Source organism: Nuphar pumila, chromosome 3 (assembly GCF_984573655.1).
Source record: "Nuphar pumila chromosome 3, dmNupPumi1.hap1.1, whole genome shotgun sequence".
NCBI lineage: Eukaryota > Viridiplantae > Streptophyta > Magnoliopsida > Nymphaeales > Nymphaeaceae > Nuphar > Nuphar pumila.
In genome coordinates this window covers 29,758,858-29,816,825 of record NC_143251.1, presented here as the reverse complement: position 1 = coordinate 29,816,825, position 57,968 = coordinate 29,758,858, and the positions used below count along the sequence as shown (strand labels likewise).

The 57,968-nt window shown below is 36.2% G+C and overlaps 1 protein-coding gene across 1 annotated transcript; it reads right to left on the bottom strand.

The window, feature by feature from the left end:
• Positions 1-8,582: 8,582 nt before the first annotated feature.
• On the bottom strand, positions 8,583-42,472 carry LOC149842455 (putative ubiquitin-conjugating enzyme E2 23). Its single transcript, XM_089999186.1, has 9 exons — positions 42,259-42,472; positions 39,101-41,296; positions 24,728-24,871; positions 24,423-24,633; positions 24,101-24,321; positions 23,626-23,695; positions 23,280-23,419; positions 22,797-23,108; positions 8,583-9,161 (listed from the first exon to the last, which is right to left on the bottom strand). The coding sequence occupies exons 2-9, from the start codon at positions 41,294-41,296 to the stop codon at positions 8,913-8,915; spliced, it is 3,543 nt and encodes a 1,180-aa protein (XP_089855312.1). The 5' UTR covers positions 42,259-42,472; the 3' UTR covers positions 8,583-8,912.
• Positions 42,473-57,968: the final 15,496 nt, after the last annotated feature.

Below are 57,968 nucleotides of genomic sequence, written 5' to 3'. Positions count from 1 at the left end.
CCTACATCTAGAAGAAGATGGTAGCATCTGGTACAATAAGAGGCTATGGGTGCCAAAGAATCAACAACTATGGAGGGAGCTACTTGATGAGGCACACAAAACTACGTATACTATACATCTAGGTAGCACCAAGATGTATAAGGATACTGGTGGAATGATATGAAAAGAGATATCATTCATTATATGTCAAAATGCTTGGTATGTCAGCAGGTCAAGATAAAATATCAATGACCTGGCCGAACACTACAGATGATTGAGATACCTCAATGGAAGTGAAAAGATATTACCATGGACTTCGTTGTAGGTCTACCAAGGACACGACACCAGTATAATACGATATGGGTTATAGTGGATTGCCTTACGAAGTTGGCACACTTCTTACCCACCAGGGCGAATAAGACATTAGAAAGCTTAGTGGATTTATATGTTGATGAGATCGTTAGGTTATATGAAGTACATGTTTCGATTATTTCTGATAGAGATCCGAGATTTACAACCAAGTTTTGGGGATAACTTCAGAAAGCTTTAGGGACATAGCTTAAGTTTAGTACGACTTTCCACCTGCAGATGGACAGACAGTTAGAGAGGACAATCTAGACACTAGAGGACATGTTGCATGCTTGTGCATTGGAATGAAAGGATGATTGGAGTAAACACTTGAAGCTAGTCAAGTTCGCCTACAATAACAATTATCATTTGAGCATCGGTATGGATCCATATGAGGCATTGTATGGGCGACTCTGTTGGTCTCCAGTATGTTGGAATGAGGTTGGTTATTAGGCTATCAAGTCACCAATTGTTCTACAACACTACACCGATCAAGTACAATTGATACAAAAGAGATTTTCGACCACTCAGAGCCATCAGAAAAGTTATGTAGATCCAAATCGTCGTGAAGTTATATTTGAAGTTGAAGATCATGTATTCACGAAGGTATCACCAACCAAGAGTGTGTTTCGGTTTGGCAAAAAGGGTAAGCTAAGTCCGAAGTATGTAAGATCTTTCCACATCCTCTACAAGATTGGAGGCGCAACTTACAGAGTAACACTCCCGCTATAGTTTTTGAACATTCACGATGTTTTCCACGTGTCAATGTTGAGAAAATATGTGCTGAACTTGACACATATTATTCAGTACAATGTGGTAGAAGTACATAAGGATCTTACGATCGAGGAGCGTCTGATAGTGATTTTGGATTGATGAGAGAAAGTATTGCGAAATAAGATGATTTCTTTGGTAAAGAAATGATAGCAACACCATGGACTCAAACAATGTACATGGGAGCCAAAAGCAAAGATGAAAGTGAAATATCCAAGCCTATTCGATATGTAACCTTAACCGAATTTCGAGGATGTTTTTTTTTAAAGGGGGGTTGTATGTAATACCCATGATTTTTTGAGGAATTTTTATAAATTTTCACAAATGTCTTTATATGTGATAAATTGATAATGATAATATGTACTAAATAATACACTATAGACTAGGTCTTGGAATAAGACTTAGAAAAAAATGAAAAAAAACACATTCAAAATGCCAATGGGTCCTCTCGACCCTAATGAAAATTAATTTTTGAAATACATTTTTGAGAAAATGATTTTTTTTAGAAAAACTATAATTAAGCTAGATGAATTTTGGTTTAGAGAAACTCACACAGATTTGAAAATAATTTGAGTTACATTTAGAGTCATTTCATTTAAAACTTAAATCATAGTTTTGAAAGAATTGAAATCTAAAATACTAAATTAAATTAATTAAGAACATAATTAAACAGAATGGAAAATATAATTCAATTAAATTGAATAAGATGGTCATCCCATCCTATGTCGCACCTCCCTATTGATTTAAATAAAATTAAAGTTTTAAAATATAAAGGTTTTTAAAAGTTTCCAAAAACCAAGGTATAAACCCAAAAGTCAATACTTGCCTAATTCAATAGGTAAGCCTCCCAAGAGAGGGGGGCGTCCCATCCTAGAATTTTCTAGGATAGGAAGGCTGGATAAAAGAGAAAGAAAGGAAGTGGGACTGAGAAAAGTAAAGAAAGAATTAAAAAAAATAAAAGAAAAAAAATTAACAAGTTTGACAACAATTTCAATATGGAAAGGTTGAAACCCTATGGGGGTGTCGACCAGCCCATACACTCTAATTATATATATAGTATATCATATATAGTATAGGTTATATATGTGATATATATATTAATCAAAGTTTAGGGAATACAAAAAAAAATGAAACAAAGGAGAAAAAGAAACCAAGTTTTAGAAGATAGGAAAGAAGGAGATTAGATCAAGGGTTGAGATTAGCCCAACCCTTGACCTAATACCTTAACCTTATAAAAAGGGAGGAGGGGCTCACACCCCCCCCCCTAGTTGCCATTTTCTCCTTGCATTGTGTTTCCTCTCTCTCCTCCCCTTCTTCTCCCTGTTGCTTCCTCTTGTTCTTCTCCCTTTTCTTCTATTCTCTTGTGGTTTACCTCTTATTCAACCTAGAGGTGAACCTAAGTACGTGGGTGGAGCAAGTAAATCATCTCGACATAGCCATCATATAAAGCGGACAACCGTTTTGCTTGTGAAGTTTATTTTTTTTTTTGACCAAAGGAGTTGTTTTCACGCAAAAGGTAGGGGTTCTATTCTCTACACATAAATTGGAACCCGTAGACACAAGTTTATGCCGATTTCAAATAGAACAAACCCTGTACCAAACCCCCTATGTGTGGGATTGGTGTTTGGTTTTTCAAAAATTGAATAGAGAGGGTTTTTGAAAGAAAACCCCTCTCAAAAATCGTTCTTGTCAAAATGGTGTTTTTGAGTTCAAATTAATATATTGTCAAAAGGAAAAGCTTTCATAAAATCTAAATTGAATTAATAAAGAGGAGTTGATTATGATTCTCTCAAGAAGAAATTGGTTACACCCCTTAAAGTGATTGAATTACTGAAAATAAAAATGAACAAAATTATGTAATGTATGTTATGGAATTGTCAGAAACAAAATTCGTATTTGCTTGAAAATAGTGTAAAGTTTATTGATTTCTTGCAAAACTTTTAGTTAGAAATCATAGTTTAATGTTTATGTACATGTGGTATAATGTCTATCATCTTTTATTATTTTTGCCATGAAAAAATATGCATCTTTATGCTTGTTATTTCAAAAATACTGAAACTATTTATAAGGAAATAGGGTTTGGGGAGACAGATCAATTTTCTGGCCTAAGAGTTGCAAAAATGGGATTTGTCTATGGTAGAATAGATGGAAACAATGTGTTGTTTTTTCTAGAAATTTTATTTGATGTGTTTATGTAAAAAAAAAAAATGAAAATGTGAATTCAGGTGGCCTATTTCTGCTCACTTGAATGCATATTGCCCGCTATTATGTATTTTCGGCCTGACACCTGACTGGTAAATTATTTGTATCTCCCTCATCCAGAGGAGTTTTTATGAACGACTTCTTGCGTTGGAAAGATAACAAAATTTTATATTTTTATGAAATTTTGAGCTCTGTTCACTGACTGAGCACTGAACTGTGATAGTCAAAACAAAAAAGTACAGGCATACACTAAACCAGTCGTATCTCTTTCATTCGAAGGAATTTTTATGAATGATTTGTGGCATCGAAAAGCTGACAAAATTATCTCCAATCTTTCAAAGTTTTAGCTATGTTTGATGATTGTGCACTTTTCTTTGACAGTTGTAACCGTCAAACATAATTGAAGTTCGATGAGTTCTGAACCAACCGAAGGCCCGGTTAGCGAATAAATGTGATACCTATATGGAAATTGAATATGTTTTTCATAATTATAGTTTTATGCATATCTACTATCAAAAAATTTTTATGTAGGGATTAGGTGCTCATCATGGTCACAAATGAAATGAATTAAATGTGTATTAATTGAATGGAATGATTATATAATGAATGCATGAATTGGTTGTGCTCGAATTGGCTATGTTGCCATTTGTTAGTGAATTGCACAAAAAGAATGTGTACTGAAACTGAGTATGGATGATTCATTTGAATGATCACTGCATGTTCATAAATGCATGTAAAATTTAAGGAAAGTATTGGCGCCTAAGTGGTCACATTTAAGACATGTGCATCCATGGGCCTTGAAGGGGTTGAATCTTCTTTTCCCAAAATTGAATATTATATTTTGCTAAAACAAAATATCTATTCTAATTCTAGATAGTCTGTGGTTTTGGTACTTTCTAAAATAATAATTATATTTAATTATAATATTCTATTTAAATAATTTATAACCAAAATACCCTTTGATAGAATTTCGTTTGTAAGTCACCTAAATGCATCTAGTTAGGCTCAAAACACTTTGAAAACACCTTGAAGAATTTGTGACTCACTGAAACAAATAGTTTTCATGATATTTTAAATATTTTAATAGTATTTTGTCTAGAATAATTTTTAAAATGACCATTTTTTCCTTATTGGTCAGAAAAGAATAATTGAGTATGTAAAATACTCATAATTGACATGTAAAAGATAAAAACACATTTCTAACTCGATAATAAAGCAATTATCTTTATTTATTTAAAGTTTTACATGTATACCTCTTTTAAATTATCATACATTCTTTTTAAAAGAACAAAATGGATTTACACATCCACAACATGCAACTCACCATGCATCACCCGATTGGGCTACCACCCCACTTGATCATAACAGTATATCATTGTGTGCCAACAAGTATAATTAATCATATGCATCATAACATAAAACAATGCTTTCATATGATTATTATAGTAATACATACAAAACTGTAAAAACAAAATATTTTTTGTCAGTGTAAATCTTGTCATGCATCACAACAAATGAGATAATTTTTGGATTTTTTACTCTAGGTACATATACATGTTAGCTGACTATAAGAAGAAACCCTAACCTAAACTCTTTCTAGATCAGAAAATAAAAATTTTGGAACTACCAACTATTTTCTGTTCATAGAATAATCCAGTTCGATTCAGTCATTCTAAAGAAATATCAGTCATGCTTTATGTAGAATGTAATAAATTCTAATATTTTTATTGTAGTTAGTTTACCATGTCTAACATAAAAAGAATTAGAACCAAACTCCTATCTAGTAGAGAATTAAAAATCAAACAATACAACTTATTTATATTCTTTGACAGACTGCTTTTCAGAAATCACAAGTTCTAGAATGATATTGCATGATTTTTATTTTTTAAATCAAAATGAATCAGTGTACAAGATTTTTATCATGTGTTCTACTATATATAAACTAACCCTATAAAAATATAATCCATAAATATTAAATATTTTGAGAGAAATACATTTTATAAAAATATGCATATTACACATAATTTATACCAGGACAAAAATATTGTGTCAACTTACAAAGGTTGTATCTCTCAACCAGGTACTCAAATGAGCCCTATTTGTTTTTGGGATTGCTTCTACATGTCTTGAACATCTCTCTAAAGTTTTAAGGTTTATGAGTTCACTGTTTTGGAGAGCCATAATTTTCTTTAAGACTGATCAAAATAAAATTGTAGGACAGAATATAGTTTTTATGAAACACTTCAAAAACTTTATGTATTTCATTGAAAACACCAAAAACATGCATCCAACGATTTTTATTCATCAATCATAGATTATAAACATGCATACACACATCCATGCATACTGTAAACATAGATATCTAATTCATGACATGAATCAAACATAAGATCCAACATTTCTTCATAAGATAATACATTTTTTCCAAAACCAATTTTCGAAAAAGATATCAGATTTATAAAATCCTCTACATAAATTTCTAATCTATTTAAATTATATTAAATCTAGGCATGGACATATCTAGCATGCTGCAAACATCAAATCTAATTGATAACATGTATTTAAACGCAAATTTACATCAAATTTTTTATCAAAAAATGGGTTAAATTTCTCCTACAAATTAAAACTAATATTATAAAAGTAAAATAGGGTTTCTAAAATAAATTCTACCTAAATCAATATTGCAATATAAATGAATATTGCAATTTGAGCCTGACGAACTCAAGATGACCGAACATGTGGTTTCTGGGTCTTAGGATCTGTGGGTCACATGTTGAGGGTGCTAAACCATGATTAACAAGGTAGGACAGAGGTCTGAGCTTTCTCGTGCTTGCAGTTAGGGCAAAACGATGAGAAACATGGTCAAACGGCTAATTGAATAGGTATGGTTTGGGCTTGGTAAGTGGTTCGGCTAGAGAGAGAAAAATAGAGGGACAACTAGAGACTTAAGAAATCAATCAATTTAATAATCAATGCTTAAGGGGGCTCCCCAGAATTCTTTATATAGAAGAGAGGTCTGGAGTAGAGTCCTTATTTAGTGCATAAAATTAAATTATCTCATAAACCCAAAACATCCTCTAGTTGCCCAAAAATATATCCTACTAGGCAACTAGAACTAAACTAAAATAGGATACTAGAGTTTTATCCTGAATTTGACTCTCCACACGCCTAAAGTCCTAAAACTTTAAAAATCAAATAAAGGAGACATAGATGAACTCTACACAACCACTCCTTCCTAGAATGAGAGAGAAGGCTCCGGAGAGGTGGGGGACATCCCACCCTCTTCCTCTGATTTGGCACCCCCTTGTCGGCCCTGCCTGCTGACTCACCATGGCTCTAGATGGGACACATGTTAGGTTCCTCTTCCTCCTTTAATGGACATGTGTCCATTAAAATTTCTACTTATGAAGAGGACACTACAGCTGCCACATCCTCCTCCTAAGCCCCACTTTGACTTGGGAGGCCCTCTTCCCCAGTTAAGGTAGCATTTAGATCCTGGAGCATCGAATTTGGCGAGTTCTTTAGATCTAGGACCATAACAGATGGAATTGTGTTCCACTACATGGTCAAATTAGGAATGAGGTTGGACAAACTTGACGTCATTCATAGTTTTGTATCACTCACCCTCGATTGAACTCACAAACTTTTTAGAGTGACAAGCTCTGATGCAATGTAAAAATGCAATTTGTTGAACACACACACAAAAAAAAAACACGATTTATAGTGGTTCGGTCTAACTTGACCAATGTCCGTTGTAGAACCTCTCTCTAGGCTTGACGCCCCCTAAAAAGAGACTCATGCCTTGTTTATATAAATTTTTTGGAGTTACAATGTGTGGAGAATTCTCCAAATACAAGGAGTCCCATTAGCATACAAAGTCTTTTTTATTACAAACAAGCTTAAATTTGAGTCTTCTTTACAGTGTCGTTGAAGAGGAGTCCTTCCTTTAAACAACTAGTAAGATATAAGTCTAGAATTCTACCTTCTTGGACTCTACATCCATTCCAACGTGTGGATCCAATTGGGAAGAACTCAATTCAACGTCATCTAGGTTAGGACCTGAATCCAGATCTGTCTTCACAGATAGTAGATGCATCCGATGTGTCTCCTTAGGATGCATGGTTTCATCCAATTATTCCAGAAAAAATGAATAATCTAGAAGATGGCCTTTTGGACACAATCAATCAATTTGCAAGTGGAACTTGGTAAGTCTTTGGCTTGAATTGGGGAAAAACAAGTCAAAATAAAGTTGGACTGCGCTTGTTTGCTGATACAAATCAAAATTTGCCCTTTCTTCTTAAGCTATGGTGGTGCAAAGCAGGAAGGCATCAAATATATAAAACGGTTGTAAAAAATCATTTTTTTTGATATTAAGAAAAGAAAACAGAAAAATTATATAAGCAGCAAGCTACAATCTATATCACAGGGATACACCAACCTTCTCGTGTCGAGTCCTCATTTTTGCTTTACATTTTACGATATACTAGTTTAAGTATAAAATTACACAACAGCGTGTCCCATGTCCTGATCTCAACATGTAATGTCTAGGGGAGAGCAACGGGTCAGACTGCTGGCACAACCCAGACTCCAGCCCACAGAGCCCAACCCGACTCTTGTCTGGTTCAGGCTGCGCATGAGACTATATCAGGCTGAGGCCAATGTGGGCTAGCACGGGCCCTTGAAGCCTCACTAATAAACGACTCGAGCCGAGTGGCGCTTGATTGAGATCTTATTTAGGCTCTCCCTAAGCCCAGCCCAGCCCAGCCCGTTTACTCTTATCAGGCTCAGGCTGCACAAAGCAGCCCAAACCTGGCCCATCTTGGGTTGGTCACTAACTCCACCAAGATCAGCACCTACCTGTTGAAAGATACATAGCACAAGCAGAAGGCATTAAAATGTAACACTTCATTTAATTGATTTGGAACAATGTTGTCTATCATCTCGGACCCTTCAACTTGATTCAGGAAATAGGGCGATTCCAATTCAGGCCTGAGTCGTTTTGAACCAGCCAACTTTTGACCACTAAAAGAAGTGTCAAAAAATATTAAAATAATATTTACAATATTAAAAATATACTTCTTTTAACCATTCTTCAGATTTATTTGAAAATTAGCCGGTTCAGTTCTGTTTCATATCGATTTTCTGCCGATACTATACAAATCAGTCAATTCAGGCCAACTCGCAACAATACCTACCATTGATGTGGAAATCTGAAACAATAACTGCAAAGAGTTTGAGAGACGGAACTATTAATCGGAGAGATGCACTTGCAAAAAAAGAAATTTTATAGATTAGACTAACAAATAAAATAAATTTTCTATCATGGAGAAAATACATCTTGGGACCATTATTGTTCACTGTGAATATTCCATTAGACCCTGAATTGGGACAGTTTGAACATGATAGGGGCACTCGAGCCATAGTAAAAAAGCTTCACACTTTTGGAAGACGAAACACCAATTAAAAGAATGGATAATACAAGCTCAGCTCCCCAAAATCAAGCATTTGAACAGGTAGAGTTCTTAGGGATGATCAATCATTCCCCGAGTTGGCTCCATATGTTCCACTGGAATGGAAATGTTCTGAGAAACTTATCCTTTCCACATTGGATTTTATGACGCAAGGTGCTCAAATTGGTGACAGTCTGCTCCAACTTCCTTTAAGGCAGTTACCAGCTTGGGCGCCAGCTTAGCCAGCATCAGCTTGAACCCAACGGAGCTCCCATGTTCACTGCTCTTCTCACTGATGTTTGCATCTTTGGTTAGAGAGCCAATAACAGCACCCTTGAGATATGCATCACATGCCTTCAGTATGTAAGAACCACGCTTCCGAAAATGCTCCTTCACTAATTCCTCAAAGTTCTTCACCCATGAGAAGAATCATGGAATCAGCCAAAACAATAAAGGAAAATAGAAAGTCGAGACTGAGTAAAGCAGTCCTATAAGACTGACTAATTCTTTGACTAACAGGATACTCCCAAAAAGTTGCTTTGGAGAAAAACAAATCAAACATTATGGTTAGGATAGGAATCAATTGGTGTGGTGTCACAAAATTGCAAACTTTATGGTTGTAGAATAGAAAAGAATGCGCTAGACTTCAGAAATGTTCTCACTACCAACTCTTTTGGAGAATTTTCCAGTTTGGGACAATCCCGATACAACAATGCTTACAGGGCAGCCACAATCTTTGGATTAAGTTTTCATTTACAATAAGGAGGGATTCAATGGAGGTTCAAAGTGGTTTTCTTCATTCATGGTTAATATAAATCCCTCCATTACATGGGTTAACCCTTGTTACAATGCTAATTTACATGATGGACAAAAATGCCCTTAAGCAAGACACTAACAAAATACATAAAATGTGATGAGAGACAGAAATATGCTCAAGAGAGATAAAATAACAAAAATATCCTTATTTTAAACATACACACACATTAGATATATGATACATTCTCAACCCCCCCCCCCCCCCCAAACTACAGATGATGGAAGAGGAATCATCGTGAGTTTGGAGATGAGAAAGCAAAATCGGAGTGTAGACTAGTTTTTTTGTGAATAAATCTGCAATAAGTACGATATGTACATGTTGATTCCGCTAAGAACTTAAAAGTTCCCAATGGTTCAAAGAGTGGAATCTAGGACTTATAGGAGGGGGTTGAAGGCAAAAAGGATCATTTTGAACCACAGACCTAAAGCTCAAAAGACTCTTCTCTACCTTTTTTAAATTAAACCATCCTCAAAATTTAAGGATTTGCCTAAAATTAGGGGTGGGCAAGGGCCGGCCTGGCTTGTATTTCAAACGGGACAGGCCTAGGCCCAGTTCAGGCCAACTTGTTGCTAAAAGCCTAGCCCATGACACGCCTTTTAGGCCCAGGGGCCTAATTGGGCCAAGCCAGCCCATGTCAAGCCTGCTGAATTATGGGCTAGGCCAGGATCAAAATTCTCAACCTAAGCCCCGCGTATAGCAAGTCGTCCCATGGTGTTAAATATATATGTGCATGGTCACATATTTTATACACACACACACACACACACACACACATATATATATATATATGTGTGTGTGTGTGTGTGTGTGTGTTTTATTCTTTTGTAATAAGTAATGCCTTCTAGGGGCATATTTGTCATTTTACACATGTAACAGGCCCTGCCATTAGGGTTAGATTGGTTATTTTCATTTTCTTTTATTTTTCTCTCTTCTTGTCCTTTACCCTTGTCATAAGGGCATTTATGTCATTAGCCCACATAGCTGTTAGGGCCTCCCCAACAACTTTATTTCTAGCCGTTGGGAGCTCCCCAACAGCTACTATGGTCTCTCCTTTGCCCTCTCCCTCTTGTCTATTTAAGGGACTTCTAGTCCCCTTTAGTCACGCGTCTCTTGAGCATTTTGACGTCTAATAAAATTATATTTGTAGTGTAGCCCTTTAGTGGCTTGTGTGTGCTCTCTAGCCCTTAGTGGCTTTTGTATATGCCCCTTGGTGGACTTGTGTAAGTGTGCACATCTATTCCTTATTTCATTACATGGTATCAGAACCAATAGGCTCTTGATTCTATTGGAGACTTATGAGGTGTTTGAGCTTTGTCTTGGGAAATGTGCCAAAGCTTCCAACCTTCGCCAACACTCTCTTGCTCTTTTCTCATCTAATTGCTCATTATGGAGGAGTCTGTGTTCGTCATGCCTATCAAGTTGAATGGTTCCAACTATATTATACTTGGGCATCCACCATGGAAAATCACGATCTATCCAAAGGCCTCATCAAGTTGTAATGAAAAGAGGCGGAAGCACCAATAGAGCAAAAGTCACTCCTTAAGAGTGACTACAAAAGCCAAGAACACAAACACCAAATGTGCACACACAAAAACTCACAAATATAGGAAATGACTTAAAGTCATAAGTTGGATTTATTGAAGAAGGGAAGAGAAGGGTGTAAAAACCCATACATTTAAGAGGGGAAGACCTCCTCTATTTATAGAGGAGGGAAGCACTAAAAGGAACCACAAGGGGGGCTCCCTTGTAGTCGTTGGGAGCCCCAACGACTACAAGTGTGGGGCCCCCTTGTGGTCTTTACAAAAAGGAAAAAATAAAGAAAAAAGAAAAGGGAAAAAGAGAAAAAATAAAAAAAGAAAAAGATACATTGTGGTATTACAAGAATACCCCTATCGGGTATTTATCTAAATGAGAAATAGTATATATATACATATATGTATATATATATACTTATATATATACGGATGTATATATATATAAGTATATATATATATATATATATATATTTTAACACGCCCCTCTGAGATATTCGTCCCTCAAACTTTACGGGGAGAAGACCGAAAGTTTGCTAAGGAGGAACATAAATCGTGGAGTTGGAAGCGCTTTGGTGAAGAAGTCAGCCAGCTGATATTCTGAAGTCACATATGGTAATGAGATAGTCCCTCTGAGATATTCGTCTCGAACATAATGGCAATCCATCTCGATATGCTTTGTCCGTTCATGAAAGGTGTGATTGCTGGCAATGTATATCGCACTTTTGTTATCACAGCAGAGCTTGGTAGGAGTGGAAATGAGGACGCCCATGTCAGCAAGGAGACTTCTGAGCCATACGATTTCCATAGTTGTCATCGCCATAGCCCGATACTCAGCTTCAGTAGATGATAAGGAGACTTTCTGCTACTTCTTGCATCTCCACGAGATGAGAGATTCACCTAAAAAGATACAAAGACCCGTAATTGAGATACGATCATTGGGATTGCCTCCCCAGTCAGCATCAGTAAAAGCAGTCAATTCAAGAGATGAGGAAGAGGATAAGAAGAGTCCCTTTGAGATGGTGTTTTTGATATATCGCACAATTCTCATTACGGCTGCCATATGAACCGTGGTAGGTGCGTGCTGGAACTGGCTTGCTGCATGAACCGCATGAGCTATGTCAGGACGGGTGATGGATAGATAAGTGAGGGATCCAATTAATTGACGGTAGGGAGTTGGATCTTCAAGAAGAACACCATCTTCAAGTCTAAGTTTTGCATTGATAACTTCGGGAGTCTCAACTTTCTTTTCATCAGATATTCCTGATTTGGTACAAATTTCAGCAGCTAACTTCATCTGAGATAAGATGTATCCACGTTCGGAATAAGCCACTTCAATACCTAAAAAATATCGCAAATAACCAAGGTCAGACATATCAAAGGTATCTTTTAGCATAGACTTAACATCATTTACTCCCTTTTTGTCATTCCCAGTGATGATCATATCATCAACATACAACAGAAGCATAATAATGGAGTCACCTGTTCTTTTCACAAAAAGAGCAGTGTCAGTATAACAAGAAGAAAATCCTAAATTTATTAATACGTTACTAAACCTATCATACCAAGCTTTAGGTGCTTGCTTAAGACCATATAAAGCCTTTTTTAATTTCAATTTTTTTTCATTTAAATCCATACCTGGAGGTGGTTCCATATACACTTCTTCATTTAAATTACCATTCAAAAAGGCATTTTTAACATCAAGTTGAAAAATTGGCCATTTTTTAACTGCGGCTATAGCAATAAGAGCTCGAACACTAGTCATTCAAGCAACGGGGGCAAAGGTTTCATCATAATCTACCCCATACTCTTGGGCATATCCTTTGGCTATCAACCTAGCCTTATACCTTTCCAATGAACCATCACTCTTAGTTTTTACTTTAAAAACCCATCTACATCCGATGGGTTTCTTGCCATTGGGAGGATCAATGATTTCCCAAGTTTGTGCCTTTTTAAGAGCATTAAGTTCAAGTTGCATAGCTTCATTCCAATGAGCATATTGCTTAGCATCATTGTAATGAGATGATTCATGAAAAGAGTGAAGAGCAAGAAGGCATGCTCGAAAGTTAGGCGAAAAAGAATCATAGGAAACAAATCTATTTGGTATTTTGGAAATCCGATTTGATCTTCTTTGAGAAGTCTCTTCGGTGAACTCATTTTGGGAAAATTTTTCAAGGGCACAAGGAGGATTCCTTTCATTCCTTCTAGAGTAGGCTTGAATTTGTCTTGAAACATTTTCTTCAAAGTTTTGATCATCGTTTGGATGTTCAACAAGATCTTCACTAAGAGATTCATTAGAATCAATATGATCATCTATGATGTTTTCTTTAGGCAATAAGTCAAATAAGAATGAATAATCAATATTTTCATTCGGTTGGTGCGAAAAACCACTTTCCTCTTCAAGGAATGTGACATCTTTAGAGATATAAAGCTTATTTTTAAGTATGTCAAAACATCTATACCCTTTTTGTTTTTCGCCATATCCCAAAAAAATACATTCAATAGCCCTAGGGGAAAGTTTATCATTCTTGTGAGTTAAAACAAAACATTTGCATCAAAAAATTCTTAGTCTTTTGTAATCGGGAGACATATTGTAAAGTTTTTCAAATGGAGAAAGATTTTTTAAAGAGGACGAAGGGGTTCTATTTATAAGATATATAGAGGTTAGAACCGCTTCGGCCCAAAAGGATTTTGGAATGTTTCTTGAGATTAATAACGTTCTTGTAGTCTCTATTATGTGCCTATGCTTTCTTTCCGCAAGTCCATTTTGTTGTGGAGTGTTGAGACAAGAACGTTGGTGGAAAATTCCATTTTCTTTTAAATAGTTTTGAAAATCATTGGACATATATTCGCCTCCCGAATCGGATCTAAGAATAGATAAATTTCCCAAAAATTGGTTTTTGACCATTGCATGAAATTCTTTAAAGAAGGAGAAAACTTCGGATTTGCGACTTAGGAAGTAAATCCACGTGAATCGAGTGAAATCATCAATAAATACCACATAATACGAAAAACCTCCTTTAGACAAAATAGGGGAAGGTCCCCACACATCGGAGTGAATAAGCTCAAATGGCCGAGTGGTAAAGTAACTTCTTTGTGGAAATGGAATAGCTTTAGATTTCCCAAAAATGCAATCTTTACAAGTCATGTGATTGTCTTTACAAGTATTGTTCAAAAACGGAAAAAGAGACATTTTTACAAAATTTGGATGGCCAAGTCTCTCATGCCATATTCCAATACTTTTGTCTTTTACAAGATTGCATGATGCCTTAGATGGGAGAGTAAAAAAATCCATAAAGTAGAGGTCACCCCTTCTATGGCCTTGCCCAATCAGCTTCCCTGACTGGAGATCCTGCACGGTGCAATCCTTAGGTGAGAAAGAGACTTGGCATCCATGATCGGTGATTTGAGATACGGAAAAAAGATTTAAATTTATTTTAGGAACGATTCTAACTTTAGGAACAAAGAAGTTTTTGAAATCGAGAGATCCAATACTTTCAATTTTTAGTGATGTACCATCGGCCGTTGAAACACAAGAAGATATCGGTTCGGAAAAAATATTTGAAAGAGAATTTTTATGAGATGTCATATGAAAAGAAGCACCGGAGTCTAGTATACTCCTTCATCTTCTTTGAAAAATCTTTCTCCATTTGAAAAACTTTACAATATGTCTCCCGATTATAAAAGACTAAGAATTTTTTAGTGTAAATGCTTTGTTCTAACTCACAAAAATGATAAACTTTCTTCAAGGGAAATTGAATGTATTTTCTTAGGATATGGCGAAAAACAAAAAGGTTATCGATGTTTTGACTTATTCAAAAACAAACTTTATATCTCAAAAGATGTCACGTTCTTAGAAGAAGAAAATGGTTTTTCGCATAAACTAAATGAAAATATTGATTACTCCTTTTTATTTGACTTGTTACCCCAAAAAAAGGTTATAGATGATCATGTTGAATCTAGTGAAACTCTTGTAGAGGATCATTTTGAACCTCCAAATGATGGGCAACATGACCAACATGAAAATTTAGAAGAAAATATACCAAGTCAAACACAAGTTTACTCTAGAAGGAATAAAAGTAATCATCCTTGTGCCCTTGAAAAATTCTCTCAAAACGAGTCGGTTGAAGAATCCTCTCAAAGAAGATCAAATCGTATTTCTAAAATACCAAATAGATTTGTATCTTATGATTCTTTTTCTCCAAATTTTCGAGCATGTTTGCTAGCCCTTCACTCATTCCATGAACCATCTTATTATATTGATGCTAAACAATATGCTCATTGGAATGAAGCAATGAAACTTGAACTTAATGCACTTAAAAAGACACAAACTTGGGAAATTATTGATCCTCCTAATGACAAGAAACCCATTGGATATAGATGGGTTTTCAAAGTAAAAACTAAGAGTGATGTCTCTTTAGAAAGATATAAGGCTAGGTTAGTAGCCAAAGAATATGCCCAAGAATATGGGGTAGATTATGATGAAACTTTTGCCTTAGTTCCTCGAATGACTAGTGTTCGAGCTCTTATTGCAAAAGCCTCTATTAAAAAATGACAAATTTTTCAACTTGACGTTAAAAATGCCTTTTTAAATGGAAATCTAAGTGAAGAAGTTTATATGGAACCACCTCCGGCATGAATTTAAATGGTAAAATTTTGAAATTGAAGAAGGCCTTATATGGTCTTAAGCAAGCTCCTAAAGCTTGGTATTACAAGTTTAGTAATATTCTAATCAATTTGGGATTTATTTCTTGTTATACTGACACTGCTCTTTTTATTAAGAAAACAGGTGACTCCATTGTTATTCTACTTTTGTATGTTGATGATATGATCATCACTGGAAGTGACAAAAAGGGAGTAAATGAAGTTAAGGTCATGTTAAAGAAAACTTTTGATATGTCTGACCTTGGATTTTTGAGATATTTTTTAGGTATTAAAGTGACATACTCTTTGCGAGGATATATTCTATCTCAAATGAAATTAGCAGCAGACATCTGTACCAAGTCAGGAGTATCTGATGAAAAGAAAGTGAAAACTCCTGAAGTTATTAATGCAAAGTTGAGACTTGAGGATGGCGTTCTACTTGAGGATCCCACTCCCTATCGGCAATTGATTGGATCCCTTACTTACTTATCCATCACCCGTCCAAATATTGCTCATGCGGTTCATACTACAAGTCAATTTCAGCATGCTCCTACTACAGTTCACATGGCAACCGTGATGCGAGTTGTGCGATACATCAAGAACACCATTTCCAAAGGGCTTTTCTTATCCTCTTCTTCATCTCTTGAATTAACTGCTTTTACTGATGCAGATTGGGGAGGAAATCCCAATGATCGTATCTCAACTACTGGTTTTTGCATTTTCCTAGGTGAATCCCTTATTTCGTGGAGATGTAAGAAGCAGCAAAAAGTCTCTCTATCATCCACTGAAGCTGAATATCGGCCATGGCAATGACAACTATGAAAATTGTGTGGCTTAGAAGTCTCCTTTGTGACATGGACGTCCTCATTTCTTCCTCCACCAAGATGTGTTGTGATAACAAGAGCGCAATTTACATTACAAGCAACCATACTTTCCACGAGCGCACCAAGCATATTGAAATGGATTGTCACTATGTTCGAGACGAATTTCTCAAAGGAACAATCACACTACCATATGTCACTTCAGAATATCAATTAGCGGATTTCTTCACCAAAGCGCTTCCAACTCTGCGTTTTTTGTTTCTCCTTGGCAAACTTTCAGTCTTCTCCCCGTAAAGTTTGAGGAGGCGTGTTAAAATATGTATATATAAATATATATACATATACTTATATATATACATGCGTATATATATAAGTATATATATACATATATTTATAATTCAAATACCCGAAAGGGGTATTTGTGTAATTCCCATGTATTTTTTACTTTTTCTTTTTCTTCTCTTTTCTTTTCTTTTACTTTTCCTTTTTTCCCCTTTTTCTTTTTATTGTAAGAGGACCACTAGGGGCCCCACCTTGTAGTCGTTGGGGCTCCCAACGACTACAAGGGAGCCCCTATGTGGTCCCTTACTCTACCTTTTCTCTTCTATAAAAAGAGGGCCCTTCCTCTTGCATTGTAATAGGTTTTTCACCCTCTTCTTTCTTTCTTCAATAATATTCAACTTATGACTTTTAGTCATTTTTCCCTTTAGTAGGTTTTGTATACACTTTTAGTGTTTGTGTTCTTGGCTCTTGGCATCACTCTTCTAAAAGAGTGGTTTGCTTTATTGGTGCTTTCGCCCTTTTCATTACAAAAACTACCCCCATTCAATATACATGAAAATACAAAAGGAGAGGAGCAATAAAGAAAAGATAAAACTAATTCAGCACATGACTATTACAATCACTAAAAGATGTTACTATGGGTCTGGATCAGATTTTGATCCAGATCCAAAATCTCACATTCGAATAGCTTCTCTCAAGTTGTGCATGGTAAGAAGCATGGACAACTTGCTCTTCAAGTACCAAAATCTATGTTTGCTCAATCCTTTTGTGAATAGATCGGCCACTTGCTCCTGAGTCCCAATGAATTGTGTTGTGATTTCATAATTTTTAATCTTGCTTCGGATAAAGTGTTGATCAATCTCAATATGTTTAGTTCTCCCGTGTGTGTTGAATAGGATTGAGTGAGATCTTAATGGCACTTTGATTGTCACAAAACAATATTGAGCTTGACACTTGTTGATTCAGATTAGATAGTAAATATCTAATCCATGTGATTTCAGATGAAGTTGCCATGGATCTATATTCCGCCTCAATACTAGAATGAGCTACGACTTTCTGCGTTTTATTGCTCCATGAAACTAAATTTTGTCCAATAAAAAACACAATATCCAAAAACAAATCTTCTCCCATCTGGGTCTCCAACCCAATCTGCATCTGAAAAGGCCATTACTGTCAAATTGTGGTCATTGTTATTGTTTCTATGATAACTAAGCCCATCTCCAAGTGTGGCCTCTAAATATCGAAGGATCTACTTAATTGCTTCAACATGACTAGTACGTGGGCAATGCATGAAATGTGAAACCTGATTCACTGCATAAACAATATTTGGATGAGTAAAAGTAAGATATTGAAGCATACCTATGATGCCTCTGTACCCTGTGAGATAATAAAAAAATTTGCCTTCATCTCGTCCAAAGTTTCTGTTGCAATACACTTGGAGTCAATAATGGTTTGGAGTCTTCCATTCCAGCCTTGGTAAGCAAGTCAACAGTATACTTGTGTTGAGTTAATCTCAAGCAATCTCCTTTTCTATCTACTTAAACACCCAAGAAATACTTGAGATCTCCCAAGTCTTTCATTTTGAATTTCTGACACTTTTTTGACCCCATAAATATGTTTTTCAGAATCCCCTACAACTATGACGTTATCAACATAAATGAATAAAATAGTTATCCAATTTTGGCCTTTGTAAATAAAAAGAGAGTGATCTAGATGGGATCTACAGAACCCATGTTTTTGAATTTCCAGGGAAAAGCTTTTAAACCATGATCTAGATGTTTGTTTTAACCCATATATAGCCCTGTTCAGCTTGCATACATAATTAACTGAATCATTTTCACCGTACCTTTGAGGCTGCTCCATGTATACTTCTTTGAGATCACCATACAAAAACACATTTTTGACATTTAGTTGACTTAAGAACCAACCATGATCCATTGCCAAAGAGAGAACAATTCTAATAGTCTCCATTTTCACCACTGGACCAAATGTTTCTTCGTAATCCAGGCCTTGTTCTTAAGTAAATCCATTTTACAACCAGCCTTGCCTTATACCTCTCAATGCTACCATCTGGTTTATATTTTATCTTGAAAACCCACTTAGAACCAACCATATTCTTCCCAGCAGGCCTTCTCACAATATCCCATGTTTTGCATTCATACAATGCTTGCATTTTCTCGTTCATTGCATCAATCCATCTATTAGATTTTGGTTCCTCATTTTTCATGATAGCATTTATGAAAACATGATTCAAAATTAAAATTTTCATAACTTACCCAACGATCAATGGGATGTTGCACTCTTTCATATCTTCGAGCTATTTGAGCACTTTGAATGTTTGGTGCAACAATGTTCCCCTATTCCGGATTGGTTTTTGTTGTTGTCTGATCCCTGCACCCATACATAATACCTTTAAATCTCCTGTCCGTCATGTCTGAGCTGCCGGTTGGCTGATCTGATACATTTTGCTCCTCTTGCTCCTCTGTTTGGCCTTCTGAGTCATTAAACTTACCTTCATCTTTATCATTTTCTGATGTCTCCATAGGGAATAAACTGCCATCTAACCAAGGTTAATATGAATGATTGGATTGTGATCTAACAACACTTTCAATGTTGTCCCCCTATTTGAAATTCTGCTTATAAAAAATGGTGTTTCTTAAAATGCAAATGCACCCAACTAGCTTGCAAATATATGTTTTCCTGTCAAACTTAATTCTCAAAGATGCATCAATATGAACATAACAAATAGAACCATACGCTTTTAGAAAACCATAGTCAGGATGTCCAAATAGTTCGTAGTATGGTCATTTATGCTGAAGAACTTTGATTGGCAACATATTAATTACATAGGCTGATGTATGGAATGCTTCAGTCCAAAAATATAAAGGTACACATCCCTCATGCATCATAGCGAGGGCACTTTCGACGATATGTTGCTTTCTTTCAGCAAGGTCATTTTGCTGAGGAGTCCAGGGACAAAATACTTTTTGATTAATTTCATTTTCCTTAAAGTATTCATTAAAATCATTTAAAGAGTACTCGCCTCCACCATCTCACTGAAAATTACGAATGAACAATGAAAATTGATTGCGAACAAAAGCATGAAAATTCTTAAATATTTTGAAAACTACATGCTTATGTTTCATAAAATATATCCAGGTATATCGAAAATAATTATCAATGAATATAACATAATAATGACTTCCAAAAGAAGAAACATTCGAAGTTGGTCCCCATACATCAGAATGAATGATATCAAATAATTTAGAAGCTCTTGTATTAGAAAAAGTAAACAGAAGTACATGACTCTTTGAAACCTGACAACTAGGACATATTTTATTTAACTTTGAACTCAAACTGGACAAAGGAACCAAACCTTTCTCATTATCCCAAAAGAGGAGAATCAATGTGAGATGAAAAAGGATTAACGGCGGAAGAGCCAAGAACTTGCTGGACTTACCATGGTGAAAGATCGAGTCCCGATCAATGCTCAAATACCATGTAAGAACAGAGCATAACACCAAGAGCAAAGGAGAGAGGGAGAGGCAAGATGAGACAAGAGAAGATAGCGTTGCAGAAAATCTGTTTTCACGCTCTCCATTGTGGATTGTGGGCAGCTATATATATTAACAAATCTGGTACAATCAGTTACAAAACTACCCCCATTCAATATACATGAAAATACAAAAGGATAGGGGCAATAAAGAAAAGCTAAAACTGCTTCAGCACATGGCTATTACAATCATTAAAAGACGTTACCATGGGTCTAAATCAGAGTTACCGAAACGCATGGGGAAGCGTCCCCCTTTTTTGGGAAGTGCACTTCCCTTTTATGGGAAGCGCGCTTCCCCCATGCTTCCCCATTTTTTCATTTTTCGCTTCCCTCTCGCTTCCGGTTCGCTTCCTAGGTCGCTTCCGAGACGGTTCATAATTTTCTTCTAAGTGATCCCACGCTTCCCCGCTTCCTAAATTTTTGAAAGTGCCTCGCTTCCCGCTTCCTCGATTGGTAACTCTGGGGTTGACTACCCAAGATGCACTAAATGATAAAAATCTTTGACTACCCTCCCTTTCTATGTTATAATGTTACACAAATGCCTCTAAAAATAAACATATTTATAAGAAAGGGAGTATCACAATGATGTCGTACATCCATATTACATATCATGACACCCAACAATAACATTTGGTTGAGAGACTTGAGCAAATAATTCCTTCAATTCAGACCATAGTTCATTTGTCAATGATATCTCTACTATTTGTGTAAGAATTTTTCTGGATAGGGTGCTATTTATGCACCCAATAAGACATTGATCTTTGGCAATCCAATCTTCATGAGCAGGGTTGAAATTTTGAACCGCACGAAGCTGCACATCCTTTTCTCCCTTCTCTTTAGTGATGAATCACATAGTTGGCAAACCCGGCGATCCGACTAAGGAATCGTCTGAGTCAGATCGGATCGCCCAGTGTCTGGGCCACCGATCCAGCCCAAACATGTTTTAGCCAGGTTTGGGCGTGGATCGGCTAGAAATTGCCTAACTCGGTATGGACTTGCCACCTCGCCGAGTCAGTCCTAAATCGGATGATTCAGGACCGATACACATCGAATCGGTTCCGACCCAAATCACCAAGTCAAACCAGCATTTGTACCAGTTCATTTAGAGATGAACCGGTTTTAATGTTAAAAATGTACAAAAGGGAGGTCGACCGACTCTTCCCCTCCCCTATTTTCCAGAAAAGCTTCTTCCCCTCCCCTCCATTTTCCGATGAACCTCTCCACGCCGGTGACCACAGATGACCGCTGGCGACCTCCCACGCCACCGACAACTAGTCTCTCTCTCTCTCCGAGGCGAGCCTCTGAGAGGCAAGCCGATGCTCTCTCTCTCTCTGATAATATTTAAAGTATTATTTAAAAAAATACTAAAAAAAAAATAGGTCCTAACCCGTCTGAGTTACCTAGTCGACCCGCTGACCCGTGAGCCAAGGGTCGTGCGATCCAAGCCCGAGTCACGGGTTTTCCAACTATGATGAATCGTGATGGTGGCCCGGATACTTCAACATGGTCCCATAGCTTCATGCGGCAAATGTAGGGAACAACAACTCCATTCCAAATAAAATAGTTGGATGGAGTTGGCTTCACTCCAACCTTTGAGAATGAGATGTTGGTGGCATTGAATGTGTCCATCGTTGCCTTCAAACAATGAAATTGAGACCAAAATAGAGTAACACAAATGAGACTATGGATAGAATAGGCAAATCAACAAACACTTAAAAGGCAACACACTTAGAGTACAACAAAGAGACATACATCAATGGTCCCAAACAAGAAAGACCATGGAAGGAGATAGGTGAGAGAAGGAACAAAGAAGATGGAGGGAGAAGGAAGAAAGAAGAAAGAAGAAAGAAGATGGAAGGAGAGAAAGAGGAAATAGGAGAGTGAAAAAGAGAAGAATCCAAGAGGGACCTAACCTTTTCTTTAGATTGGCAAAGGGACCTAACCTTGATGGATGCTTGTGGGATACCATGAAAATTCTGCTTTTAAGCAAAAGAGAAAGAGATTTGGGAAAATGAAAGCCACCACCCTCACTTTCTTTCTTGGGCAAGGTAGACCTCAATGAGAAACTTTATTAATATAGGCAACCCCTTTTGGGTAAGTTACAAATGTCAAACAAAGAATAATAAGTTGGAAAACTATGTCTCTGTCTAATAAAGAAGCACAAAATGACTAAAACACCCATATTACAATACAATTTTACAAAGCAATTACCCTTGAGATGATAATGACAATACGCCTTAACATACACGAGATACTTTCAGACAAACAAATAGCATAACTAAAACATTATGTGATGCAAAAGAAACATAAATTACTTGTGAAAAGCTTGGTTTTGTTATCACCAGTTTGAGAAAGGTGGCATTTCAATGGATCAAAGATATAACAACAATGTTCTACCTTTAGTGGCCTCCGTAAAATATACAGCAATGACTTGCAGCTCAGCAGAAAAGAATTCTCGTTGTACGACAGTGAGTTCTTCTCCCCTTCAGCTGTCCCAACCTGCCTATCATACCCAGCCTCATTGAAGTATGGTTTGGAGTTGAGAACCAGGCCTTGAAGTGAGACAAGAACTTGAAGAATGCTAGAGGATGACGGGTCCCAAACTTCATTTCCTTTACCAGTCCATGTGTTCAGAAGGCTGAGACACACCCTCCCATTCTCGTACAAATTTGGATTTATCCGCAAACCACCAGAATGATAATATGCCAACTGCAAGTTTTTAGAAGCTGTCAGATGAAAATATCTAACATATTACCATAAACAGTCCAAGAGAAATGATAATATTTATTGACAAAACAAGAACAATGGTCCAATGACATTGAACTCTGAACACCAGATTCAAGAGAGCTCAATCAGAAAACTTTGTTGGAGTTTGCTTACTGGCGGAACAAGTGGGTACTCTGGTGGAAGGTAAAAATCAAAGAAAAAAAGACCGTCCTGGTAAGGTGTCCCATATGCACCAACTATTACTGCTCTCAAGAGGTCCATACGATCCTCATAAACTCTCACATAAATTGTTTCTGCACACCAGATAATTTCTTCAGTAATACAAATTTCATAATTTCTCACATAAATTGTTTCTGCACACCAGATCATTAATTCCTTCAGTAATACAAATTGAACATTTCTTTATATAGGTAATAGAATAATTACACTTGCAGAACTGAATAACCATTTTCATGAGTTAAATATGATACATATCTTTTAAGTAACAAACAATGTTTACCTGGTAAGTTCTTCTCAAGAATGCACCACTCTTGCTGAACCTTCTTCACCCACTTCCTCTCACCGGCATTCTGAAATCATTATCGTTAAGATTGATTGAAACAAAGCATGTTTCAAGATATGTACATAAATCATGCCTTAGTTATGGATTCAATCAAGCAAAAAACTGTTTTGTTTTCTATGCATGTAAAGAAAAAGATTATGAAATCTTTTTCAATAATATATAGAAAAAATCAATCACAATTAACAGGCAAGACAGTGCTGTCTTGCAACATGTCAAGTAAATATCTTCATAAATATTTTCAAGAATCAGGGGTATAACATCCAAAAATAAGAAAAGGCCCCTAACTTCTGCTCTTGTAGATGCCAAGTCAACACTCCCATGAGTATTTCACGGGAAAATAAATCTAGGCATTGGTAGGAAGCAAGTCAACTGTTATTCAAGTGGCAACACTATTAAACCAGAAGTGAGATACCTGCCCATTTTCATTTAGGAAGTAATGGTCCTCTGGACTCGTAGTGCAATCAAAGTGTTTGAAGCTGCTAGGGTCATCAGCACAAAGTGCTGTCAAACTGTTAGCATTCTGCTTGAATCTTGGTGTACCTGAAGAATCATTATTGCTCAAATCAAGCCCAGTGGAATCATCAGCAAACTCTACATTAGAGTCCTCTGAAGAGCCCCCTGCAGATTGAGTACCTGAGAATGAAATTTGCATATATACAGTTAGAACCTAAAGAACAAGGTTCATGATCTGACTGAATTTTGAAGGGATTTACAATTCAGATTCAAACACACACCATCAGAATTGTTTGGCTCCAATGGATCTGTCTGTTTTCTTCCCCTGAAGAGTAATCCGGAGGCAAGTCTTGTAACAAATCCAAGTGCTGCAAGAGGAATAGAAAGACTTCCATTTTGCCCATGCCTGTCCTCGCCAGGAGAAGTGGTATCTCTTTCTGTAGTCTCAGCATCATGGTCACTAGCATGCTGCAGCTCGTCCTCCTTATTTTCCTAAACAAGAAAGACAGCTTAGAATATTCAATTGGAGCAATGGGTACAGAAATCAATTTCAAATCTGTTTCTTTAACATAATGGCATACAATACCTCATCAGCATTATCAAGGGAATTCATATCATCTGGATCAACTGTCTCCCAACTAGCAGCATCATCATCACCATCTCCAATGTTAGCTTGACTGGAATCATCATCTTCATCACGGCCCACCACAAACACTACTTGAGGGCCCACCTTCAATAAAAGTATAATGATTAGCTATTAATGCAATCAAAAGGCATATGAAATCACAGTTATATATGATGCACTCCCAGCAGCTAAGTTGTTAACCTTCCAAACGCCAATAAAATTATAGGCAAGGAAACATCTCCAATTTTATTAGTTGAAGAAAACTTTAATAGAATTTAAAGTTTTAATGCTTATGCTCAAGAATAGAAATAAAAAACTTGTAATTGCAGTGGCATAACTTTTGTAATTTTGAAAATGTATGTCCCTTTTTACCAAATGCATACATTCAAAAGTATGGAGAGTAATACACAATAAAGTTCAAAGATGGAAAACTGCATGGTATCCTTTGCAACAAAAGCAATAATTCTTTCACCCCAATTTTCCCCAAAAGCACTTTCTAGAGAAATCAACCAGCTTTACATTCCTTTTTAGCCCTAAATTCCAATTGTAGTGATTCTTTTCTCTGGTAGAGAATGTTAAAATGGATTGTTATGTACACACATTATATATATATATATATATATATATATATATATATATATATATATATATATATATATATATATATATATATATATATATATATATATATATATATATATATATATATATATATATTACACTATTTGTATGTGTTGTAATAGAAAATACCCATTAGGGGTATTTTGGTCTTTTATTCTCTTGTAATTAGTTGTGTTCATTAGGGACACTTTAGGGTTTTCACCTTTTTTTAATTTTCTTCTTTTTTTCAAGGGCATTATGGTCTTTGTAATGCCCTTATCCAAAAGAGTCGTTGGGAGTGTCCCCAACAACTATATTTCTAGCCGTTGGGAGCACTCCCAATGGCCCTTATTAGGTCCTCCTTAAATAGGAAATGATTCCCCTTGCATTTTCTATGCTTGTGCTTAAGCATTTTAGCAATAAAGACATTAATTTTTTGTTCTTGCTCTCTTGTTGTCGCCATTGTTGGCCTTTGTATTGTTCCTTAGTGGACTTGTGCATGTGCACTTTGTGTTTATGATCTTGTAAGCCCTTGTTTTGTATTTCCCCATACTTCTTTACATGGTATTAGAGTCGAAGGACCCTAAAGCAAGTTGTTCGTGGTGATCAAGGGACTGTGGGCGCATAAAGCTTGTGGTGGACCTGTGTTTGCCATCTTCTTCTTCTCTATCTATCTATTTCACTCCCTATCATTTTTTTTCATCCTCATTGTGGAGAAAAAGGTCAAGATCGATCTCTCCTTCAAGCTAAGTGGTTCCAACTATATAATGTGGGTCGTTGCCATGAAAAACAACCTCAAGAGAAAAAAGCTTTGGGGTTATATAATGGGGACAATTCTCAAACCACAATTAAAGCTTATTAAGCTTAAAGGAGATCTACAAAAATCTCTTGAGGGAGATGATCGTGCCAAAGTCATTCTTGATTATCAAAACAAGGCAGAAGATTGGAAAAGTAACCATGCAAAAATTCTTGCATGGTTGATGAATAATGTAAACATGAAAATATATGTCAACATTGAGAAAGTTCGTAAAGTTGATGAGGCTTGGTTCTTTATAAAAGGTATGTATACCCAAAAAAGATCTTGCAATACAATATTTCTTGCAAGAAAATATTAGAACTACCAAGCACGGGGACATAAGTGTCCGAGATTTTTTTTTAGTGCCTTATCCCCTCTATACGATGAGTTGGCACTTTTGGAGCTTAAGTGGGTTACCATCGAAGATGTGGAACTTAGGCATAATTAAATGAAAAGAGAACAATTTTTTCAATTTTTGTATGGTCTTCGCCTCGAATTTGAACAAGTTAGATCTTTCCTTCTCCATAAAATTAAACTTCTTTCCTTAGAAAATGCGGTTACCGAAATATGCCAAGAAGAAACTTGTCATAGTATGAGATTAAAGGAAGAGATAAAGTGTTGGTGGTATCTAGACCTGGCAACAATGTAAGAACTTAGAAGCCTCCACGCTTTGGAAGGCAAAATGGTTCATGGAACAACTATGGAGGATCAAAGAAGGTCGTTTATCACTTTTGCAATGAGTCGGGTCATATTAGACCGACATGTCCAAAGCTTAAAAACAAAGTGGGTTCCGTTGAAGAATCTACTTTCAAGAAGAAAGAAGAAGGCAAAAGAGGAGGTGACCATAAAGATACTATTGATCAACTTGGTCAAATAACCATGGCACTTCAACAAATTCTCAATACATCATCTTCCACATCAAGTGTCGTCATTTCCTCTTCTTTCTCTCCCGGTATGTATTCTTGGATACTTGATTTAAGAGCCTCTTATCATATGGCCCACATATGCCTTATCTGACATATGCACCAACTCAAACTTGTCTTGTGTTTCTACTGTTGATAGTACCACTTTAAAAATAAAAAATATTTAAACATTGGACTCTAAAGATTTTCAAAAAAAGCTTGTTCCAAAAGTAAGAGTTGTTCCTAAGTTAAATTTAAATCGGTTTTCGATTTCTCAAATTTTTAACCATAGTTGTGAAATCTCTTTTTCATCTAAAGGTTGCTCTATGTAGGATCTCTGGTAAGCAAACTGGGCAAAGACATGGGAGGGAAGATCTTTATTTCATGGATTCTTTGTCTCTTCCCTTGAAATATTTTTTGTAATTATGTCCAAGATAAAGATGTTGAAACTTGGCATAAAAGACTTGGACATCCAAGCTATTAAAAGATGTATCTTTTCCCTTTTGGAGAAAATTTTTGTAATGAAAAAGATATCATTTGCAAAGATTGTATTCTTAAAAAAATGAAAACTATTCTGTCTTCCAATAGAACTTTTATTTCCAAGAGACCTTTTGAGTTAGTGCATTCAGATGTATGAGGCCCTTTTTCGGTCATATATAAAGGTGGTTACCTATGTCACATGGGTGCGGGTGCGGGTGCGACACGGGTGCGGCGCAATTTCAAAAATTTTGGACACGGGGACTCGGCTATATATATATATATAGAAGCAATAACATAGCAACAGAAAAAATTTATTAGCAATTTCATTGTATTTATATTCCTTTAAATTGATAAATTGAAAGATATTTCAAAGTATTGGTCCTGAACACTGAGAAGCAACTTTCTAGTAGGCAGCTCACCCTTCGTTGGAGGAATCACGCTTCCCCTTAAAGATCACACATCCCCAATCAAATGGACTGCAGTTGCATAGACTGTGCAATTGCAGTTGCATAGACTGTGCACAGTCAGATTGTGCAGTTGCACAGTCTGTGACTGTGCAACTGCATTGCAGTCTGGTTATATATATATTTTTAAAAAAAAGTTATATAAAAATTGATTTTTTTTTTGTTTTTAGTCTTAAAAATGGATATTTTTGGACTCGGTCAAAGTTGACCGAGTCCAAAATGTGGACGGACTCGGCCTCGACTCTTTGACCGAGTCTGACTCGGCGTTGACCGAGTCTGGGCCGAGTCCGAAGCCGCACCCGTGTCGGGGCGTGTCGACTCGGGTGCGGCGCCTCCCTAGCCGAGTCTGTGTGACATAGGTGGTTACTCGTATTATAGACCTCTTCAACTAGTTCACCATTAAGAAATGCGTTCTTAACATCCAATTGATAGATAGGCCATTTTTTAACGGATGCAACCGCAATAAGAGTCCTAACACTAGTCATTCTAGCTACGGGAGTGAAGGTTTCTTCATAGTCTATTCCGTACTCTTGGGCATATTCTTTGGCTACCAACCTAGCTTTATAACGTTCTAATGACCCATCACTTTTAGTTTTAATTTTGAAGACTCATCTACATCCAATAGACTTCTTTCCAGTGGGTAACGAAGTTATTTCCCAAGTTTTAGCCTTCTCAAGGGCACTAAGTTCTAGTTTCATGGCTTCAATCCATTGAGGAATGTTTTTGGCTTCATTATAGTGTGATGGTTCATGATAAGAGTGTAATGCAATTAGGCATGCCCTATATTTAGGTGTTAGGGATTCATAGGAAACAAACCTATTAGGAGGATTGGAGATTCGGCTACATCTCCTTAAAGAGGTTTCTTCTATGTTGGAATTTTGAGAATATTTTTTTAAAGCACTTATGGGAGCTTCTTGACCACGCCTATCATAGGTTTGAATAGACCTATTCTCAAAATTATTACTTTCATTTTCAACATTACTAAGAGGAGTATCCTCTAAATCATTAGGAACTTCATCTTCGTGAGGAGTCACATCTTCTTGAGAGAGAAGATCAAATAAGAAAGCATATTCGCTTTCATCAATATCTTTATTTTTCTCAAAGCCGTTCTCATTTTCTAAAAAGGTAACATCTTTGGATACATATAGTTTGTTGCTTTTGGGGTCGAAGCACCTAAAACCTTTTTTATTTTCTCCGTATCCTAATAACACACATTCGATAGCTTTGGGAGATAACTTAGCTCTTTTATGTGTAAGGACAAAACACTTACACCCAAAAATTCTTAATCTATTAAAATCGGGTGTTCTTTCAAAGAGTTTTTCATATGGAGATCTATTTTGTAGAGATGAGGATATCTTTCTATTTATCAAATAAGTGGAAGTTAAGGCGGCTTCGGCCCAATAGCATTTTGGAATTTCTTTGGAAATGAGAAGAGTCCTAGTGGTTTCCAAGATGTGTCTATGCTTTCTTTCGACTAGACCGTTTTGTTGAGTCCTAGGACATGACCTTTGATGACAAATGCCATTGATTTCTAAGTATTCTTGAAATTCATTTGATAGATATTCTCCACCGGAATCGGATCGAAGAATGGAGATATTACTTGAAAATTGGTTTTCGACAATCATATGAAATTTTTTAAAGAAATTAAAAACTTCGGATTTTAGATTGAGAAAATAGATCCACACATATCGAGTGTAGTCTTCAATGAAAGTAACATAATATGAGTATCCTCCTTTTGATATGACCGGAGAAGGACCCTAAACATCCGAATGGACTAATTCAAAGGGTCTTTTGGACACAAATGTCCTATTTGGAAAAGGGGTGGATTTCATTTTTCCAAAAATACAACTCTTGCAAACAAAATGTTTCTCATTACAAAATTTCTTTCCAAAAGGAAAGGAGTACATTTTTTAGAAGCTTGGATGTCCAAGTCTTTGATGCCAAGTTTCAATATTTTTATCTTGGACATGATTACAAAATGAGTTAGTGGGAAGTTTCAAATTGTTCATGTAGTAGAGATCTCCCCTCCTATAGCCTTGCCCAATCCGCTTCCCGGACTGGAGATCCTGTATACAGCAATCCTTGGTTGAGAAGGAGATTTCACATCCATGATCACATATTTGAGAAACACATAAAATATTTAAATTAAGTTGAGGTACTACCCTTACGTTTGACACAAAAAAATCTTTTGAAAAGTTTAAAGTTCCAAAACTTTTAACTTGTAAAGAGGTACCATCGGTGGTGGAAACAAACGAATTTTTGGAGTTGCTACATACATTGGATAATCCATTTTCAATAGGGGTCATTTGAAAGGATGCTCCAGAATCAAGAATCCAAGAAGGCATACCTGGAGGAGAGGAAGAGGCAATGACGGCTCCCGAAGTTGACGGCGATTTGAGTAGAATTTGAAGTGCTTCGGATAGTTGAGCAAGAGAAAAAGACTATTTCCCTTTCATTGGCTCCTCCTTTTGTGAAATTTCTTCAATAATAGCAACTTTACCTTTTGAAGGTTCATTTATCTTCGGACAATTAGGTCTTATATGACCCGGTTCTTGACAATGATGGCAAATGGCTTTCCTATAATTGCCATTATAGTTATTTTGCCTCCCAAAGTGTGGAGGCTTATAAGCTTTCATATGATTGTCGGGTTTAGACACGACAAGAACTTCATCTCCTCCTTTAATCATGCCAAGACGTGTTTCTTCTTGGCATATTTCGGCTATGGCATCTTCCAATGGAAGAGGTTTAGATCTATGAAGAAGGGAGGATCTAACTTGTTCATATTCGGGCCTAAGCCCATGTAAAAATTGGAAAAAGTGTTCTTTTTCCATTTGTTCTCTTCTCATTTCCACATCTTCACTAGATACCCATTTGGGTTCAAGAAGGGATAGCTCATCCCATAAGGGTCCAAGAGTGCTATAGTAATCTCTTACACTCATTTCACCTTGCTTAATGGTACGGATTTTTTCTTGGATAAAGAATTGACGAGCAAGGTCTTTTTGGGTATACATACCTTTCATAAAGAACCATGCTTCATTTGCTAGGCGGAATTTAGCAATGTTGGCGCAAATCTTTAGCTCCACGTTGTTCATGAACCATGCAAGAATTTTTGCATGCTTACTTTCCCAATCTTCTACCTTCGATTGGTGATCTTTAATAGCCTTCATGTGAGCATTTCCTTCTAGAGCTTTTTCTTGATCACCATCCATTTTCATAAGTTGAAGTTGAGGTTTCCTAATGGTGCCCATAACATATCCCCAAAGATTTTTACCTTTGAGGTTGTTCTCCATGGCGGCGGCCCACATCATGTAGTTAGTACCATTAAGCTTGAAGGAGAGATCAATCTTTTGTTCTCCTTCCATCATATAATCAAGAATTTAGGACAAACCAAGAGAGAGGAATAACTAGAAAACTAGCTATATGAATCAAGAGCACAACCAAGGCTCTGATACCATGTAATGAAATATGCGGAAAAGGAAAGTATGTCCTACAATGGACATTCACACATAGAAATCAAAGAACAAGTCCAAAAGAGGACACACAAAAGCCAATAATGGCTAGAAAGCATAAAATCTTATAAAGGCACAAAGAGGCTTGAAGAAGCCACACATTACAAAGGGGGAGACCCCACTTATTTATAGGCAAGAGAGAAGTGAGGGAGAGTTAGAGAAAATAGAGAGAGAGGGACCATTGGGAGTCCCAACAAGGAGTCGTTGGGCCCCCCAATGGATGTGCATTTAATGCACAAAAAGAACAAAAAAAAAGAAACAAAAAATAAATAAGAAAAAAGGAAAAAGAAAAAGGAAAAAGAAGAAAAGTAAAAAAGACTACAATGCCCCTATTGAGCGAGTTTACAGAACTACCCCTTATCGGGTAGTGTGTGATAAACATATTTATATATATATATATAGATATATATATAAATATATTGATTACATATATTTTAACAATACAATGCTTTTTTTAATTTAAGTACTTTACCTGAAGGAATTATCAATCCAGGTGGAACATCCATGTACACTTCCTCATTAAGATTCTCATTCAAAAAGGCATTTTTAACATCCATTTGAAATATATTCCAATTTTTAATAGCTGAAATAGCTACAAGCATTCGAACAGTGGTCATCCTGGCAACAGGAGCAAAAGTTTCTTCATAATCCACTGCATATTCTTGAGAATATCCTTTGGCAACTAGCCTAGCTTTATGCCTTTCCAATGATCCATCACTTTTGGTTTTTACTTTAAAATCCCATCTACATCTTATGGTCTTCTTTCCAATGGGTAAATTTAGAATTTCCCAAGTGTTAGATTCTTTAAGAGCGTCTAATTCTATATGCATAGCTTTTATCAATTCGCGTAAATTTTTTGCTTCATTGTAACATGAAGGCTCAAAATATGAATGAATAGCTATAAGACATGCTCTATGTCTAGGAGAGAATGAGTCATAAGACAAATTTATTTGGAATTCTTGAGGTTCGTTTAGATCTACGAATGGTGGTTTGTTCTGAAGGAATTTCTAATGCTTCATTGTTACTTTGATTTACACTTTCATTGGTTGCATTTTGATTTCTTCTAGTGTATATTATTGGTTCAACTGTTGTTCTATCTTCAATAGGAGATTCTACATAACTATTTTCATCATTAGACAACAGTTTAAACAAGAAAGAATAATCAAAATTTATGTCTTGTGACATGTTTCCTTCAAATCCACTTTCATTTTCAATAAAATTAACATTTCTTGAGACAAAAAGTTTATCATTTTTTATATCGTAGCATTTAAATTCTTTTTGTGTTTCAGAGTAACCAATGAACGCACAGTGGATAGCCTTAGAGGATAGTTTATCTCCTTTTATCATTTAAAACATAACATTTACAACCAAAGATTCACAGTCTTTGATAGTTCGGTTGATATTTGAATAATTTTTCAAAAAGAATCTCATTTGACAAAGTTTTTGAAGACATCCTGTTTATGAGATATATTGCGATTAATGCAGCTTTAGCCCAAAGATTTTTATGAACATTTCTAACAATAAGAAGGGTTCTTGTAGTTTCCATAATATGTCTGTGTTTTCTTTCTGAAATTTTGTTTTGTTGTGGGGTTCTAGGACATGATTTTTGATGTAAAATTCCTTCGTTCTCTAAAAAAAATTTAAACTCATTTGACAAATATTCTCCTCCAGAGTCAGTTCTGAGAATTTTGATCTTACTTTCAAATTGATTTTTAACCATATTATGAAATGTTTTGAAATTTGCAAGTACAACTGATTTAAACTTAAGAAAGTAAATCCAACAATATCTAGTGAAGTCATCGATAAACACGACGTAGTAGGAGAATCCGCCTTTAGAAGCAACAGGATCCCACACATCCGAATAAACTAATTCAAAAGGCATTGAAGAATAAAACGTTCTTTGACCATAAGGCAAGGTTGTCATTTTACCAAGTAAACATTCTTTACATTCAAAATAATCTTTACAAAGATTCTTGGTAACCGGTACAAAAATTTAATTTCCTTATATTTGGATGCCCAAGTCTATGATGCCAAGTCCGTATATCTTTTGTTTGGGCAGTATTACAAAATGATTCCTTTGGAATACACAGGAAATCCATATAATAGAGATCTCTTTGCCTAGAACCTTCCCCAATCAATTTTTCGGACTAGCGATCCTGCACCCAACATTTACTTGATGAGAAAATGACACCATATCCATGATATGAGATTTAAGAAACTGAAAGTAGGTTAAGATGAAATTTTGGTATAAGTCTTATTTTTGGAATGTAAAATTTGTTATGTTTTGACAAATCATTTTTAAAAGTTTCAACACCCTTTATTTCCAAGGCAGTGCCATCGACAGTGGAAACAAAAGATGCATTCGAATTAGATTGACATTCGGATAATATAGACTTATGTGGGGTCATATGAAAAAAAGCTTCTGAATCAAGAAGCCAAGAGCACGTACCAGGAGTAGAAGAGGATGTAATGGCCGCTCCTAAAGTAGATCCTTTGAGTAATGGTTGCAATGCTTCTGTTAGTTGAGATAATGATTTGGTGAGGTCTTTGAGATTCAGAGTATCATCATCTTGTTTTGATGGTGCAACGACAACACATTTTTCTTGAGGCCTATATTTGTATCTAGGACATTGAGGCCTAATATGACCAGGTTCATTACAGTGATGGCAAATGATTTTTTATTCTCCTCTATTCTTGCTAAAATGAGGAGGTTTATATGACTTTATATGATGCCCTGGTTTTGATGCGGCAAGTGCGCAATCCTCTTCTTGGCCATTGCTAGAAGTAGCAAGCATACTAACATTTTTACTCATATTTAGTCTAGTTTCTTCTCCACTATGTTTAGTGAGAATCTCATGAATAAGAGGAGGAAACAAAGATGATAGCAAGAAGGCCCTTCTTTGTTCAAACTCGGGTCTCAAACCATAGAGAAAAGCGAAGAGTCTATCTTCTTCGACTTGAAACCTTCGCATTTCTATACACTTACCTTCCCATTTGGGTTCAAATTGGGCAAGTTGGGTCTATATGGAAGATAACTCCATAAAGTAATCTCTTACATTTTTATCTTTAACTTTTTCTTGGAGATAATACTTGTGGTCCATATCTTTTTCGGTAAACATACCTCTAAGATATTCCTATGCTTCATTTGCCTTTTTGTAGCTTAATAGGTTTGAGGCAATTTTTGTCTCAACTCCACTTAGCATCCATGAAAGAATTTTTGTGTTTTTCATTTTCCATTCATCCAATTTCTTGTAATATTCTTTCATGGCTTTGTTTCTTTCGTCAAGACTAGTCTCAATCCCATTTTCACCTAATGTAGTTTTGGGAGTAGGTTCAAGAATAGTACCTCTTACGAATCCCCACAAACCTTGACATTTGATAAATGTCTCCAAGTGTCCTGCCCAAATGTTATAGTTGTTTCCTTCAAGTTTGAATGGTGGAATAAAGTTGGAGTTGCTTGTATTGTGTAGGAAAAATTCATCCATAGTGAATTAGAAGAGAAAAACTAATCATGACCACGAAGAAGAATAAGCACGCTTTTCGAGGCAACCCACCAATGCACGGTTGATCATACACCAAGCTCTGATACCATGTGAAAAGTCTCACACACAATCAAGTTTTCAAATAACTTGATATTCAAAACATATGCCAACACAAAATAGCATAAAAAAGCTTCACACCACAAGAAAGAACAAGTGCTTCAAATGCACTCTGTTATTGCTACGAGGGGATAAAAACCCTTTCATTCATACACACTTACAATGGGCTAATTGCCATTATTTATAATGCATTACACTTTGAAAGAGTCGTTGGGCTATCCCCAACAGCTCTAATTAGAGTTGATGGGAATCAGCCCAACGGCTCTTATTTGACAGACTGTGTACAAAAAGGGAAAACTGAAAAAGAAAAATAAATAAAATGAGAAATTACAGAAATAAGAAAATAAAAATTATAAGAATATACGTATATACTTTAAATATGTATTTATATACATATACTTATACATATAGATACTCTTGTTTTAAGAAGAGTATGTAGATGTATGTATATATATATTCAAGTATATACATATATGTATTATTTTCTAACAGTCCCTGCTTAGGCTTATGGGTCTAGGCGGTAGGGCCCTATTTTTCTACTTAGGTGGAGCCTAATCTGGCCCTGTGCCTAGAGGTGCCTAGTGTAATATCGTGTATTTTTCCATGGCTTTTTAAATTCGAAAATTCAAAAATTTTGGTTGTGTTTTATAAAGTTGATAAAAATCACAAAAAATATCCTCAATTATAGGTGACGTCAGCTGAGTCTGGGAGTGGCCCAGGCCCCACTAACAAGACCAAAACGAGGCGAATAATATTTAAGAAACTTTTTGTTTTAACCTTTAAAATCGAGCAAAATTCAGGTTAAATTCAGGCAAAATTCGAATGCGAAAATCAGGTAAGTATACCGTTAGATGCGCCTCATAATTCTGAGAACATTGGTATTTCATTTTCCTGAAATCTGGTTATGGTTGGCACAAAAATCGTGTTTTTCAAAAATGACCCACCTCTATTTTTATCATTTTTTTGGATTGGATCGGATTGGATCCGAGTTGACATGGATCTAGACCTATATCCAAGACCCATATTAACTAGGATCTGGTCTAGGTTGAGATTCATATGGATTTTGGATTTGAATTTGGATTTGGATCTTGGATCCAAATCCAAAATCCAAGTGCAACTAATTTAAAATTTTAAAATCAATTTAAAGGTTAAATTAAGAGAGAATTCTGCTATGGAAGGACTTCTAGAAAGGAGCGACACCCTTTGAAATATTATAAAAATTAATTATTTAATTATTAAATATTAATATTAATTAATTAAATTTCAAAATTATATTTATTGGATAAGGTGGAGTTCTAGATAGGTGTTCTAGATAGACCTCTAATTAATTAATTTATATATAAAAGATAATAAGAGGATAAACATGAGAAGTTAGAGAGAGATAGAGTTCTACACTATGTCACATGGGTGCGGGTGCAGGTGCGGGTGCGACACGGGTGCGGCACAATTTTAAATTTTTGGACACGGGGACTCGGCAAAAAAAAAAAAAAAAAAAATATATATATATATATATATATATATATATATATATATATATATATATATATAATTTATTTTATTTTTAAAATGCCACAACTGACAGCACAGTCTGTGTGTCTGTGCACAGTCACAGACTGTGACTGTGCACAGTCACAGGCACAGCACTGTGCACTGTGCACTGTGCACAGTCACAGACTGCACTGTGCACAGTCTGTGACTGTGCACAGTCACAGTCTGCACTGTGCCTTTTTTAATATATATTTTTTTAAATAAAAAATATAAAAAATTAGTTTTTTAGGGACATTTTTGGACTCGGTCAAAGTTGACCGAGTCCAAAATGTGGACGGACTCGGCCTGGACTCGTTGACCGAGTCCGACTCGGCGTTGACCGAGTCCGACTCGGCGTTGACCGAGTCCGGGCCGAGTCCGAAGCCGCACCCGAGTCCGCACCCGTGTCGGGGCGTGTCGACTCGGGTGCGGCACCTCCTTAGCCGAGTCCGTGTGACATAGGTTCTACATTTGGTAGAACTCTATCCTCTAAAAGATAGAGGACTCTAGAGGAGACGTCACCCTCTCTCTAGAAGACCAAAAAAAAATTATAAGGGTCTAACTCGTCGCTCTCTCTAAATTTCATTTTCTAGAGAGAGAGAGGGGGGGGGGAGGAGAGAGAAGGAAAAACGGGAAAAAAAAAGAAAGAAAGAAAAGGAGAGAAAGAATCCATCTTTCTCACCGATCATCCATTGTTTTTCGGTCTTTTTTCACATCCAATCTAAGGTACGGGTTTCTCTCTAAGTTTTAATGGGAAGGAATAGGTAGAAAACATGGTTCATGTATGGGTTTGAGGAAAAAGGAAAATCTGGTTGTGTAACAACATATATTTAGTTATATGTATTGTCGATTTTAGCTGATTAATGTATTTGCATTATTTATCATACATAAATCGATTTACTTATGTGCGTAAATCTGAAAATATATATAAATATATTTTTAGATTTGTCGACAATCATGATTCCTGATATTTTTCATGAGAAAAATAATAAAGACAACACGAAGTTAGGCTTCTCAATATTTTGTTCATGTTCATATGAATATTTATGAGATCTATCTTTTCTAAATGTATTTCCTTCTCCTTTTATATATATATATATATATATGAGATGCCCCGTGGATTTTCGTGTGGCTGTTATCACACTTATAATTTTTTGGACTGATATTATTTTTTGCATAAATAAATCTACTGTGAGTTCAACGTTCCTGCATAAATAAATCTGATTTTTTCTTATCCTGATTTTAAAACTGGTTTTTATAGGGCTGTTATTAGCCCCGATATTATGTTTTCAAGAGAAAGCCAAGGTACATACCATTGATACCATACCATCACCCCATGAAACTTCTATATCACCATCCTTAAGACCAGTTATATTGCCAACCCAAGACAGGTTGTTGAAACGATTAATGTTCTCATGTTCAAGAACTTGACCTGACTGTTGCTCCACAGATTGACCTAGAAGTTAGAGAGATAAAATTCTACATTTGGTAGAACTCTATCCTCTAAAGGATACAGGACTCTAGAGGAGACGTCACCCTCTCTCTAGAAGACAAAAAAAAATTATAAGGGTCTAACTCGTCTCTCTCTCTCTCGATTTCATTTTCTAGAGAGAGAGAAGGAAAAAGGGAAAAGAAAGAAATAGAGGAAAGAATGAAGAAGAAAAAGAAGAAGAAAATGAAGGAGAGAGAATCTATCTTTCTCATCGATCGTCCATTGTTTTTCGGTCTTTTTTCACATCCAATCTAAGGTACGGGTTTCTTTCTAAGTTTTTACAGGAAGGAATAGGTAGAAAACTTGATTCATGTATGGGTTTGAGGAAAAAGGGAAATCCTGTTGCATAACATATATTTAGGTATATGTATTATCGATTTTAGCTGATTAATGTATTTGCATCATTTATCATACATAAATCAATTTTCTTATGTGCATAAATCTGGAAATATACGTAAATATATTTTTAGATTTGTCGACACTCATGATTCTTGATATTTTTTATGAGAAAAATAAGAAAGACAACATGAAGTTAGGCGTCTCGATATTTTGTTCATGTTCATATAAATATTTATGAGATGTCTTTTCTGAATGTATTTCTTGCTCCTTATATATATATATATATATATATATATATATATATATATATATATATATATATATATATATATGAGATGCCCTGTGGATTTTCTTGTAGCTGTTATCACACTTATAATTTTTAGACTGATTATTTTTCTGCATAAATAAATCTAGTGTGAGTTCAAAGTTGCTGCATAAATAAATCTGGATTTTTCTGCTCCTAATACTGATTTCAAAACTGGTTTTTATAGGGCTGTTATTAGCCTCGATATTACGCATAAATAAATCTGGATTTTTCTGCTCCTAATACTGATTTCAAAACTGGTTTTTATAGGGCTGTTATTAGCCCCGATATTACGTTGTCAAGAGAAAGCCAAGGTACATACCATTGATACCATACCATCACCCCATGAAACTTCTATATCACCATCCTTAAGACCAGTTATATTGCCAACCCAAGACAGGTTGTTGAAACGGTTAATGTTCTCATGTTCAAGAACTTGACCTGACTGTTGCTCCGCAGATTGACCTATGGTCTTCATTTTATTATCAGACTGTTCATCAGCTTGGTGTTCCTGCCCCTTATTTAGATCTCCAGAATTATCCATTTCAGCAGCTCCAGAAATTGGAGAGAGCCGGATCACAGTGTCCCCATAGCAGTAGTCATAATCTGGATGTTGATCAAGTTCATATACACTTACTAATTCTTCTGTATCGAACTCCCTAGGATCTTGTGGACGAGATACAGGTTTCAACCATCTTACACGAGCAGTCCGTTCCTTTGCATCAGCACTTTTAACAAGCCCTACACGCTTGACTACAGAGGCATCTTCATCTTCATTTGAAGCTTTCTCCACCACATACTGTTCGGGATAGAATTCATGATCACCTGTATCATCAATTGGGATCAAGGCCTTTGAATATATGCCATTTTGTCTTACTCCATCCTGCCAAATCACATCAACCTTTGTGACAGTGTTTGCAATAAGAAGAGCCCTTTCAAATGTTTCATCTTTTCTCTTTGTCCTTCTGTCCCGTTTCACAATAATTTTACGAAGCTTCTTCCGATGAGCAAGCCGACACTCCTGAGCAGGTTCTTTTGTCACTGAAACTGAACTGCTGCAAGAACCAAACTCTGATGATTCATTATCTTCTGCAGCCCCATTATGCTCATCCAGCTTTTGCCTTTCTTCAAGTTCCATTGGGCTGCCAGTCGCTCGATAGGAGTGGGAGTTCCCATTTTCCTCACATTTTATTGTTGTTGCTTCATTTATATGCAAGTGATCTTTTAAATCCTTATCATCAAATTCAAGTTTGGAAGAATTTATATTACACTGACTATTTTGATCCTTTATTTCAAGCATTGACTCCTCGGGATCCATTACATCATGTAGGTTAAGCTTCAGGCAAGTTAGTACAGGATCATGGGAATCTATTGTAGAGCCTTCTGTGCAGGATTCATTATCCATATCTTCAACATGGTTAATAAAGCACTCATCCATGCCCTTTAGTTGAGTATCAGAACTTATAGAAGAGCCACCATGTTTCCTGTTTGATGAAACCCCACTTACACCAGTGGCAGGAAGCTGTTTAGGTAAAGGAAGAAGACACCAGTCACCCAGTTGCCAGTTTGCATATGCTAAACACGATAGAAGTTTCAAATTCTTAGGATCCTGCTCATCACTAGGGATAGCTATGGAGTCTGAGCCATAGCCAGTGCTTGCTGAAGCAATCCAATAGACAAACACTGATGCAGCCTGCACTTTAACCACAGTTCCTTCCAATAGACTAGCCTTCCAGGAGCCAGAGATCCATCTAGAATTTTTAAACACCGACGAAGAGGAAGCCTTCACTCGCTGACCTGGATAATATGGGAAATGTGCATCCTCAAGAACATTTGTTGAGACTGGTGCAAGCCGCACAGGGTCAGCCTTAATCACCTTACAAACAGACCCATCATCAAACAGTACAGTCACATTATCCAGAACTTCATCAACTCTTCCTAACCAAGGTCCATTAAGCACATAATCACCTATAGTGAAATCCCTAACACGCAGCAACTCTCTCGAGGAGATGGCACTTATTATTTCCCCATTTTTGGTGAGTAAATCAACCCTAATATCCACATCCACCACAGTTCCCGTTTGTCCAGTTGGATCAGAAGCAGCTGCCACAACATCACCATGCATAAAAGCCCTGTCAACAACCATAATCTCCTCAGCATTCTCTTTGGTCTCAGTATGATCAGCCCATATAACTCTAACTTGACCATTTGAAAGTGAATCATCACTCTCGGCATCATCCTCACTGTCACTAATGCTGCTATCCGAGTCTGAGTCTCCAGCAACTTCCATAACCATCCCAATCAGTCCCTCTTTCTTGGAAGACCTTATAACATCCTGCCTATAAACATAAACCTCTCTATTTAAGCTTGGTAGAAGGTCGTCTTGATTCGCTAGTTCCTTATCCTCATTCCTTTCCGTTGCAGAAGAATCAGTACTCATCAAGCATTCCAATCGATCTACAGAGCTATCATCACCAACAGAAATGCAGGCATTTGTCGCATGACGCTCACTACCCATCTAAAATTTTGGAGAGAAAAAATACATCAGCATGCCCAGAAATGACCAATAAGGCTTAGATAAAATATTTGCAAAATACATTTTTTCCTACTCCAATATTTTGACAGTGGTATCTATCACATTCACATTCTCGGAAGTACATTGCGTTTAATTATGATGGACAGCAAAAGGTGGACAAACATTATAGTAGTTTTGTGTTATATAACCAAATGGGAAAATAAACCATTTCATGAAAGAACCAAGTTATTTTGCAAACAACCAACAAACTACCATTCAGAGAAGACAACCACATAACATAGAATGAAAAGTGTTGGATTGGAGATGGGAGAAATTATCTTCCGATAGGGAGTGCCTCACCATCCTTCAAGGCCGTAGGAGGGTATCGTTATATCGGGCTAAGAACAAGTAAAAACACATGGAAGAAGCACATTTTGTAAAGGAAAAAGTAGGGCTCGACAACGTGTAAAATCGAAGGTGGTAGCAGAAAATACAAGCAAAAGCACATAAAAACGAATCAGATTCATATTGTTCTCGACTACAAGAGAATCATTGGTGGTATTCAAAATTACAAGAAATCCTAAACGTCCCCACGGAGGAGAACCATTCTCTACCTCCAAGCAACGTGAGAATCAATCAAGAAACTAAACACGAAACAAAAGAAAAAGGCTATGTTTACCGGTAGCAAATTTAAACCAATTGAATCAATTGTTGTGAGCTTCGTATTCAAAAAAAGAGAAAATTAGAATCGCCCCCAATTATTACAAAAAAAAACACAGAAAAAATACAAATAAGAAGAAGAAAATGACGAAAAGGGAATTCTTAAGCGACGACCATGAAAAAAACGATCGGTAGATTGATAAATCTACACAAAAAAAAAACATCAAAAGAAAGGAGAAAAGATTAATAATCTGGAAAACCCCAAATACGGGCAGAACGAAGAAGAGAATAAAGAAAGAAATCACCTGGCGATTGAAGGATTTGGATCCACCCGAGCAGAGGAAATCAGAAACCACGAGGAACAAAACGAATCGAGCTCCCCCAGCAGCTGAACAGTTCCACGAAAATGAGAAAATTGTTCGTGATTTCGACGAACTCAATTCTTCTCCCTAGTTTTCCCTTCGCTTCCTTTATTCAAAAGAAAAAATGAGTTCTTTTTTTATAGAGAGAATTGAGGACGGAGAGAGTGGTGTTCAAACATTTATGGCTTTATAGAGGGGGAAATTGCCCAACATGTCCCTTGGACGAATTTACTCGAGTATTCCTCAGCACGGAGATATTGATGGATTTCTCCGCCTCGTTCCTGAACCGCCTTCGAACGGTTCGGATCTTTGGTATATCCGACTCCCGCGTAATGTGATCTCTCTCTCCCTAAATATAAGGTGGTTATATAATTTCTACCCTGATACCATATATAGTACACACACTTGTTTATATAACCACCAACGGTTCGGATCTTTGGTATATCCGACTCCCGCGTAATGTGATCTCTCTCTCTCTCTAAATATAAGGTGGTTTTATAACTTATACCCTGATACCATATATAGTACACACACTTGTTTATATAATCACCAATTGTTATATCTAACTATATAGAAGTATTTAGCATAGTTTATTTACTACATTAGAAGGTTTTATAGCGTCTAATACATCACAAGATTTCCTTTCTGAAATAGTGAAAAATCAATGGCTCACACTTCATGAAGATACGCAGTTTAGATATGGTATAAAACGTCATGTTGGAGTCAACTTGAACACATTAAAATAGTAAATAGAATATGTTAAACATGTTCCCAAGGTTCGTTTTTGCTTTTGGAGCATAAATATATGTAAATTGCCACCCTAAGTTATGGTAGAAAATGTTTGCTTGTACAAACGCCTCTTGATCGCATAGGAGCAGGTTGTTTTGATTCAATGGACCTCATATATGGATTCAATATTGTCCAAATGCTAGGAATTGGCTTTTAGGTCGTGTTTTTTACCTAAAAAGATGATTTTAAGTGTCGTGAAAACATGGTACATTTTGGGTTTGATTTTTGTAACATTTCAAGATCATGACTACGTGTGGTAATTTGATGGTCCAAGTGCTGATTTCCACTAACCAAAACATGTGCACAACGAAGATGTTAGATTCATGAAAAACAACAAAAAATAAGGCATTTGTACATACAAATGACTGTAGCAAATATTATTCCATTACGGTTCAACCAAAAGAAGTTCCAAAATCTATAATCAATGATGATTGGATGGTGTTCCTTCTCCGATGATCAAGTCTTTCATCAAACAAACTTTACATATTGATTTTTATCATATATTTAGTAAGGAAGACATTCTTGATTATGAATTTTCAAGTGCTTTTCTTAATGTTATAGACTAATAGTTTTTAATTCTTTGTATTGTAAAATTTTTAGATGCATTGTAAGCCACTAATTTTTCACATTTTGAAAGATCTTTATCTAAAGCATATTTCTTACCAAGATAAATTTTAGTCCGAACAATGAAACACTCAATCTTCAATCAAGTCGAGGCATTCGATTATCATTGGTTGTAAATTTATTTTTGACCTTCCTTTGTAAAAGATCACACGATCACACAAAACACATAATTTAAGAATAGATCTGCATCCATGGTGAAGAATATTTCTCTCTATCTCTTCTTCACAACGAGATGAGTGGTTCAATTAGTGAGGGTATATATAACTAGGGATGGCAGTGGGGCGGGGCGGGGGACAAGGTCTCCACCCCCGCCCCGCCTCAAGATTTTATCCTCCACCCCCGCCTTCATCCCCGTTTCATGTCCTCCATCCCCGGTTCAAACGGGGATGAGGCGGGGCGGGGCGGGGATATTGCGGGGAAAAGTGGTCGGGGCAGGGATGAGGCGGGGATCGTGGCGGGGTGGGGAAAAGTGCACGTCCATCCCCGCCTCCACCCCTGGACGGGGATGGATTTTAACCTTCGTCCCCACCTCCATCCCCGTTTCATACCCTTCATCTCCGGTCCAAACGGGGCGAGGCGGGGTGGGGCCCCGCTTTCCCCCGGTCCACTGCCATCCCTATATATAACTGTGTTACACGATTTTCCCAGACGTCCCCTTATGCCCCCAAATTAATAATATCCTGACCCAATACAACTTGGTTACACGTTACTCTCCAGTTTATTTGAGTTTGGTTTATCTACTAGGCTCTTATCTTCTGGAGTATTATCTGCTGGAGTCCTAGTTGAAATATATTTCTCTCTCTAAGCTAGTGCAGGAATCTGAGTTGGTCGACCCTCCTGGTATTCAGTGTCAGCAGGACTCTTCTTAATTATCATCGTAGCTGGTCTGGCTGCCCTTCCTTAATGTAGATCAAGATCTTGACAGGGCTAATCCAACGATTCCTTGACAGCTTCCCTCAAGCTCAACAGCCTAGCGAGGATGTTGAGCTTGTCCTGAAGTAATATAAATTTTAGATGATGTGAGTGGTTTAGTCATGAGATCATCAATTTGATCCACAGAGAAAATGTATTTCAACAATAAATGACACTTTGTCACATGATCCTGAATAAAATGGGTATCAATATCAATGTATTTGGCGCGATTATGAAACACTGGATTAGCAGATAAATAAGAAGCGCCAATGTTATCACACCACAAAATCGAAGGACCCAGCGATTCAATATGAAGTTCCCTAAGTAAATACATTAGCCATAGAACCTCAAAAGTTGTATCAGACCGGGCTTGATATTTTGCTTCAGTGTTGGATCTCGCTACAGTGCGCTGCTTTCTGACCGACCAGGATATAAGAGACTTTCTCAAAAAAACTGCATAACCACCAATCGACTTACGAATCATCCATATTGTCAGCCCAATCAGCATCGAAGAATGCAGAGATATCAAAATTGGAGCTCTTAGGCAATAAAAGACCATAATGAAGAAATTTTTTAATATAGTGTAATATCAGCTTTACCGCTGACCAATGGACCCTATTTAGCTGATGCATAAATTGTATACTTTATTTGCAACAAATGCCAAGTTAGGTCTGGTAAGAGTCAAGTATTGCAATGCACCAATGACTTCACGATATCGTGTGGGATTAGATTGAGGGGCCCTATCATTGGCAGACAATTTTGTAGAAGGGGCTACAAGGGTAGAGATTGGTTTATCCCTAACCATTTGAGTTTTATTCAATAAATCCAACATGTATTTTTTTTAATCAAATATAAACCATTAGTGGTCACTATAGCCTCAATGCCTAAGAAATAATGCAGATGACACAGATCCTTGAGAGCAAATTTCGGCCTTAACTGAGTAATAATGTTTGCTAGATAACTAGCAGAGTTGCTCATAATAATGATATCATCAGCATAAATGAGCACATAGACCCAAAGTGCATCACGATGAAGAATGAAAAGAGAAGTATCAACACGAGAGCTAACAAAACCAATACCGAGTAAATACATGCTTAACTGCCAGTACCAAGCATGAGGAGTTTGTTTAAGACTATAAATAACTTTAAGCAACTTACAAATATGATAAGGAAATTGTGGATCAACAAAGCCCTGAGGTTGTTCCATATAAACCTCTTTTGAAAGAATGTTATGCAAAAAGCATTATGCACATCTAACTGACGAATTGGCCATCCTAAAAAATAAGCAATAGACAATACGACTCTAACAGTAGGAGGTTTAACTATAGGGCTAAAAGTCTCAAAATAGTCAATGCCTTCATCTTGACTATACCCTTTTGCAACAAGTTTGGCCTTATATTTTTCTAATATACCATCAGCCTACTTTTTGATATTATAGATTCATTTACACCCAATGACATTAGCATCAGGTGGGCGAGGAATAGGACTCCAAGTACCATTCTTTAACAAAACAGAAAACTCATATGCCATAGCTTGGCACCAATGAAGCACTTTTTGTGCTTGAGAGAAACAAGTAGGTTCTCTTTCCTCTTCAAGCTCAATAAGGACCACAGGCAAGGGATATCAGGTTGCACAATAAGTCTTAGGATTGAGAGAGTCGGTTCAGGATTTAGTAACCATGGAGTGGGTGCAGACAGGAGGTTGAACAAGAGATGGAACAAGTGAGTATGATACTATAGGAAGAGACTCAGACCAAGGGTGATTTGCATATGGCAGTGTTAGGGATAAAGATATTGGTTGGCCGACCAAAGGCAAAAGAGGAATACATGAACTAGGTTGTACAAGGCAGAAACATCTGAAAGGGAAAGCTTTGTTCATCAAATTGGACATTTCTGCTGACAAAAACTTTCTCAGTCATAGGATCTAAACAATAGTAACCTTTGTGTTGATTACTATACTCAAGGAAGATATACTTCTTGTTTCAAAAATCTAATATATGTCTATTATATGAATGAAGGCATGGATAATAGGTACAACAAAAGGTTTTAAAGAATTTATAATTGGAGACAGATTTGAACAGAATTTAAAAATGAGACTTATTAGTTGTGGCTGGAGAAGGAAGTCTATTAATAAGGTATACAACAGTGAGAAAGACATATTCCCAATATTTTTGAGGTATCCTTGCTGAGCCAAAAGAGTAAGAGCAGCTTCAATTGTGTTTGTGCTTACGTTCAACACAACCATTATGTTCATGTGTGAAGACATATAACCCGATCTTCTATACCACATGATGTAAGTACTCAAAAAATGACCTATATTCTCCTCCCCAATTAGTTTGCAAGGCTTTAATTTTGCAAGCAAGATTATTTTTCACAAGTTTTTTAAAACTTTGAAAGATAGGGAAAACTTATGATTTTCTTCAATAAGAAATAACCAAGTAAATTTTGAAAAAACATCCACAAAACTTATATAATGTAAATATCCTCTACTATTTAGAATAGATACAAGTTCCCAAACATCATAATAAACTTAAGAGGACTCTTAACTTTATGCATGTATAGTTCAAAGGGTAAAGAATGACTTTTACCCAATTGACATGCTTCACAAACTACCTTCTTGTAGTGATCCCAGATGTAGTGACCCATCTTTCTGCAATAAAGACATACGCCTGTTTCTCGAGGGCACTATTGTCCATTGTGGGAACGATTGCACTTTCTATATCATTAACCCTGCTCATTCTGTGGCCTGGGTCCTTCGAACTACTTCTGATTTTTAGCAGAGGATATAAATTTATCTCCACCAGAGTCCTTCCTATGGCCATTACCCTTCTCACCAGACCGCTGGCCAGGTTTATTCAACTGGGACTGCGGCCATCTCAATGGCTTGGTTTGGGTCCTGTGATCGGCCAGTGAGGACTCTAGTCTTTAGTTCATCTCGTAGACCGTGAACATATTTATGGGCACAAGCCTCATCCATAATATATGTATTAGGCCAATACTTCTCAAGATGCCTGAACTTTATTGTATACTTCGCCACACTCGCTCTTCCTTGATTGAGATCCAAGAACTCTTGCATCTTGCGATCTCTAGCTAATTATGAAAAATAAGTGTCTAGAAACATCTCTAAAAATTGCACCTAAGTAAGCGCTTGCAACTCGTCTGGTGTATATTGCACCTCCCATACGGTCTCCCACCAACTCTTGGCATCTCCCTTTAAATGGTAGATGTCAAACGTGACTTGCCTATCGGTGGAAACCTCCAATATCTAGAAAATCTTTTAGATAGCACAAATCCACTCCTCAACTACATATGGGTCCTTTTTTTTTAGAAGGATGGAGAATCCAAGTCCATGAAGTTTTCGTAGCTCACTTCATGGTTTCCAACATTGTTGCCACCATGGTTATGTTACTATTACCCCCGTTATTTGCGAGGTTTTAGCACGTGGCAATAAGCGTATTAAGAGCTCCCAAGAGGAAGTCTCTCTGAGTGACCTAACCCTGAGATTGTGGTACATCTATCTAAAATAACATAAATTATATGTTCATTGGGCATAAATTACAAATGATGTCCCTAATTGACATCTAAGTTCTGATTTGCATAATTTAAAAGAACTAATTTATAAACCACATCACTATAGTAGCATTTAAAATTAAAAATAAACACATCACCAAGCGATGTTGGTCTGCTAGATGTGTCTTGAGCCAAATTTCTCTTCCAACTCTGATACCAAATGTAACACCCCAAAATTTAAACCCAAAAATTATGAGATTTTTTTTTAAATACTTCTAAAATTAATAGTGAAAATCATTTGCTAAAAAGACCAGTTAAAAAATTGAGTGGGTTACAGAACAATCAAACCATACATTGAATTAAATTGAATTTATCAATCACATAAATAACTTAATTTAATCCCATGAATTTAAATTAACATTAGAGTTCATAAAATATCTGAAATAACAAATTAATGTCTATTCCAAAAATGCTAAAAAAAGAAAAAGGGTTGGCTCGTGACCTGCCACAGCATCCTGTCATTGCAAGGCAACCTCAATCAGTACCTGCATATAATTTTGGAGTTAGACTCATCAAGTCCTAATAGAAGATACTAAACCAACATAGGTAAACTGAATCAATATACATGAACATGCTTCATTCGCTTTACAACCAACCATTTAAGCAGAATATCATTTTACACATGCTTTCAACCATACGTTCATATCACGAATTGATTCAAAAGCGAATACTAAATTTATGCATGATCATAATTGCATAACACGAATAAATTTAGAAACAAATACTAACTTTATGCATGGTCACATTCGCATAACACAAATAAGTTTATAAATAAATACTAACTTTATGCATGGGCAAATAGATAGTGCATGCACTTACCAATGTGAAACAATAGTTCTTTCATGCATGAGTGACTTTAACTTTATTTAAGTTTTTTTTTTAAATGATGTATGTCATGACAAAGCTAATGCATATATACTTGTTGTTTCACTACTTAGCCCCTTTGTGTACTAATATAGACTTAACCTAGATCATGTCAATAGCTTGGGTGGGGTGTTTTCAAATAAGTTGTGGCTTAACTCTGGCAAGACACATTTCACCAATCGTGGGTGAGAGATGACCTTGTCGAGAGAGAGCTCCCAACACCTCTAACCTGATATATTAGACTTCACTCATGAGTTATTTACTTGCCACCCTGCGGCTACTTTGGAGGTTTCTCTTATCTCAGTGGTTGGGGAGAAGCAACCTTCTGTGCTTAAAACTTGGTCTCATAGAGCCTAGAGTACCATTTATCCTCTCATTATAAGTATCGACAAAAGTAATGTTCAGATATTATTCTTTTATTTACATTAAATCTATTACTTTTCATGCACACACATAACAGGTCTATCTCAAGGATTCGTGCCTCTATTTTGGGCACTTTGATGCATGATTCAATGCCAGTATCACTTTCATGCCATGCATACTAATTGCAACACATTCACATTCATTTACATGTTCATTCATAGGCTTTGAATATGATTCACATCATGCATCTATATATTGTTATATGTCACACACTTCAATGCACATGCACTTGCAATTCAGTAAAAGTGTTCATTCAGTGGCATATAATAATAATTCATCTGATGACATGCTTATAAGAAATTTAGAACATGTATTTACATAACATTACATGGTAAAATTGCATGTTAACATGTCATTCACATCACTACATTAACATCAAAAGTTTATACTTTGCATAACTTAACCGATCCGTATTCGATTCGAGATCCGGTTAGGCAAGATTCACCTTATTGTTACAGTAACCACTATGATGTACATAGGGTGAGATCAATGCTCATCTTTCTATCATGAATGCTCTTTTTTGTCAGCTTTCATACGCCATAAACCATTCATAAAAATTCCTCATAATGAAGAAGTTATGAATGTTTTACCGGGTAGAGGTCAGTTCACATATACATAGGCAAAATATGTATATGTTAGCAAGCACATTTTATTTTTTTTGCAATTTGTAACACACTATCAGCACTTTGATATTATTATATATTTTTTCCTGCTGGGATTGCATCCAAGCAGTGTCTAGCCTGTGGCAGGCCTGTAGTTTGCTGCAACCTAGTCACGGTGCACCAACAAGGTCGCACCTTGCTGGCCACGCGTTGCATATTGGCAAGATGGGGTCGAGCTAACCTTATCTTGTTGCAACCAATGAGGTACAACAGCTACTGCCCATCGACTAACACAACATCACTGATCTGCTGTGTTGTCAAGAAAACTGTGGCTTGCATCCTCACAAGGGCAACCGATGCACATATATATATATATATATATATATATATATATATATATATATATATATATATATATATATATATATATATATATATATATATATATATATATATATATATATATATATATCTTTTTTGAGACTGAACAAACCTAATATAAAGCAAAGATGGGGATTTAGTTGCCCTCATGTACGGACTGATGAACCCTTAAAGTCGACTATAACCATTTATCTTTTGTCTACAAATTTGGTTTAACTCGAACTTCCTTCAGTTTATTCTAGTTTGTGCATCTTTTGTTTGAAAAAAAAATGTTTTCTAAGTATTGTTTCTTATTTAGAAAAATCATGTTTAGATAGATTTTGCTTATGGTGTGTTTGATATTCCTTGCTTAGACTAACCAGAGTTGGGGTAAGGTAGAAGGGAAAATCACATTATAGAATCCACCATTAAAGTGTTTGTCTGTGCAGGTCGAACAATAAACCTTAAAAATTAAAATCAGCCTAAATAATTTGATGATTGAAAATAGTGTATGAATGCCTATTTAATTCATGGAATTCTATTTACAAGAACCAGTCGTCATTGTTTCAATCATAACTCTTTGTTTTAGTATTGAAACTCTGCATGTAATAGCGTGTTGAAAAGATATCACACACGCCTACAAGTTTAGTGTTCAGCTTTTTTTCTGATTCCAGTGTCTAATCTAACAAAATGCCCTGGAATAGAGTGAATAGTTCTGCGTGTCATTGTTGAGGATTGTACCAGTCCAACCCATTGATTGAGTCATATCTAAGTCATACAACCTCCAATCAAATTGATTTTTATTTTCTTGGACCTATGACCAAATTCTATAAAACTTTTGTGTTTAAAGTTTTGGCAGATTCTTTAAGAATCAGCCTCGTTTTGGTCTGTCCCAACTGGGCTATTTTAGAGGTGCCAGATTTTAAAACCAGTCCACTGTCCTAGTGTGAGAATTGTTTCTCGGCCTCCTATGGTCATAAAATTACAGACCTAGGTTCGTTATAAAGGCAAAAGTGTGTCCTACAATTCTTGTGTTGCTACCTTTGGCCAGTTAAGCATGTAACTAGACCATGGATAGAATCTTATCAAAACCTAGTTTACCTATTTTTAGCTGTTGTGCAAGCAGTTCCAATTGGATTTTGGATCGTGGATCAACCCACTATTGAATCCACATCATTTTGGTATCAAAGCCTCATAGTAAGATCCATTCTGATGCTAGAGTATTCTTGGGTTTTTTGCCATGTCTGGACAATTGAGTAGCCATGGTCAAGGTGAACCTAACCTCAAAAATGAAAATTAGGACCTTAAGTATGAGAATCGTGACTTGCGGCTTATATGAGTTAACCAAGGAGAGAAAAAGGTGATCCGAGCATAGCACACATGGATCTCAAAGAGGTCATGACACTAGCTTATATGATTCAAATAGTGAGTTTGACACACATAGGCAAGTGTATTTTGATAGAAATATGAACCAGCCTAGGAGATCGAATTAGAAAATCAGAGTTAAGTTCAAAATCCCTGAGTTCAATGGATCTAGTACCCCTGAAGAATTCTTAGGCTGGATAAGCAAGGTTTGAGAAATCTTAGAGTTTAAGGAGGTTCCCTAAGAAAGGCAAGTTGGGTTAGTCGCCCTTAGGTTAAAGGATAGTGCTATAACTTAGTGGAGACAACTCAAGTAGACCCACAAACATCAGTGCCGTGCACCTATCAAGCATTGGGAGCATATAAAACAAAAGTTGTGAGCTCAGTTCCTTCCTCTCAATTATCATCAAGAGTTATATCAGAAATACCAAACTCTAAAGTAGGGCACGAAGTTAGTTGACCAATACACTGAAGAATTTCATGATTTAGTTGCTAGGAATGATATATGCGAGAGCGAAGATCAATTAATGCCCAAATACATTTGGTGGACTATGTTTTTATCTGCAGGATATGTTAAATTTTGTTGACTGTTGGACTTTGTCAGAAGCTCATGAGTGAGCTAGACAATGAAAAAAGTCTTTGCAAAGAAAGGCTTTAGGTAGGGTTGGTAAATCGGTAAAGACTACTATCCACGCACCAGTGGCCCCAAATAGTAAGATTGTTCTACCCTACTAACAACTCAATGCCACTACTCATCCTAGGACAACAAGCCAGAATGTGATAGGTTCATCCTAGTCTAGGATGACTAGTTCAGGTGTCCCTATTAAGTATTATACTTGTGGAAAATTGGGTCATAAATCCACTGAATGTCATGAAAAATCATTGTTTACTGAAGATATTCATGAGGAAGAAGACTCAGGATTTGATCTAGAGTCTGATCCTATATATGATATAGAGAATGAAGAATTTGAAGAAATAATTGAAAAGATCCAAGACAAGGGTTTGCTACTTCCCGATAGAGGAGAGACACTCATTTTGAGGAGAGTGTGTTTAGCCCCTCGATAGGATACAAACGATAGATGGCTTAGGACCCACATCTTTGAGTCTGCTTGTAGCATTGATGATAAGGTTTGTAGATTCATTATAGATTCAGGGTGTTGCGAAAATGTTATTTTTGTAGAAGTCATATCAAAATTAAAGTTGGGAACTAGAACTCATCTTAGACCTTATCAAATGTCATGGCTCCAAAAGAGCATAGATGTCTGAGTTAATCGATAGTGCTTGGTTAAGTTCTCGATAGGAAACACCTACTTTGACCAGGTTTGGTGTGATGTGCTCCCCATGGATGCGAGCCATTTGATCTTAGGGAGACCCTGGCAGTACGATAGATCAATCATACATAATTGTAGGTCCAACACATTCATTTACATGCGAGGGAAAGAAGATACTGTTGTTACCTTCTAAGGATTTACTTTCATGATCTTCGACCTCATCATCATCAAAACCATCAACTTCCACATCTCCATCTCCATCTGCCACCCTCAAATCCCGCCCTACTTCCACTAAGAAGTTTGCTCCTAAGATTAAGCTATCTAGTGTGTTCATGGCAAGACATGAACTTTAGGAAGCCTTAGAACAGACCAATGTCTGTTATGTTTTATTATCTGTAGATATACCTGCTAGTAAGTCTAGTCCTTCATTTGTTGACCCTAGAGTGTCACCCTTGTTGGAAGAGTTCCAGGATATTTTTCCTGAAGAGCTTCCAACGAGATTACCCTCACTTAGAGATGTATAACACCATATATATTTTCACCCAGGTGTGATCTTACCTCATGCCCATATTATAGAATGAGTTCTACAGAGTATGAAGAACTTTGTAGACAAGTAGAGGAGCTTTTGGCTAAGGGTCATGTTAGAGAGAGTCTTAGTCCTTGTGTGGTTCCTACTTTGTTACTGCCAAAGAAAAATGATACTTGGAGAATGTGTATTAATAGTCAAGCTATTAATAAGATTACTAAGTATAGGTTTCTCATTCATAGGTTAGATGATCGGTTAGACTGGTTGACAGGATCTAAAATATTTTCTAAACTAGATTTAAAGAGTGGATATCATCAAATTCGAGTTAGGCCCAGTGATGAATGAAAAATTGCTTTTCAGACTCATAATGGGCTCTATGAGTGGCTTGTGATGACCTTTGGGTTATCCAATGCCCCATCTACTTTCATGAGGATCATGAATCAAATTTTTAGATTGTATATAAGAAAATGCCTTGTGTATTTTGATGATATTCTCATTTATAGTCAAAGTGAGTATGAGAAAATACATTTAAGATTAGTTTTTTACATGCTTAGGAAAGAACAATTATATGCCTCTGCTGACAAGTGTGAATTCCTTACTATTGAAGTTTTATTTCTAGGATATGTTGTGTCTACAATGGGGATTTCTGTTGATTCATCCAAAGTTGAGTTAATTACAAATTGGCTAGTGACAAACTCTATCACTGCGGTTAAGAGCTTCCATGGATTAGCTTCTTTTTATAGGAGGTTTATTCCATATTTTAGTAGCCCGATTAACAGATTGCATAAGGGGAAAAACTTTTCAATGGAATCCCGAAGCCCAAAAGTCCTTTGAACTTTTAAAATCTCATTTGTGTTCTACATCTGTCCTGATTTTGTCTAGCTTCGAACTTGCTTTTAAATTGTCTTGTGATGCTTCTAGCATGGGCATAGGTATTGTTTTAAGTCAAGAAGGCAAACCTATTGCCTACTTTAGTGAAAATTTGAATGATGCTAAGTTGAAATATAGTACCTATGATAAAGAGTTCTATGCTATCATTAGGGCTTTAATGCATTGGCATCATTATCTGGTGCATAAAGAATTCATCTTGCATACTGACAATGAAGCATTAAAATACATCAATAGTCAACATAAACTAAATGCATGTAGAGCCAAATGGGTTGAGTATTTATAAGAATACAATTTTGTTTTAAAACATAAAATTGGAAAATACACTATGGTAGCTAGTGCATTAAGTAGAAAAAATTCTTTACTTTCTACCATGAAATTGTCTTTCTGGAGTTTTGAAGAATTTGCTTTGTTGTATGCCAATGATAACTATTTTTCAAAAATTGTTAATGAAATACATGACAATAATAATGATGAATTCTCTTTAGTTGATGAATTTTTATTTAAGAAAAATGTACTTTGTATACCTGATTATTTCCTTAGGATTAGACTATTTTAGAATTACATAATGAGGGTCATTTTGGTAGGGATAAAACCATGAAATTAGTTTCATTAACTTATTTTTTGCCATATATGAGGAAGGATGTGAATAGGTTTGTAGAAAAATATCATACTTGTCGTATAGCAAAAGGTAATAGCATAAACGCCAGGTTATATTTACCTTTACCTATACCAGAGAAACCTTGGCAAGATATAACCATGGATTTTGTCTTGGGATTACCTAAAACTTCATATGGATTAGATTCTATTTTTGTTGGAGTAGATAGGTATTAAAAAATAGCTAGGTTCTTACCCTGTAGGAAAGCCATGGATGCTTCTCATATAGCAGATTTATTTTTTAAGAAAGTCTATCAGTTGCATGGTATTCCAAAGACTATCACCTCAAATAGAAATGTTAAGTTTGTGAGACATTTTTAGAGATAGCTATGGAAAAAGCCAGGAACTTCATTATATTTAGCATTGTGCATCATCCACAAACTGATGGTCAAACTGAGGCTGTGAATAGGTCGTTAGAAAATTTATTGTGAGCTTTAATTGATGACAAACCTAAGTCCTAGCCACATATCCTTCCTCAAGCTGAATTCACATATAATAAGTCTGTGAATCGATCTATTGGTTTTTCTATTTTATATGGTTCTAATCCATTTTCTCCTGTGGATTTAGCTCAGATTTCTGTGATTGGTCCTATTTTAAATTATATACAAGATCATATTTATTTTCTGTAAGATATTCATGAACAGATACATTAAAAGCTACAAGAGAGTATTGGTAAGTACAAATCTAGTTATGATAAGAAGCACCGACAGGTAATCTTTAAAATTGAAGATCTTGTGTAGGTTACTTTAACTAAAGAAAGATTGCCAAATTATATGCATGGTAAATTAGCACCTAAGTGCATTAGTCCCTGTGAAATTACTAGCATTATTAATGATAATGCTTACAGGGTGAAGCTACCATCCCATTTCAAGACTTTGGACGTGTTTACTGTCAAACATTTAGAGCGGTATCATGGCGACATGCTTAACGAGGACCCGACTCCATGGATAAAGCCTTTTTAACCTGGGGGTATGATGTAGAGCATTCTGATCACCATCACATTGAAGATGAGTTGGATGTGAATCCAACTCTACAAACTCAATATGGAATAAGGTACCCTAGAAGATCCAATTCAAATATGGACTATTGGGTCCAAATGGATTGTAGCGGTAAAACTGTCATTATGAATCTTATTTCTTGAGAATTTTGACTTCTATTTTCTCAAACAATACATTTATTTTGTGATTCCATTTTTGTGAATGTTAAAATCATTGTTGTATTTTTCTTTTTTTCTTTTTATTTTTAGGTGTTGGATTCTACGAATCCGGATAATTATGGTGTCCATTAGGATTTATTTTAGGCACTAGAGGGTGTATGGGGATATTTGGGCAGATTTTATATTTTTTGCAATTTTTATTTTCAGATCTAAAGTCACCTAATTGGTTTTTTTGAGATCCAGTTTGCAAGTATTAGATCTTGCAAAAGATCCAATACCTCAAAGTTGGATCCATATTGGCGCCCTTAGAGCTGGACCAATATGAACCCATTTTAAATCACCTATGACCAGCCCCAAAAGTCATGGAAGGTGAGTTATGAGGGTCCCAAAAATCATGAAAAGGGGTTGAAAGCCCTTTTGAAAATTCGTGTAGGCCCTTTATTATTTTTTACTGTTAAAAAATATGTTTTACGAGATATTTAAAATTGAGCCTTCCCATTGGCCACATTGGAGGTGGCCTTGGAATCATTCTCCTCACATTAACTCAGCATGGGTTGAGTTTTAAGTCCTGTGGAAAAATCATGCAAGACAATCTTCTTGTTCTGTTAGAAAAAAAATTGGTGAAGTATCAACAATGTAGCAGTCTCCTACCTTGGATGAGTTCTTCTGAAGATTTGCTGCAGCCAAACCTTGGTGCAGATAGTAGCTGCTATTGAGGAGTGAAGGTTTTGTTGTTGTGAGACCTAGCCTCATCGTGTGAACCTTGTTGTTGTTCAAGTCCCTGCTGCGAGTCCTTGTGAGCTGGAACCTTGTTGTTGTCATTAGTCTAAGAGCTTCATGATTAAGTTGTGTGACCTTCTGCTTCTCACATTATTGAGTTTTTTTTTTTTTAAAAATTACCAGATGTGGGGTGGTTCTATTGTGACCAACCTGTCCCAGCCTTCCTTGTCATCTCCTTTGAGCTGTTATCCATTGCCATTCATCCTCTTGAACTAAACTGTCATTGCTAGACGTAGTTTGTTGGTGTGGCCGTGAACCCCTAAAGTCGACTAGAACTATTTATCTTTTTTCTGCAAATCTGGTTTGACTAGAACTTTATTCAATTTATTCTAGTTTGTGCATCTTTTTTTTTTGAAGAAATTTTTTTTTTCTAAGTATTGTTAATTGATTAGAAAAATTTTGTTTAGATAGATTTTGCTCATGATATATTTGATATTTCTTGCTTAGACTAACCAGAGTTGCGGTAAGGTGGAAGGGAAAATAACATTATAGAATCCACCATTGAAGTGTTTGTCTATATAGGTCAAATAGTAAACCTTAAAAATTAAAATTGGCCTAAATAATTTGATTATTGAAAAAAGTGTATGAATGCGTATTTGATTCACAAAACTCTATTTACAAGAACCAGTCATTGTTGTTTGAATTATAACTCTTTGTTTTAGTATCAAAACTTTGTGTATAATAGCTCGTTTGAAAGCTATTGCACACGCCCACAAGTTTTATGTTCAACCCTTTTTCTAATTTTGGTGTCCATTTTGGCAAAAATGCTCCAGAACAGAGTAAACAACTTTGCATATGATTGTTCAGAACTGTATCAGTCTGACATATTGATTGAGTTGTATCTGAGTCATACGACCTCCGATCAACCTGA

Excerpts from the sequence above, each read along its gene's own strand:
- LOC149842455 (XM_089999186.1), bottom strand. The coding sequence starts at position 41,296 with ATGGGTAGTGAGCGTCATGCGACAAATGCCTGCATTTCTGTTGGTGAT. Across the intron at positions 24,872-39,100 it reads GTGATGGTATGGTATCAATG|GTGGGCCCTCAAGTAGTGTT; the intron begins GTATGTACCTTG and ends CTTTTATTGAAG. Across the intron at positions 24,322-24,422 it reads GGAGCCAAACAATTCTGATG|GTACTCAATCTGCAGGGGGC; the intron begins GTGTGTGTTTGA and ends TTTCATTCTCAG.